This window comes from Elephantulus edwardii, unplaced genomic scaffold (genome assembly GCF_000299155.1).
Source record: "Elephantulus edwardii isolate Elephantulus edwardi_28Jun2011 unplaced genomic scaffold, EleEdw1.0 scaffold00133, whole genome shotgun sequence".
Taxonomy (NCBI): domain Eukaryota; kingdom Metazoa; phylum Chordata; class Mammalia; order Macroscelidea; family Macroscelididae; genus Elephantulus; species Elephantulus edwardii.
In genome coordinates, this window is record NW_006399883.1 from 9,163,160 (window position 1) to 9,233,358 (window position 70,199).

The following is a 70,199-nucleotide window of genomic DNA, read 5'->3' on the forward strand; positions in this document are numbered from 1 at the left end:
GGTAAGGAATTGCACTGCCGACACAAAGGTATGTGGTTTGAATGCACCAGCTGCTCCGCAGGAGAAAGATGAGCAGTTTTCTTCCGTCCAGTTTACTGTCTCTGAAAACCTTCTAGAGGGTCAATTATGGGTCAGTTCCGACTTAAGAAACAGCAATCCACTAGGCTACCAGAATGCTTTACTGCTGATGTATTTGGACTAATTTTTATATCACCACTACCATCATTATTTACTCTTTGTTCTCTTGGATTGAGCAGGATGCTTTGTTTTGTTTTGGATACTTCAGAAGTCATACATTCTATTACTGTATTTCTGATTTCCAAGTGGGTACCCATACAATTTTGGGCTGCATGGCTGGTTTAGCTAATGTTTCCCTGTGTCTCTACATTCTTTTTAAATAGCAAAAAGATGTTAAGACCTGTGGTTTGGTTTTATGGAGCTATCAAACTGTGTCTGTTGGGCACATGAAGCTCTGTGTTGGGTGCTCTAATCTCTGTGTTCATGCTCCCTCCTCCCAGCTAATCTTTGAGATAGGCTGTGGGATTATCACTTGCATATGAGGAGTGGAAGCTCTGAGAAGCACCATTGCAGCAACCTGAAGGATAGGAATTAGAACCACGTCTGTGTGTCAATGCCCCTTGTGCATTTCCACCTTACCATTTCTGATCAAAGACCTTGTATTCATTGTGTCACCTCCCTGTTCCGTGGAGTAGCACAGCCAGTATCAGCCTGTTTGCATCTCATTCCCCACGTCCCAGTGAGGACCTTGATTGGTCAGTGACCTGCTGAACAGCAGGTGCAGGGTAGAGTACCCTCACCCCTCTTGTGTGTCTGTCTTGTGTCAGGATGGAGAGGAGAGAGAACTACTGTTACATTCTAGTTCGGTAAGTACACAGAGAATTTGAGCAAAGGTGGGGCTGATTATTAAGGTAATAAACAACTTGGATACAGGTCAGTTATCCTTGCCTTTGACAAGTTGTTTTCAGTTGATGGTTGTCCTTTTGTTAATCAGCAATTGGGCCACATTGCAGATTCTCTGAACCAATTTTTCCTAGGGATTAAATATTAATCATTTTCCTAATGAGATACTAACCTCTGGCCACCCCTGAGAGTTTGGAGACTGGGTGAGCGAAGGAGAATGTCTGAGGTGAGGGTGTCTATCCTTCCCAACAAAGGAGAGCATGCTGTATAGCCAGTGGAAATTTCCAGAAGACTAAGAGCAGGCACAAGTTGAAACATGTTCTTTTACAGACTTCTTTGCTTCTTAATGCTATACTTGTGGTCATTTAGCAAGTATTTGGTAAATTAATGTGAGAATGGAATGTGGGCTTTTTCATTCAGAGGGATTGTTTATGGTAAAAGATTCCCCCCTCTTGGAAGGGAAAATCCTTAATAACATGATCTCAATGGAGAGAAAGGAAATGTGTAAATAGGAGCAAAAATTGTGATGGTCGATGCTAGTGAAATAGGTAAGGAGATGAAGGGAGTCCATTGAGGAATTGTCTGTTCGCACATGTGTAGATACAGAGCATTAACCATGCTGGGGGGGGAAGAAATCATAAGTACACGTGCTGTCTTTTTAAAAGTCAAACTGCATAAGAACTATGTCATTTAATACTTTGAGAATAGAAATACCTTTTAAACCAAGATAAAAATCTTTGTCAGTTAACTTCTGCCCATGCAGGATGGAATGGAATTGTTCTGTAGTCTCCAGTGCTGAAATCTTTTTTCATTCATTGTTGCACTTTTTTCCCCTCCCAACCCCTCCCCCTAGTACATTATTAGGGGCTTCCCATGACTGCTGATGAAGTTTTAATTGTTCTGGGTTTGTAACCATGGGGTATGATCTTGCTTTCAAGTAGCAGGGACCCCAGATAGAGCCTCTGAGGTTCATCTAGGGAGCAGGTCTCGGACTTCAGTCTGGAACCAAGATGGGACATCAGGATGAGAGGTCACAGATGTGAGAATGCTCTTGGAGTAGGTAGGACCGTATGTGACCCCACCTAGCTCAGCCCAGGAGGGCAGAGAGCTGAGGGGGAACAGTGCACCCTGGAAGCTGAAGCGTGACATAAAGGAGAAGAGGGATGGGCAGGTATTGGAGGAAGGAGGACAGGGGTGGGGAGGGGGTATGGGGAGTGACCTAGGCCGGACCTGTGGTCGGTGGATGCATGAGAAGACGGGTTTCCAGCAACGGAAACATTATGTATTAGTAACCTTCTTGATATAGAGAAATGCGTGGGAGTGGAAGGAGTTGTGATTCAAGGAGGGTCATGGATCTTCTCTTTAAGTCTAGGACGCACTGGATGTGTTTGAATGCTCATGAGATTGGTTGAGTGATACAGGAAGCAGAGAGACCTGGGCCATTGAGTGGGATCTGGGGTAGGTTTGCCTAGCACAGGGTGGGGGCAGTGCTGGATCTGAAAGGAAGACCCAAAAAATCCAACAAGGCCTGCTTAAGGTGGGTGGCTCTGTTTTTTCATGTTCTCTCATTTGCATGGGCATAGGTGGGTATCTGGGCTGAGGCAGCACAACAGAGGGGCCAAGTTCAGGGGTCAGGGAATGGGAACAGTGGACACATGGAAACGTTTTCTTTTTTCAGGCTATCCTATATGCAGCTCTCATAGACTTAATGTGGGGGCCTATGGAAACCAAGAAAGGTGGGCGGGGCTGATGGGTGGCAAAGTAAGTTGTGTGGGGAGGACAGCTAGTGCAGAACTGGACCGGATAGAACTAAGTGTGTCTCCTTCAGGCCATGGTCTTTGCAAATAGCTTGCTATATGCTGCTGAGGCTGCAAAGTGAAGAAGGATGACAGAAGAAGATTGGATGCCTTTGCACTATGGAGCTGGAGAAGAGTACTGATTTACCAAAAGAACAGATATTTCTTGGAGAAGGTGTGGCCAGAGTGCTCTTTGGAGGCAAAGATGGCAAAACTTCATCTCACATACTTTGGGCATGTTGCTAGGAGAAGCTATTCCTTAGAGAAAGACATCCTTGAGAAAGTGGATTGACAGCAAAAGAGAGGAAGACCCTCAACCAAGTGGACAGACAAAATGCCTGTATCAAATTATGTGAGATATTGTGAGGATGGCACAGGATAGGACAAGGTTCAGATCTGTTGTTCATAGGGTCACTGAGTTGTACTCAACTTGAAACCATCCCCTATGATTCTCGTAGTTTTTACTTATCTTAAACATATGCTGTAGCTTGACAACCTGATGACCCCCCATCAGGAAAAGTTTAGGTCTTTGTGGGATTGTACCTGGTGCTGAGTTGGTGTGTGTGTGTGTGCTGTGGGAGAGTATTGCTTGTGACACGATTTTGAAGGGCTTGGCTGAGGCCCCAGGGCAGCAAAGTTCTAATCAGAGATGACATAATGTTCCAGCAGTATCTGCAAAGTAGATTAACCAGTTTAGGTGTTGTATGCCCACCCACATGTACAAAGATTGGCCAGAGATTGCTGTGATTAGAGTATGGATTGCTCCAGAGCAGAGAGTCTGTCATGGGAAGCTTCCTTCTGTATTTCTTTAGACAGACCTACCCTCCACTGGAAGCAGGAGTGCCATCTACTTCCTAAATATGTCTCTGGAATGAACTTTGAGAAACAATAGTTATTGAAAGTCTTCAGGTCTTTTGTTCATAGGGTTGCTATGAGTCGTGCTTGACTCAACAGCAAGTCACAGCAGTGACCCTCCACTGAGAGTGCACTGTCAACGCAAAGGTAAGTGATTTGAATCCACTAGCTGCTCCATAGAAGGATGAACACTCACCTTCCGAGCACTTTACTGCCTCTGAAAACCTGCTGTCGAGTCAGCTGTGAATAGGTTCCAACTTGCAAGGTCACAGCAGCCTGCACTGAGGCTCCTGGAGCATTCCAAGGCCTGTGAATTCTGTGTCTGAGCCTTGAGGTTGGAAGTGGCTGTCCACATTCATGCCCTGGAGGTGCAGCCACATCTCAGACCACAGTTGTTCTTGCTGTGGAGCTTCACTGTTGAACTGTCTGCCCCTGCATTGGGCACTGTCAGGAATAGGTGCATCTCATGTAGAGGAGCCTCAACAAAACCCGAGTTTGGTTTTCTCCTGATGGCAGTATGACTGTCCATGCCAGGTTAAGGCTGCATGGTGCTGAGAGGACCAGCCCTGCTGACTTTGCCCAGCCCACTGCCACCTATCATCCAGTGGTGCTTTATGGTCTGAGGAGGGCCGTGCCCCTTGTCACCCTGTTGCAGTCCACACAGAAGAGGGAGAAGGGCACATCGGGGCTGCTTCTCCTGAGGCACCCTCCCTTCAGTTAGTTCCCTGGAAGCTCCCTTGTACCTCCAGGGCCAGATTAGGCATGTGGCCACCCTGTTACCATTATTCAGTCAGTGCCCTCGTTCGCCCTCTCACACAGGCAAAAGAATTATACTGGGCGGAAGAGACTAGAGAAGGGTATGGTGCCCAAGTACCAAGGTAGCACAGTATACAGCAGTTTCCATGGGAGATTAGACTTTAGTGCATGAAGCATTAAAGTGCAGGCTGAAGCTTTTTAATAGAGCACAGGGACAAGAAGAAAGAGGTGAGGCAGAAACGAGGGTAACATAATAAAGATTTATTACAAAGTTAAATCCCCAAAGTGCTGGACCTCCCTGCCTCACAGTAAATACGGAGGGGAGACCCAGTGCTAGTGAGCCTTGGGATGGGCCTTGGGGCTGCAGTGGTGGCCAATGAGATGATGCCACGGAGAGTTTAGTGTTTAGTGGGCAGTTCTTATTCTGGGCCCTGTTCTCTGGTGTCATTCTTGTATCCAAGCTGTCCACTACTTCTGACATGACTCATGAGCCTGAAAGTACCAATTCTATATATCTTAATAACTTCCTGGTTCTGGTAGTTTGATTTTCAGGCATAAACTTTTACCTCTTTTCTTGGTTCTCATCCTAACAACCCCAGCTGCAGGCTGGCATCGTCACCTCAGCTGGTGCATCATTGGTAGAGGCCAGTGTGTGTGTGTGAAGATTGGCTCAGCCCTAACGCCTTACCCCTTCCTGAGGCTTAGTGAGTCCAGTGCCCCAGAGCTCTGGGTATCTCTGACCCCCAGCCAATGGGTAGAGGCATTTTCTTCTGCTTTGTGCTTCCCATTATTGTCACCTGTCATCTGTCACCCTACTTGGTAGTTATTCTACAGTGATTTACTTGCTAGTTTTTCAGTGTTTTTGTTTTTGGGTGGGTTCTTTTTGGGCTAAGAGGCTGATAAGGTCCTAGTTGTAAGTCTCTTAAACAACTACCTCTGGCAGAATTTCTTTTCCTTTGTCCTTGGCCACCCTGTGTACAGATGGCGCCGATGGCACGAGCACTCCCTTGGTGCTGCACCGAAGTGCCCTCCTCCCACACTCCTGGCTCCCTGCAGCCTGCTCTGGAGATGCTCAGCCAGTGTGTGGAAAGACACCCAGGTAGTGGTGCTTAGCGCCCGCCTCTTGGACCCATTCGGAGGGCTCAGTAGTCCCTCCCTCTTATCCTTCCCCAAATGGAGGGCTCGAGGTCAGATAAAGCTGGCCTACCACCTCTGTTCCAGGATTCTCTGAAAAACCTGCAGGCCCACTGTGAGCACCAGCAGGAAAGGTAAGGGCTAGGTAGGCGGGTCCCAGCTTCTGCAGTCCTGATTGAATTTGAGGTGTTGCTGTGTATGATTCTCCAAGTGAGGACAAGGGAGTGTCTTGAACCCATATTGCTTGTCATCCACACATCCATGATTTCACTGTTCCCTAAGCATCAGCCCACAGGACAGTGGGTCCCTGAGGTAGTTAATTACCTCCATCAAGAGAGCATGTGCTCCCTGCAGCGTGAGTTTATCCTAACCCTGAGCTCAGAAAGGAGGTAGGAGTTGGAGAGGCATTTGATTTCTTCTGTCTTGTCAAGATCTTAGGCCTTTAAAATTTGCACAGAGTCTGTCCTACTGCTCTGGCCACATGGTGTCCTTGCATCAGCAGCATCTGCTCTCCGGGTTGTTGGTGGAGCTATGCTAGGAGCCAAGCCCACAGGACTGTGTGTGTGCATGACCACAGACCTGTACTCTACAGAGCCCTGACCTGGTGAGGCCAGAGGCCATCGTGAGTGTCAGGGTGCAGAAGTGCCCACTGTTTTCTAAGACCCAGTAAAAAAGGAATGTAGATTGTCTTGTTAGTGATTCTTCAATGCACATCACATTAATGATACTGTGGATATGTTGAATTAAAGGAAACAACGTCACTACAATCCATTTCTCTCTCCCTGCTTTCCTGATGTGGCTGCTGGGAAATTGAAATGATACCTGAGGCCCATGCTCATGGCTGGCCTTCTGGAGTAAAATGTTTAAGACCTGGAACCTGTGTAAGGCAGAAGCCTGTCAATGAACGAAAATGCAAATATTTTCGTTAGGAAAATGGTAAGACTATGCCTTGTCAAAGGCAGAACATGGAGATAAAGTAGTCCCATTGTGCTCTGGCTCCCACAGGTCTCACTGGGCAGTATGTCTGCTTTGTCCAGTGCTGTTTCTGCCTGCCTTGTGCCCAGTCTCCCTGCTCTGTCTTCCAACAGTCGAAATCTGGAGAGTGCTGATGGCACATTCTCGCTCTTGGGTGCAAGGATAACCTTTGCCCCTGCTTTCTTTTGCTGAACAGTTTCTTGAGGGAGAATGTCTGGTTCGTGTGTCAGTGGTGAAGGTGGATAGTTTACAGGGTGAGTGCTTGTTTGTGTGTGTTATGTTGTCAAGTCCACTATGATGCATAGAAACCCAGTGCACAATGGATCTGAGCCTTGCCCTATCCTGTGCCATACTCATCATCTCTGGCGCTTGAGCTCATTGTATAGTCTCTATGCCAAGTTCATCTTGTTGGGGGTCTTCACCCTACCTGTAAAAGTGTGATGTCCTTATCCATGGACTAGCCCTACCTAACAAAATATCCAAAGTATGCCTGGTTTCACTTTCTCCAGGACATACCTATTTGTTCTCTTGGCAGTCCATGGAATAGTCAGTAGTATTCTCCAATACTACAACTCAAAGGCATCAATTTTTCTTCTGTCCTCCTTACTCATTGCCCAGCTTTCAAATGCATACCAAGCAGTTGAGAAGACCATGGTTTGGATCAAGCATACTTTACCGACATCATTGCTCTTTAGTACTTTGGAGAAGTTCTTGACATCCTATTTTCCCCAATGTAATAGGTTTTTGATTTCTTGACAACTGGTGGATTCAAGTAGGACAAAATTGTTGACGGCTTCAGTCTTCATCTATCATAATGTTTCCTGTTGACCCAGTAATGAGGATTTTTGCTTGCTTAATGTTGAGTTGTAATCCCTATTGAAGATTGTAGTCCTTGATCTTCTGCAGCAAGTGCTTCCAGTCCTCTGTTCAGCAAGCAAGGTTGTCATCTGTGTAACACAGGCTGCTGCTGAGTTTTCCTTCGATACTGTCTAATAGGGTGGGTGCTGTTGTGTTTAGGATCACCTAGTATGAATTGTTTCACATGAATGAAGCCATTGCTGATGTCTAATGGATGTTGGCTAAAACCAGAACATACCAGAAAGATAATTATTTATATTTTAGTGACTATCCAAAGGCATTTGATTGTGTGGATCGTAACAAATTATGGCTAACATTGAGAAGAATGGGAATCCCAGAATACTTAATTGTGCTCGTGCAGAACCTATACATAGACAAAGAAGCCGTTATCTGAATAGGACATGGGAACACTACATGGTTTATAATCAGGGAAAATTTGCATCAAAGTGCTTTGTGGAGAGGGCTGGGAGAGGGAGAAAAGGAGGGGAAGAGTATTTAATAATGAGGGGAGGAATTAAAATCATTTGTTGTTATGTGCCGTCTTGTCATTTGCGACTCATAGTGACCCTATGTACAACAGCCCTAAACACTGCTCTATCCTGTGCCAATCGCATGGCCTCTGACACACCCATCCTGATTACCCTGATTTTAGGAGACCTATATAGTCATTGCAATGGACTTTAGGTTCAGGAGAGCAGTAAAATTGGTGCTATTAGTAGAAATAGGTGAGAGAGTTTGGGAGACCATGTCTGAACTTATAGAAATTTATTTTCTCTCCTCCTCTGAGATTGTTGTTGTTGTTATGTGCCGTCGAGTCATTTGCGACTCATAGCGACTCTGTACAACAGCCCTAAACCCTGCTCTATCCTGTGCCAATCGCATGGCCTCTGACACACCCATCCCAATTACCCCCGTCACTGAATCAATCCACCTCATAGAGGGTCTTCCCCTCCTGTGCTGTCCCTCCACCCTACCAAGCATGATGTCCCTCTCTAAGGACCTGTCCCTCCTTGCAACATGCCCAAAGTGACTCAGTGACAATCTGTCTTCATCTGGCTTCTTGAGAGAAGCAAAACCAGTGAAGTATATATAAATATATAGAGAGGGGAGATTTACTTCTATTAAATGGTTGATACAATTGTATGGGCTGCAAACTCCAAATCAGTGGGGCAAGCAGCAGCCTGGATCCTTCTGCCAGCTCACATGATTGCAGGGGCTGATATACCCCAAGTTTGCAAGTCAGTCGTCAGACCAGAGACTGGTGCAGGCTTATGTCCCAAGAACTAGAGGTCAGATGATGAGAGTACAGGGTGACAAGCCTTGCCAGAACATCCAGTTACTCTCTCAGGGAAACTCCTTTGAACAGATTGGCTTATATCAGATTACAAAATTGAAAGGTGATTGCATGGTGTCTGCCAAACCATTGGATTATAGCCTAGCCAAGTTGGCACATAACATTAACCATTATGCTGTTTGTCACTTTTCAAGGCAGAGGAGGCATTTGTAAGATTCCTCAGTTCTGTCATTGAATGAAAAAGTCATAGTCACAGATTATGATTGTGCTCTTGTTAACATCTAGGATCACTGTGAAAGGAGCACATGCAACGTGGGGGTGAGAGTCTGACTTCTACCCACTTCATAAAGAACTGTCCCCATCAATAATATCCATGGTAGTAAACAGATAGCTGTAGTGTCAGATAAGCCATTCTACATGCTACTGCACCTATTTCTACCAGTCATTGGTTCACAGGCTTTGTCTCACAGTTATGGGGTTTATTAGGGAAATAGGTGCAAGAGTGGTTGTTTTTGTTATGTGCCATTGAATGGCATGCAACTTATATCAACCCTATGTAAAACAGCTCTGAACCCTGTTTTTTTATTTATTAAATTTCATTAGTTTTAATGAACATTTACAGAGATTTTTTGTTTTCATTCATTCATTGTTGTACTGTTGAACCCTGTTCTATCTTGAGCCAACCTTATTGTTTCTGACACTCCTACTCCCATTACTTCAGTCACTAAGTCTCATCAAGTGTCTTCCTCTCTTGCACTGTCCCTCCACCCTCCCAAGCATAATGTTCCCTTCTTAAAACATGCCCAAAGTAGGTCCGATGAAGCTTCAGAATCCTTGCTCCAAAGAGCATCCTGGTTTTACACTCGCCAGGAAGAACCTGTTTGTTCTCCCAGCAGTCCATGATATATTCAGTATTATTCTCCAGCTCAAAGGCATCAAACCTCCTTCTACCATTCCTAGTCATTTTCCAGCTTTCTGATGCGCATAGCAAGTAATTGTGAAGACCATGGCCTGAATCAGGCCCATCTTTGTCTCCATACTGATATCGTTATTCTTTAATACTCTGGATAGGTCCCAGACAGCAGACTTCCCCAGTGCAATCTGTCTTTTTATTTCCTTGCTGCTGGTACCAAGAGTGTGCCAAGCAAAGTAAACCTGTTAACAATCTCAGTGTCTTCTCCATCTGTCGTGATACTGCCAATCAGCCCATTGGTGAGAATCTTTGTTTTCTTGATGTTGAGCTTCAATCCATAGTTAAAGCTGCAGTCCTTGACTTCTGCAGCAGATGCCTCAGGCCCTCCTCAGTTTCAGCAAGCGATGTTATGTCAGTTTCACAGAATGAAAATCCAAGTTTAATCCAGCATTCCCAAACCAGATCAACAAGGCACAACTCCTCAATTAATGAAAGTCCAAGTTCAGTTTAGCAGCACAAATATACATCTTGTCCCCTTATTTGCCTAGCAGTTTATCTCAGAGCAGTTATTTTTTTCCTTCATCTATCAATCAAAACCTTTAACGTAGTCCATCTCCAGGGTCCTCTAATTACCTTTTATACCTTATCTCTGTCTCTTCACACTCTCCACCATTGTGTTTCAAGGTGTACAAAGCACTTTTATCTTTCCTCAGTCAAACCTTGAGCCAATCACTTTCCCCAGGCTGCCTGGGGACTTACAGGGAAAGGAACACATAGGGTAGACAAGACATAGGGAGAGAAAACCAACAAACTATGAGAGGTGGAGATGGCTCCTTCACATGGTGAAGAGTATCAGAAAGGCCACCATGAGGCAAAAGAGCCCTATGGCCTCTGAGAGGGTAAAGCCCAGAATGGCATAGGAGAAGAGCTGCTGCTTCAGAGATTCCTGGCATATCCAATGATGAGGCTCCCAAGCACAGTCCCAATCCCAGCTCCAGAGCCAGCCACTCCAACTGTGGCAGCTCCAGCCCCAATGAACTTGGTTGCTGTGTCAATATCCCTTGAGATGGTGCTGGTTTGGAAGTTGCGACTAGGGATACATGAAATCAAGGAACATGGGGCTGTTAAGCAGCTGAAATTCTCATCTCTGAGTCTCTGGTTATTTCAGGACCACTGCAGACAATGGACGGCTCAGCAGCTGAGAGGCACTCCTGACCAGGGAATGGGGTGGAGACAAACTTGGTGCAGGTATACAGTTTCAGGGGATGAGGGGCTGTGGCAGGAAAGCTGCTCCTAGTGCAGAGAAGACAGAGGGGGCAGAAAGCACTTTCTTATGTTGGTCCTCCAGCTATTGATGATTTGCCAGATCATGTATCTGCAGTTAAGGTAGCTGGAGACCATGCCCCCAAGTGAGGGCTAATACAGTTGATAGAAATGCCAATTTTCAAGGTTTCTGACACCACAATAACTCAGTACAATGTTTTTATTTTTTTTTCTTTTTCTATAATTATATTTTATTTTCATAAATATTTACAGAGATTTTGGTTTTCCATTCATTCATTGTTGCACTATTCTCTCTGCCCTCCTCCCAGTTTGTTCTTGTCCAAATGCCACAGTGCTTGTCAAAGCCAGTTCTGATTAATCTTCTTTGTCAGTGTGTCCTTTGCCATTCCCTATCACTCCTCCCTGAGAGAGACTTCACCCTGAGTCATAAGAAAAAGGGGATGGCGTATTCTCTTAGCTACTTCCTGCTGAAAAGGGACGCTGTGGGTTTCAGGGTGAAGATCTTCTCTCACTACTCTAAAGGGCCCCTTTGGCAGTAGGAAACACATAGACTATTATGGAGATTGATTTTGGAATTTAGATGCACTCTTATTCATTGGGCTTGGCCGTACATGTTCATATCCTTGAAGATGTATCATGGGGTGTTGCAACCTAGAAGACACAAATTTGACTAACAAGTTATAAGTACATGAGTCAAAAATTATGGAAAAGTAAAAGAAAAGATTCTTTCATTGTTTTACAAACCCTCCCCCAGGTCCCCTCCACCATGTAGCCCTTGCTCTAGTCTCCTGTGATGACAGAAATACCTAGTTATATATCTTTTAAACAGTTTTCTCCCTCCTCTGTTTCAGTGCAGTATACATTATTGAACCCATCTTACTCAGTCTCTCCCCAACCCCAAGGACAGTCCCATTCTACAACAGTGGCATCATGTAATATTTGTCCTTTTGTGACTGGGATATTTCACTCAGCATAATGTTCTCCAGAGTCAACCATTTTGAATAATATTGCATGAGTTCCTTGTTTTTTAATGCAGCATAGTATTCCATTGTGCGAATATACCACAGCTTCTCTAGCCATTCGTTTGTTGATGGGAGTACAATGTTTTTAAATCATTTTCCAGATTGCTGCACAGTTTCTTTTGTTAATTTGAATAGATGCAAACTATTTAATCACACCAGATTGCACCTGGGCATTTCCCTTGTGTGTGGTTTCTTGGTTTTAAATTACTCTAAACTCACTAGAAAGAAGTTCCTTATGTTTACACAGTGTTAGCAGTGTTTTACATCTTTCCATTTTTGTTTTAAGAGAAATTTTAACATACTATTTTAGAGACCAGGGTGGACAGCCCCCTGGAACAATCTCAACGCATTCTTGACTAACAATTCTAGTCATTAACAGAAACTTCTGCCTCCTTACAAATGCTGGGCCTATTGGCAGTTGGGTTCCATATGGAAAATTTAAAAACCAATCCCATTGCTGTTGAGTTGATTCTGACTTATAGTTATCTTCTATGGCAAGGTAGAACTGCCCCATAGAGTTCCCAAGGCTGTAATTTTTACAGAAGCAGACTGCTTGATCATCCTCTAACAGAATGGCTTGTGGATTCAAACACCCAACCTTTCTCTTAGCAGCCAAGCACTTAGCAACTATACCACCAGCGTTTCTTTCCTATGGACCTATTAAGGCCAGCTTCTTAGCCTTAGTTATCTATATACATTTTAGTGGAGATTTTTCACTTGAAATAGTTGGGAAAGACAGAGGCAGATGCAAATGAATTTTTTTTTTTTTTAAATTTTGTGTGCTTGTACCGTCAAATCAGATCTGACTGGTACAGGAGGATATTGCGCCTCCTTCTCCGGCAGAGCGTCTGGTGGATTCGAACCGTGTTCCTCTGGGATTGCACTGCAGCTTCTTACCACTAGGCCACCAGAGCCCCCCGCAAATGAATTTTAAGGATCATAATTATTCGGACAGATTCCAGGACTGAAACACTATTGCATTTCATAATTGTTTTCCATGTGGGAGTCATCCTTCTAGGAGGAATCTCAAGCTGGTGGTGCTAATTACAGGGACCAGAATCATGCAGAAGGGTCTGCCATGCACTTACAGTCACCTGAACACCTAGTACGGTGCTGTTTAATTTCATTTTCATAGTAAACTGAAATGTGTTAATGTGCCAACACTTTTCTTTAAAACTATGCTCATTTTGCTCACCCCCCCGCCCCCCCCACCAACTTCTGGGTAGTTTTGGGGGGGGGTTTTATTAATTTTAGTGAACATTTGCAGAGACTTTGGATTTTCATTCATTCACTGTTGAATTTTTCTCCCTGTCCACCCCTCCCCCCCAGTTCACTCTCCTCTTTGAAAAGTAGAAGAAAAATTCTTTCATTGGTATACCACATCCCCCCCCACACACACACCTGAGCACTCCACTCTGCATCCTTCATTCTGGACTCTTGTCATGACCATGATAGACTTCTGGGTAGCTTTCAAAGGTCAACAGTTTGCACTCACCCGAAGATGGGCCTGATGGTGTGCCGCCATGAAAATTGTAGCCCAGAAAGCCCTGTGGAGCTCGATCCCACCCTGAGATGCACAGTGGCTGAGAGCTGGTGCTGACTCAGTCAGTGTTTACGGGGTTGGGTTTTTTCAGTGTATGTGCATATTTCTTCATGATCATCCTCTCCTCAATTGTCATTTTCTTTTTGGAGGGCTGCATAGTTCAAGAAGATATGTGGTCTTGCATGCTCCGCCCCTCATGTCTTAGCTCACCCTGTGCAAGCAGAGGCTGTGCTCCCAGGGAACAAAGATGGGGGAGTGCAGCACCATCCCAGGAAACCTGGCCAAGCCCAGTGAAAATGCTGGGTATGTCTCTTGGCCAGCTGCTCATAAATGCTCCAGGACAATTTGCAGCTTTGCAGATGGCGACAAACACAGATTTCTGAATGTGTTTCCACACACTTGAGATTTGGCCCTAGTGTTCTTGGGCTCTCATCTCAGACTGTTTACCCTTTGTTTAGTTTGCATAGTAACCTTGGTCTGCCAAGTATCCCCATGTGGATTGGAAGGGCATTTAATCAGCTGTCCTTGAGATTGCCGACCTCATTCCAGCTGCCCTAGACTGAACTGAGTGAGGCTAAGAGGTGTGTGTGTGTGTGTGTGTGTGTGTGTGTGTTCGAGCGCACAATGTGCGCGAAAACAAGAGTTGACGTTTTTCATTCACTTGTTTATCCATTTGAAGATAGACAAGGGAAATTGTTTTGAGCCAAATACTAGTGCATGATCCTCCCTGTGAAGTCGGCTGTGTGGCATCCAGGGAGCCTCTTCCCTGATCAGCGGGCAGGACCTCAGGTGTTCCTCTAGGAAATGCTTGATCCGCACACACTGCCTGCTCCCAGTTCCTGCTTGGAGGAAAGGAGAAAGCTTGCACATCTCACAGCATTCAAAACAAGCACTGATGAAAAAGAGGCTGGGCAGAGACTGAGGAGCAGAGGGCACTGGCTGCTCAAGAGAGGGGCCCAGGGAGCCGCCAGGAGCCGGTGAGTCAGAGCCCAGTGCTTTTACCAGATTTCTCCCACTACCTGGCTGGTGAATTACTGCTGGCACCACAGAGCCTCCTTCTGGGCTTTAATCTGAGCCAAGTCCTGTAAACAGGCTGGGAAAACAGTGCATGTCCCAGCGGGCTCAACAGCATCTTGTTAATCTAGTGGAGCAACAGAAAGGAGGGGCCTCTGACACATGTGATAGATGTGTCTTCATGGCCCCTAAAGCCCGAGGTGGATGCATGCATCTTTTATTCTGGAAGCTTATAATCCTTGAGTGTGGTTCTCTTAGGATCATACTAACAAAGGACCAATCCTATCCTTTTTGGTTAGGTACTGCAGTCAGCTAGAGAAGAAGAGCTATAGAAATAATAAGGTGTTTCTGGTGGTGTGGGGTTTTTTAAAAAAGAAAATTTTAAATTTAAAATACAATTATTTATGATTGCCTATTTCCCACATCTGTAGGTTGTGTTGTTCACTGTTAGTTAAACTAGTTCCCATCCCGTTGATTCTGACTTATGGTGATCCTGCCTGTGTATCATAGGAGGACTGTGCTTCTGAGGATTTCCAGTGACTGAGCTTTTGAAACTGCAGCCAGGACTTTCTTTTGAGGTAACTCTGAGTTTTTAAAACCATCAGCCTTCAACAGATAATCCTTGCCTGTTTGGACCATTCAGGGATTCTCATGACCTATCAGCCAATACCAGCAAGCTCTCTGGCCAGACCAGGGATCTGCAGACCATAGCTACCCACCTGTTCTACAGCCTGTGGGCTAAGGCTAGAATTTACATTTGAAGAATATGTAATAGCGACTGTATGTGGCCTGTAATGCCTAAAATACTTAATTCAGGCACTTTACAAAGTTTGCCAACTCTTATTCAGTTTCTTACTTGTTGTAGTGATGGCAACACAGTGGTGGCCCCTGGATGTTGAAACAGAATAGACTAGACTAACCTAAAGGCTGGCGGTTCAAACCCACCTTGCAGAGTTTTGAAAGAAAGGTCAGGCGGACTGCGTCCAGATAGGTGGGGTCACAGCCAGGAAAACCCTTTGGAGCAGTTCTCCTCTGTCACACAAGGAGGCACAATGGGTTGGACTCCACATCCATGGGCTTGGTTTTTAATAGTAATAAAACAGCCACATCCACCTCTTATCTGGCTATGAAATGTCACACTTGGTCCCGCCACCCATCAACCCTTAATGATGAATTCAGGAACCTGGTTTGATGACAAGTGCCCTGTCACCCCAGCCTGCTGAGAAGAGCCCCACAGAGCTCTTTGGGGACATCAGTGCACTCAGAAAGCTTGCCCAAAAGTCTTGTTGGGAGTGAGTCCTCCCGGACCTCCAGTGGGCATTGTTGCCCAGAAACCTGCTGCATGGAATCACTGCTGTGCTCTGTTCTCCTGAAACCTCATCTGCCTTCCTCTGTGGTACACGAGGGAAGTGAGATGGAGGCTGGTTTCAGTCCTTGGCCCTTCACGAGGACACCAAGCTCAGATTCTTTGCTTGCCTACCCACATCAGTCACTCTGTCCATGCCCAGCCAGTATGTGATCCTCCCAGTCTGGCATTCTTCCAAGGTTTGTGTGTGTGTGGAAACCCAAACCACCTCCCTAGTCACAGCTGGTACCTGAACTCTGGCAGCAACCAGCACTTGAGCCTAGTTACAGTTCTGAACAGTGGTGGAGAATGAGTTTCTTCTGCAAGTCAGCAACTTTGGGAAGACAGCCAGACTGCTCCTGCTGACAGGACATGCATAGAACTCCGGTGAAGGCACTCAGCTGCTTCAGTTCTGCCCCTAAGCCACAGCTCTTTCTCTTCCTATCAGGAAGCCCACTTGGAACCTTAGGTTCTGATTCACCAGGGACTCTGAGAAAGATGAGCAGTCTCCTGCTGTGTGATTTACAGCTTTCGAAATCCACTGGCAGGTCAGCTGTGAGTCTGTTCTAGCCCACTGACAATGATGAGGTTTTTATTTCTGAAACAGATAACGAAACAACTCTGAGAAGTACTTCTGTTTCATTGTTAAAAGGCAGTGAATCATCTAACTATTTTGCTAATGTTTTGTTATACTTGTTCAGTGTGGGAAATGTTAAATGTTTTTAAAGCGGGGAGGGGAAGACAGCGATAGGTGTGGAGCTGAGTATGTGATCTGAGAATGTTCAGCAGCTTCATTATCTCCTGGGAATCAGGTCTGCCAGCTCAGCACTCCTCCAGCTGCTCCAGGGATTAGGACTCGGAACGCCTTAGCCAGCAAGGTAATGCTCAGGGCAATCCTTTGAAACCTGTGTCCAGTGGACTAAGTGGTGAGACAAAGACACGTTAGCTCCTGATAGCTCTTCAGGCATCGGCATGTAGAATAATAGAAGGGTATATCTGGAAGGAGCCTTAAATCATTTGTTAGTACTTTCCAAAACCAGACCCAGAGCTAAGGGGAGCATTCAGACTTCATATTCATGCATCTCCTTGAGGTTGTAACTCATTAGATGCCTGTGTGGTTTCTGGTGACCCATTAAGACTGAGCAGCATGCTCAAGACCACCAGAGAAGTCCCAACTAAGACATTCCCTGGGAAACAAGATATATTATTTTCAGTTGCCACCAAGTCAGCTCCGATGCTTCATAATGTAGGTACAACCGACAGAATGTTTCCCAGGCCTGGGTGACCATCATATTTGAGTCCATTGCTGTGGCTGATTGTGTCAGTCCATCTCAAGGAGGGTTTCCCCTCTTTTGCTAACCCTCCACTTCCCAAACATCTGTGTCCTTTTCTGTCACTTGCTTTAACTTGATGTGTCCAAATTAAGTGAATGTTACCATTGTCGCATGTAAGGAGCATTCTGATTTGTGTGTCTTCTAAGAGCGATTTGTTCACTGTTGTGGTGTCGATAGTGAACCTACCGCAGTGCAGTTAGTAGCTTCACTGCCTTGGTGCCCAGCAGTCAAGGCCCTTATTCCCAGTAGAAGCTGATCCACTAGTAAGGTTGCTTGCTGCAGGTTGGCAGACACTCAGAGATTTCTAGTAGCTTGCTAATAGACAAGATTCCTTTGGAAGCCTCGAGGAAGACAGAAGACAGTGTTCGTATTTAAGCATGGTGTTTCATGCGTCTTTGCCTAGTTGAGCAGCCTTTGATCCCACCTTTGCAGTCCTTCCCAGGGAAGCACCAGCTTTCTTTTCACATGGAGTTAGTTTCCCCTGCTTGTTTGCACGCACCAGTCTGTTTCTTTCCACAGAAAACAGCTTCCATTGTTTGGCTCGTAATATTTGTTAAATCTTGATAAAAAAGAACAATCCTTTATCTTCTACTTTAAAGGAAAAAGGTCTAATTCAAAGTAGATTCATATCATTGAGAAGAGAGTCCCTAGAGCAGCTTTCTTTAAGAAAATACCTGGTTTCCATTTTAAAAAAAACAACTCTTTTTTTTTGACGGTTCTGTATTGTGGCCATGTTTGCTTTAAAGGACAAATGCTCCAAGAGTTGGGCCTTGTTGATCCAATGGCTTGTCCCTCTAACATGAGGCCTCTGACCCATCAGAGACGCACTTCATTTGGACCTTTGGGAAAAGAAAGGCCTGTTATGGGGCCCCACTTATGCCTTCTGTAGTAGGGGAATTATGAGAAAAGCCTAGAAGAAGGTTCTGTCCTCAGTGTGAGTCTTTCAAAAGAATCCATCACTGAGGACACTTCCAGCTGAATGTCACAACTTAGATGGAAAGACTCAGCATGCAAGTTAAGGAAATTCCAGGATGTTTCAAGGTGCCTCCTGTTGTCCAGGCTCCTTCTCCCTCTTTTCTTTGTTACCTCCTCAGGTTGATGCTTCATCTGGACATGGCTGCTTGTGGTTATAAGAAGGCTGGAACAGATAAATCCAGTGTAAAAAAGGGGCATTATCTCCCTACAGTCATTTATCAGGGACAGGAACTTTCCAGAAGCCTCCAGTTGGTTTCCCCCAAATCTAACTGACCACCCCCTGTGCAGCCTGTTTAGACCAGTCATGGCTGGTCCCTTAGCACTGGCCTGGCCTACCTGAACCTTTTCCTACAATAAAGGAGCAAGGTTTTGTTAGAAGGAATGATGCACCAAATAGATGTTACATGGAAAACCAATCAGATTTACTCTGTTAAAAGGCAAAGATAAGTAGTCTTTGTAACATGATACTTAAGTACTTAGTTGCTATGGCAAACCTTGCCCCATCCAATATAGTACGACAATGGTTCTGGGCCAGCCGGGTCAGCTAAGAGCCCGTTCAGGATTGGTCGAAGGTGGCTGCTCAGGGGGCGGTTCGGACTCACTCAGTCTCTGACTCCATGGGAGAAAAACCTGATGATCTATTCCTATAAAGATTGTTCTCTGTGCTGTGAAGTCAATTGTGATATATAGTGATCCTACAGGACAGAGTAGAGCTCCCCCATGGGATTGCTAAATCTTTCTCCCATGAAACAATTGATGGGTTCTAACTTCTGACCTTTCCTTTCAGTTAGCAGCTAGCTGCTTAAGTGCCGTGCTACCTGGGCTCTTTCCATAGTAATTACAACAGGCTGCCCTGTTGGGAAGCTCCACTCTGTCACATGGGGATGCTGGGAGTTGAAAATCAATTTAGTGACAGCTAACAGAGGTAGAAATAGGTCTATCCAGAACTGTGAAACTGTCAGATCATAGACGTGCTGGAGGTCTGCCTTGTAAAATCAGGAATGAGCACATGGTGCCCTCATGGAACAGCTAAATCCATCTCTTGGTCTCAGGTTTCTTGGAATGTGAAAACCTCTCATAGGATTAATGGAAAATTTTTCTCATTTCCACACGTGTATTCATTTTCATAATCTTGAGTTTCACAGTAGGGAACTACTGTGGGAATTTAGGTTGAGGTATCATGACTCTGAGATACTAGGCATTGATACTGAGACCACAGATTGTTGCATATACAAGCATACTATTTGTCTTGTCAGTTAATTGACTCTATAAATGGTCACTGCCTTACTTACCTAGTGCTGCTGCTATAACAGAACCACCACATGTGGGTGGTTTTAACAAGCAAATTTTCTCCTCATTAGCAGGCTAGAAGTTTGAATGCAGGGCTCTGGCTCTGAGGGGAGGTCTCTCTTCAGCACCTGTGGACCTGGAAGCCCTTTGATATTCCATGTGTAGTGGCATCAGTCGTCTCCTGGGTCTTGAGGGTGATCAGTGCAGGGATCTTATGTCCAAAGGATGCCCTCCACTTCCAGCTTTTTTTCCTTGGTGATAGTGAGGCCCCTCTTCTCTCAGCTTTTATCTCCTGTAAGATAAGAAAATGTGACTTAAGAGTGATCAGAATTCCACCCTCTTGTAAAGCTTGGGCTCAGGACATAGCCCACTCTGCTCCTTTCTCATTAACATAGAATTTACAACACTGCAACAGAGAGGATGTTTACATCAGATCACAGAATATAGGACAATCATCCAATACTTGGAATCATCATTAAGCTAAGTTGGTGTGTATTTTGGGAGAGAGGGGCACACTTCAATCCATGATACTTCCAGTCCCCAGATACTTCCAGTAGAAGGCCCATCACATATCAATCTCTCATTTACTTTGTTGTGTTAAATAGCCATTTCTGCATAACAAATTACCACCCAATTTAATAGCTGAAATAACCACCATCTGTCATCCTGTGCCATTTCTGGGGTCAGAAATCCAAGAGTAGCTTGGTTGGGGCTCTCTTTTTCCTCTTCTTTACTGGTCCATTGCTATTTTTCCTTCTGTTATTTTTATTGGTTTGCAAACAATAATTCATCTACATTGTGTTTCAAAATGTGTATTATGTTGTATACATTTATATACTTTGTTTTTTATATAATTATTCTTGATCTATGCCTATTACTGCACCTTTTCGAGTCCTTATTGAATCTCACCGATTTCGTCACCTTCCATAATCGTCCAGTAACTTCTGCAATTCTAGTGGTTTCTCTCCTTTTTTCCCACCCCCTCCCATTCCCCTTTCCTTTTTGAACATTTATACACAGCTTGCCTAGTTGTCCTTCTATTTTTACAATAATGGTTTTCTGTGGTATTGATCCTTATGAGACCTAGTTATTTCTTTCAGCATAATGCTCTCTAGACTCTCCCATGTTATATAGTATAACAGTGCTGCTCAGAGTGTATTCCATTGTGTGAATGTACCATACTTTCTCAGTCTGTTCATTTGTTTATGGGCCTTTGGACTGTTTTCCATTTTCTTACTTTTGTGAATAATGCTGTCATCAAAGGTGTATGTATCTCGATTTGTGTCTCACTTTTCATTTCCTTCATGTAAATTCCTAGCAGTGGAATAGCTGGGTCATATGGAATCTCTATGTTCAGCTTCTTGAGGAAATGCCAAACTACCTTCCAAAGTGGTTATACCATTTTACAGTCCCATCAGGGGTTCAAGTCTCTCCACATCCTCTCCAACATTTATTGCCTGCTGCCCTGTTAAACTTTGCTACTGCTACTGGAGTGAGATTTTACCTCATTGTGGTTTTGATTTACATCTCTTGTGGAGGCCTTGTAGTAGTCTATAAACTTGTCTGAAATGTCATTGTCAAATATTTTTCCTCCGAGTCTCCAGGCTTGATTTTCACCCTATCAGAAAAGGTTTTGATGCCCACAGGGACTTGGTTTTTAGAAAATCCCATTTGTCAATTTTATCCTTTCTTGGACTGTCTTAGCTGAGGTCATCTATAGGCTTGTGTGATAAGGAGGCTGAAGAGAAGTGTGTGAACTCTGTGGCTGTGCTTTCTCTGGTTGCAATTACAAAGGGACTCTCTATAGGACTCAAAGGAAGCATTTTAGGCTGAGCTTGGAGGGTCTCCACCTCTCAGACTTTTTAGCAGGCAGAGGAAAGGATAAGTTCCACCTCCATTAGACCACATGTGACTAGAGGTGGGCCACACGTGGGGAGCAGGGAGCAACAGCCTCAGCAGATAACATGGAAGGGGTATAGAACATTGATTTGTTGCAGAATGGTATCCTGAAGGGAAGACATTGGCCTGGAGAAGCTTACTCTTAAAGTGGAATCTGCCCTCAACTCTTGAGACCTCACGGAGTGACCTCTTATCTCTGGTTACTTTCTTTGCTCTGCCTCCAGCTCCTGGGAGGACTGGGGAGATGTGGGGGATGGGCCAGTGGTCATTTGCTGTATGGCAGTGGATAACTGACATAGTCACAACACAATGATTTCATTTATCTGGGCATTCTCTCTTCTGAAGTTCATCTTAGTAAGCAGCTAGCAGCTCTGTCATGTCTCCTTGCTCTTTCGCTGTGGATTTATTCAGGCAAAACTTTCACATAGTTCTTTCAATGAGAAACTCTGCCCTTCCATGTCAGCACCTGTAGCCTGTGGTACCCGAGGTGGCCTTTAGGGCTGCACCAGGTAGCAAGGTGTGGCGCAGGCCATCAAGAAGGAGAGACCAGCCAGCACTGTGCTCCAGTGTACAGAGTACAGAGCCTGGAGCCATGCAGAATTGGGAGTGTCTGCTGGGTACTTGATGACTTTCAGAGATTGTTCTAGGGCAACAGCTGAGCATGGCCTATGCTTCACCAGCTCACTCCCCTCCGAGCCCACCTTTGGTGTTAAGGCTGCCATGCTGGTTCTGCAAGGACGCACAAGTGAGTGCACTGCGACCCTTAGCTCCTGGGTCAGGGGCTGAAAAGGGCTAGATGACCTGTGTCCCTGTGTGTGTCCTCGGCATGTCCTCCCCTACCTCCTCCCCTGCTTTTGTGGCTCCTTTGCCATAAGCCGATTATTGGCTCAGAGAGCCCAGTCAGTAGACTTGGCTGACGTGTGTGGGAGAACAGTCAGTGTGCTGTGTGTTTTCAACACTGTACCTGTTTTCATCTGCGTTGGCCTCTGACAGGACGTGTATAGTGGGCAAGAAGCTACCTGGAAGGACTGTCCTCTGTTCAGCAGCCGACTAGCAGCCCAGGCCCTTCAGATGACAGAGTTGTGGGCCAAGGCATAATAATCTCTTCTCTCAGAGTCTTCAATTCTGACCATTTCAGCCCAAGGCTGAGACTTCCTCCCCTCCAGCCTCCTCTGACCAGCTTTCAGAAGCAAACAGACCACTAGCCTCAAGATGCTGGCCAGCCCTTCAGCCTGCCTTTTCTCGGGCCTCTGTGCTGCCCTGGCTGCTGTGGCTCTGGCCTACTACTTCTACTGGTGAGTGGGCCTGGACAGTAGGTGCTGGGCAGCTCCTGAAGTCCTTGTGCCTTCAGGGGACATTGGCCCCTGCTTCGTGTTTCATCTTGTCTCTCCTCTCCTCCTTCAGCTCTGGTCCTTTCCTTCCTCTGCATCTGGATAGACTTCTCTGGATGGGAACCCTCATGGTGGGAGGGGCTTTGCTATGGTGTTTTCTCATATATACTGGTTCTGACCTCACTAGGGCCCAGAAGGCTGTCCTGCCTTTCATCAGGTGGTTGTTGATTAAGAGCATTCTTGAAGAGAGTTGAGTCTTTCATGTTGCTTGTCTTAAGTTCCTGGGAAGGATGAGTGACTGAACGAATGGGAACATGCTCAGGTGTGTCCTTTTTAGTCATTCCTGTGCCTTTAAAAATTTCTTATGTCTCCCAAAACTGGTGCTGAAGTTGCAGTCTACATGAAGGTGTAAATTATGCAGGAGAAGGGTAGATTCTGTAGAATTGCCACAACCCATAAAACAGTGAGTTTATGGTGAATCATGAGTGGCTTTCTGGTAGCCTTGAGCCTGAGGTCATGTTGTAAACATTGAAAGTCATCACAGCACCAGGTGAGGATGTGGAGACCTGGGCCATGATAGTAGTGCCTGTCCCATACCTACAGAGTACATAGAAACCAAATGATGGGCTATCAAAATGGAGCAGCACTCACCTGGCATAGGTATTGTCAGGTGATTAGACTATGACCCAAACCTATAGCTTGGGGAGACACAGAAGCTTGAGGTTGGAGTGTGAATTTTATTCCTAAAGTCAGCCATTGAATTTCACTTTGCATGTAGATGGGCAGAAATATGCAAACAGGGCATGTTAGCCTAGCCGCAAGGGGATTGGTGAGTTTCACCAATCCATGTGGGGATTGGCTGGCCTCGTCATTAAATTGAGTGCATCCAGCTGCAGAAAGAGTCTCTGTCATTGGCAGCAAATGAAAAGTAGGTATGCAATGGACGTCCTTCAGAACTAGACAGTCTCGTGTCAGCTGTATTTAACCACAGCTGCTTTAGAAGCACGAACTTCCTAAATAACATGCCTCCAGAAACTATGAACTTTGATAAATGTCAGTAGTTGTACAGGGGCTTTAAGCCTTTTGTTCATAGGGTCGCTATGAGTTGTGCTTGACTCAAAGGCAATCAACAACAAATAACAGTGCCAACTAACAGCAGCAGCAGCCATGGAAAAAGCAAAGAACCCGAGAGCCAACATAAGATGGGGCTGACCTTGTGACTGCTGCTGCCCATGGACAGAACCAGAGCTAAGCTAAGAACCTTTGCCCAAGTTTGTTAGACAGATGGCATTGAGTGAAGCCAATATTGGCAGGACTGAGAACTTTATAACACTGGCCTTAAAACATGAGGCTCAAGGCTGAGATGCCTGCAAGTACATTTCAGAAGCTATCCTGACTGAATACTGCTAGTAACCTGAATTATCACCTTTTAATTCCCCAGTATGGCTCTGTGTGGTCTGTGAGTTGTCACATTGACTTTTGGACCCTGTAAAGCAGTAAGATTGGTGTTGAGATGAGTATGAAGAGGCATGGGGAGCATGGAGGACATATCTAACCTCATGAGAATTGGTTTTGTGTTATTGATGCTGTTGACAGGGACAGTTCCCCTTTGTGAAGTTGGTAAAGGTCAAGTATGGCCATCCCACATGGTCCTTGCTCTTTTTACACAGAGGTTCCACCAGTCTCTATCAGCTCATTAAGCCTCACCATGATTATTTTTTGTAGTTTTGTTCCATATTTTCCTCCTCTATCCAGGACCTCTTTTGTGACCCCTTCTCAGAGTGGTTGCAGTATGGTTAGGTACTAGTCCTAACTGGTCTCAGCGCCATGGAGGCTGGAGTTCACGAAGCACAGTGGTACTTGGGTTAATTATTTCCTTGCATCTTTGATCTTCTTTACTCTGGACATGGAGAGACCAGTAATTTCCTCAGATGGCTACTCAGCAGTTTTTAACTCCCCAGTTGCTGTGCAGCTAAGTAGGATGTAGAACATTGTCCTGGTGGACTGGGCTGTGCCAGCTGAATTTGGTATTGCCCATGATTCTGTCTGAACCCCAGAGTCTGGCATTCATGCACTCAGGGTATTCTCTTAGGCTATAAGTTTCCATAGTTTTGTCTCTGGTATGTTTTACTATATTCATGAACATACTTATTCCTAGCAGCCCTCTGTCGCATTTACAAGCAACAATTTTGTAAATTTGCCCAGGAGAGGACTGACTGCTCATCTTCCTCCCCTGGATCAACTGGTGAATTCCAGTCACCAATCTTTCAACACCACCAAGATGCAATCTAAGAAAAGATCCCTAAAATTAGCTCATCCTCTCCAGAGGATGAGCCAAAAGGTCTCCGTTTAGAGCCCCCACTCTGCTTCCTTCCACTCTCTACTCCTCATGGCACACTTTCCTGAGAAGGGTGTCACAGCTAAGCATATGCCATGTTCCCTCGTGGAGAAATGCTTGCCATGATAGAAATTATACGTGAATGTAAACAAGCAGAGTAAGAATAGTTGGAATCAGTTGTTATTCCATTCATTGTTGCACCTCTTTCCCTGCCCACCCCTCCCCTCCCCAGTTTGCTGTTCTCTTTAAAAAGCAAAAGAAACACACCCCCTGTGGTATACAATCCCCGACCCCAATTATACTCAACTAGGCAACCTTCATTCTGGACTCTTGTGATAACCATAATACCCTATCATCTCTTTTTTTAAGGCCTTTTTATAAACGTTTGAAGCATGTAATTTTGGGGAGTGCTTCCCCCAAAAGGAGACAGCTCTTTAGGCTTGCATTCATTAGTTACCATTGAGTTGGCACCATCCAGCTCATGGTAATCTTACATAGGCCTGAGCAAAAGGCTGCTCAGTGCTGTGCTGTCCTTGCAGAAACGGAGTGACAGGGCCCACTGTCTAGGTGGTCGTGTCTGCTCATGTCAAAGCTCCCTCATTTTCCCTGATTCTCTGCTTTACCAGCCATAATGTCCTTTTCCAGCAATTTTTCAGTCCTGATGGCATGTCCAAAGTCAATCTCGCCTTGCATCTAAGGAACATTCCAGTTATAGCATTTTCTTTGTTGTTTCTTTGTTTTACTTCATTTTCTTATGTGCCATCGAGTCGCTTGCAACTTATAGCAACCCTATGTACAAGAGCCCTAAATGCCGTTCTATCCTGTGCCAACCACTCCAATCACAGAATTGACCCATCTCATCAAGGGTCTTCCTCACCTGCACTGTCCCTCCACTCCAGTTTTCCTATGCATAGCAAGTAATTGCAAAGACTATGGCCTGGATCAGGCACACCTTAGTCTCTAGGCTGACATCTTGCTCTTTAGTACTTTGGAGAGGTCTCTGAGAGCAGACTTTTCCAGTGCAATTCATCTTTTGATTTCTTGGCAATAAGAGTGTTTATGGATCCAAGCAAACTAAAGCTGTTAACAAGATGTGTGCATGTTTTATGATGTAATAGCTTTCTCCCTGCATTTGACCTTGACCTGGGGTTAAGGAGTCCCACCTCAATAGTGTGACTAAGAAGGGTGGGCAGTCTCCTTCCGTGCAACTGTGGGTCATTTCAGACCGAATGGTACACAGCAACAACAATCAAATCAAAAGCGACCCTAGTGGCACAGTGATTAAATGGTTGCCTGTGAACCAAGAAGTCAGCAGTTTGAACTCCTGAGCTGCTTCTTGAGAGATAGACTTCCACCTTGGAAACCCTGTGGGCAGCTCTGCTCTGCCCTGAAGGGTCTCTGAGTCCAAGGCAACCTGACAGTGCGGTAGTGTGTTGGGTTGGCTGGAATCAAGGCTTAGCTTTGAGCCTGTGGCAGGAGGCTGGTGAGAGGCGTTGGAGAACTGAGGCTTGGAGGGGCTTAGGACCTTTGAATTTCCCTTGCCTACTCCCCCAGGCCTGTCACTGTTCCACTTTAATTCCAGTACTTTAACAGGCTTTGGCCTCAGTGCCAAGTATAAAAATATGCCAGCAGCCCTAGGACCCTGACCGCTCACCCACTTGGCACACAGAGTTCTGAGCAGTGCTCCCCATTTGCTCCATGTGGCCTGACTCCACTAGCAAGCGAGTGTCCCCTTGAACAGCTTTCTCCCCAGTGTCCAGGGGAACGCTGCAGCTCTGGGCCTCTGAGATCGGCGGCTATTTTTATGCTCAGGGAGGTGGCTTCTGCTTGGAATTGGACTGAGTGGCTGGCCACTCACTGTCCCTGCCCTTTCCATGTGTCCTCCTGATTGAGCACGTGGCCACAAGCTGGAGGGGTCTAGAGAAGAGAGACGGACCGAGGAAGGCACGGTAAGGAATTTGCATGGTTCACCATGTCCCTGACGCCCCCAGGCCCAGTGGGGTCCCTGTGGGCATTCGCTGCAGGAGTCCCCCTGCCCCTGGCTATCAGTCCTGCTCCCCACCTCCCCTGGGACAGGACACACAACAGCAAACTCAGGAGGTTTTCTCACTCTCAAAAAAAGTTGTTGTAAGAGCCCCAACACTGAGGCATTGGCCTTAATGAGCCACCATCCTTCAGTGTGTTACCCAAGAGGGAACACAGAGACCGCCCAAAAAGAAAAAAATGAGTTATTCTGAGGAGAGGAGACATTGTCTTTATCGATACTGTGCCCTCGCTTTGTCCCAGAGTTCTGTCCTGCACAGGGGCTGCTCTTGAGAGCTGTGCAGACAGCCACCACCAGAGTATCAGCAGGCACTCACCCAGATGTGCTCCCGGGACCTAGAATCGCCAGGCATAAACTAGGCAACAAAACTTGGACTCAGGGCAAACTTTGAGGACTTGAGGAAGCAGAAGAAAAGAGGATGCCCAAGTAAGAGATACATTCAGTGTTCAAGGAGAGGAAGTGAGGAAAACTTGAATTTAACCCCACTCCAAAGGGAATTGCCGTGAGGTTAAATATCCACAGACCCCCTATTCAGAACCTGCTGTCCTAGGAGTAGATGAAAGGTCGAACAAAGCAGTGAGGCCACTGAGCCAGGTTCCAGGAGTGACCACACAGGACCTTGGGTAAACAGAGGAGAGTGAGTGATGTGACCCTTTCTCATCCTTTCTGGCCCAGCACCGCAGAGGGTGGGAGTGCATACTGGTGCCACTTTGGAGGGGGGACACACTTCACTACTACGATGGAAGGTAGGGAGGGTGCTTCACTGTAGTGGAGGCAAAGGTCAGGGTGGAGGTGGCATTGACCCTTCTTCTAACATCCTAACCAAGCTGTAATAAACCACACGTGGGGTATGTCTTACACAACAAGTCTTTCACTCTGGCTGCAAGTTGCTGGCTTGTGTTGTGATTGTTGACAGAGGAACACCCTCAAAGAGATGGATTGATACAGTTACTCCACTCTGCCCTGGAGCTTGATGGAGAACATGAGGATGATGCCAGCAAGGTTTCCACCTCCTATTCCTAGGATCCTTAGAAGTCAGACTGCAGATACCAAAACTCTCTAGCCTCTCTCTGCTAGAATTTAGGGAGGAGGGGCTTCCTGCCTTCCACTGTTTACTCAGTAGCCTGGTGGTAAAAAGCTAGACAACAATCCCAAAGGCACAGGGTTTGAATTCAACAGCTGTTCTGAGAGAGAAGGAGCAAGTCTCCTCATGTGTGATTAACTGCCTCTGATAAACCCACTGAAGGGTCAACTATGAGTCCATTCCGACACCACCACCAATAACAAAAAACCTTGCTGCTTCGGCCCCAGTGCAGTTGGACAGGCTGTGAGAAGGCCTCATGGTTGACCTCTCTACAACTGAGGGACTTTGGAGACTGAATGCTCTTTGCCATTTTTGTCACTTCATTGTCATTCAGCATCCTTTACGGAAACTAATTATTTTAAACAGAAATGGAGGTAAAACTGGCACTCCTTCTCCTGAGGATGTCAAATGAAGTTGCTGCTCCTGACTGCAGCAGCGACAGGTAGATCAGAGGCTGCTGATTTTCTCTCTAGCATGCCTCTGACTCATTAAGAGGATGCCTTGTTATGGGCAAATTCATGCCAGACTTCATTAGATTATTTTTGTTAGCTGTCATCTCATTGGTCCACCTCCCAGCCACCATGAACACACAGGATTGGACCATCATGGTCCATAGAGTTTACTGGTTATTGGCTGATTTTCAGAAGCCTCTGATTGGCCTTTCTCCTGATCCATCTTCATCTGCAAAATCAGCCTGCAAGGCTCCACTGACAGGTGGGTATTGGCTGTGTATAAGGTAGGTTAGCCAGAGATCAAACCTAGACCCTCCACATGTTGTTTTTATGTGCCATCAAGTTACCTGCAACCCCATGTACAACAGCCCTAAACCCTGCCATATCCTGTGCCAATCTCACTGTCTCTGACACACCTACTTGATTCAGTCACTGAATCAATCCATTTCATCAAGGGTCTTCCTCTCCTGCGCTGTCCCTCCATCCTCCCAGGCATGACATCCTTCTCCAAGGTCTGGTTGGTCCCTCCTTGCAACATGTCCAAAGTATGTCAGACGAAGCTTCAGAATCCTTGCCTCCAAGGAGCAGCCTTACTTCACCCTCTCCAGGACAAACCTGTTCATTTTCTTAGCAATCCATGATATATTCAACACTCTTCTCCAAAACCACAGCTCAAAGGCATCAGTTCCTCCTATCATCCCTAGTCATTGTCTAGCTCTCTGATTTATAGCAAGTAATGGTAAAGACCATGGCACACCTTAGTCTCCAGAATGACATCATTGCTCTTCAGTACTTTAGAGAAGTCTCTAGCCACAGACTTTCCCATTGCAATACGTCTTTTAATTTCCTGGCTGCTGGTGCCAAGAGTATTGACTATGGAGCCAACCAAAATAAAACTGTGAACAATCTCAATCTCTTCACCATCCATCATTATGATGCCAATTGGCCCAGTGGTAAGAATCTTTGTTTTCTTGATATTGAGCCTCAATCCATACTGAAGACTACATACAGTCTCTGACCTTCGACAGCAAGTGCTTCAGGTGCTACTCAGTTTCAGCAAGCAGGGTTGTGTCATCTGCATAATGCAGATTGTTGAGTCTTCCTCCAATCCTGATGAAACATTTCTCCTCATTGCCTCACATATTTTGGAAAAGTTGTTAGGAGACAAAGTGTCATTTTTGCCTCCAAAGAGTACTCTGGCTGCACTTTTCCCCACGATGTGTCTGTTCTTTTTGGCAGTCCAAGGGCTATTGAGCACTCTTCTCCAACATCACAACTCAAATGCATTATTTTCTTGTCATCCTTATTCATTGTCTAGCTCTCGGATACATAGCAGGTAAGTAGAAAGACCTGATCCATATTTTGCTGTGTCTAGCCTCAGCTCCTGGCTTCCTCTCTGCTTCCCTCCTCTATGCAGTGTCGAGCCCTCATCTACCTCCAGGAGGGTCCACGACGTGCTGTCAGCTCACTTTAGTGTAGTCTGCCCTCTTAAACACCCTGGTGATCCACAGTCACAGACATTCTCTGACAAGTCTGGCTCCTCCAGTGGCTCTCCAGCTGTCCCCATCCATGCAACCTTACCTCTCTCTCCCCCCTCCCTCTGTGCTACCCCAGAACTTGACCACCATACTGGCTATGCCTGCCCTTGCCATCTTCACTGCCATGGTGCCAACCCCCACTCCATCCTGGGAAGGCTGAATGATACCCTACACTTGGCATGTCATGGTGGTGAGCAGCCGGTGCTTCTGAGCTCAGGCCACAACCCCTCCTCCCACCATACTGTTTTATGCAGGCCTGAGTCTGAACTTGGTGAAGGAGTCACAGAAAGCACTCATGTATGAAGGTGCTTCGTGTCAGCTAGTGCCACATGAGAAGCCTCACAGGTTTTTATATCCAAGGTGCATTGTGCAATCCCTGGAGTCTGGAAATGATAACTGGCACATGAAAAAGATAGGTCAGGAGCTTAAAAGTGATTTAAATACACATGTTAGTAGGCTTAGTATGTCTAGAAAATACAAAGTCATACAGATTGATAATTACAAAGACAAAGATCCTATAGATAGATGGGCAAAAACATAGAAATGTATTTTATGGAGAAGAAACTTGAATGTAAATAAGCAAAACAGAAGCTTAGCTTCAGTCAGCGGCACACAAATTAAGATCGCTATGTGATACCATTTTCTATTTGATTGGACTAAAATTAAGCCTGACAATAACAGTGTTTAGATCTATGGGGAGTCTTTTGCATTGTTGGTGGAAGTGAAAATTAGTATAACGCTCTTTAAAACAGTGTAGCATTGTCTGGTAAATTGACAATGAGTGCATTCTTCCACTCAGACTTCTTAGTCCCTGCTACCATCCCCACAGAGTGCAGTGTGGGCTCTGTTATAGATAGAATTTTACCTCCAGAAATATGTATCAAGTGACTAGGTGAAATTCTTGGGTTTGGGAGTTTTGTAATGATACGTTGTTTCCCCATGGTATAATATGGTCATCAGTCAATTTGTTGTAAGAGGAGTAAGGTGGGGTGCAATTCCACTCTCAAGTCACAGCCCTGATCCAGTGCAAGTTTTTCTCAGATGTGGCCTTCACTATTTTTTATCTTAGAAAAGAGAAGTGAAGTGAAGAGAGATGGACTTAAGAATCAATAAGGAAGATGAGCTAGGATTGTGTTGCCACCTTTGGACCAGGTCCCTGTGCTGCGAACCTACTAGACACAGGGGAAGAAAGTTTGGTGTGAAGGTGCATGTAGATCTCCGAGGAGTGCCAGGTAGAGATGTCTGAAGGTGACAAGGACATCCTGTAGAGCCAAAAGAGAGCAGAAGCCTTTCCCAGAACTGTTGTTCAGAATTCTGATCCCCTAAACTGTGCAAAGATAAATTTCTGCTTGTTTAAGCTACCCACATGGATTTTTGTTACAACAGCACTAGATAACTGAGACAGGCATTGGTGGACAGTTACCAGAGTGCCAAGACCAGAGCATTCCACAGTGCCTCGCTACCCAAAAAGAAAAATGTTGTTGTTCTTTGGTGCCAACAAGTCATAGTACAAGCCAAAGCAACCCTATGAACTATGAATCTAAACCCTGTCCTCTTCTGTCCTATGACATCCTCACAATTTCTGACATATTTCAGCCCATTGCTGCAGTCAGTCCACCTGGTCGAGGGTCGTCCTCTCCTTTGCTGACCCTCCACCTTTCCAACCATGAGGTCTCTCTTCAAGAAATAGCCTCTCTTGCAATATATCCAAACTATAAAGTTTCATTACCTTAGCCTCCAGGAAGCACTGGCTGCACCGTCTCCAGACAGTGTTATGTCTGCTTGTTCTTTTGGCAGTCCATGGAATGTTCAGTTCTCTTCTCAACCCTCAAAGGCATCACTTCTTGTCATCCTTATTCATTGTCCAGCTTCTGAATCCAAGTGGTTTATAAGACAGTGGCTTGAATCAGGCACACCCTCATCCTCAAACTGACATCATTGCTCCTCAGTAATTTGGGTAGGTCCTTGACTACAGATTTTTCCAGTGCAGTACGTCTCCAGACTGTTGATACTAATGGTGTTGATTGTGGATATAAGTTTCAATCTTTTCTCCATCTGTTGTGATGTTGCCTCTTTGTTTTTTTGACATTGATGCAATCCATATTGAAGTCTGCAGTGTTTGATCTTCTGCAGCAAGCAATTCATGTCCTCAATTTCAGCAAGCAAGACTGTCATTTCCTAACATTGATGAGTCTCCCTCTGATCCTGATGCCATCTTCTTCTTCATAGAGTCAAGCTTCTCAAGTAATTTGCTTAGCATACAGATTGAATAGGTATGGAGAAAGGATATAACCCTGATACACTCCTTGCTTAATTCTAAACCATATAGTGTTCCTTTGCTCTGTTCACACAACAAACTTTTGGCCTTGGTATGGGTCTCACACAAATTAAATATTCTGGGATTTTAGTTCTTCTCAATGTTAGCCATAAGTTATTATGATCCACACAGCCAAATGCCTTTGTATAGTCAATAAATGACACATAGACATTCTTAGGGTATTTTTTCCTTTCAGTCAGAATCCTTTTGATATCAGCAATGATAGATCTGGTGCCACAGCCTCCTCTAAATCAAGCTTGAATTTCTGGAAATTCTCTGTGTACTGTTTTCTAGCAACATTTGCTTGCATGTGACATTAATGATTTTTTTAAATTTACACATTCTGGTAACAGAAATGAGGCCATAAATAGAATTAACAAATTATTGATTCATCCCAAATACTTATTTTTAAAAACACAGATGGCAACTTTACAAATGGACCTTACTAGTTGGACTGTATAGGAATCATATTGACTGCATCTGTGGGAACAATCATTGAAGAAGCTCAGGGCCAGTCAATACCAGGCCAGGTGCTGACTGTGGAACAGACCTTCAGTCCCTCATGTGCAAGTTCAAATTGATGCTGAAGAAAATTGAAACAAGTCCATGAGAACCAAAATATGACTTTGAGTCTATCCACGTGAATTTAAAAATAATCGTAAAGTTCCAAGCACTGAACACCAGTAATCAAAGACCAGCTGGGTTGTGGGAGGACATCAGGGTTTTCATTCATGAAGAGAGCAAAAGGTCATTACAAAGACAGGAGAAAGCAAAAACGGAAATGAATGTCAGAAATAAAAATGAGCCTTCCCTATATATACATGGCAGTGGGAAATTTTCAAAACAAAATTGAATGAAAAAGGTGAACAGCAAAAGACTGAAAGTTGGAAACCAAGCTCCGTATTACCTTGTTTTGCCCACACCAGGTTCACAGCCTTCAGGTTTATTTATTAAAGTCTGACTACTCCATGTGTGGCCAGTGGTACTAGGGCGCGTGGGATTTTCTTAGCTGCTATCATGAGAGGGCAGGTTTTCAGGACTGTTCTTCTTAAATACCGCTTTCAAAAGGTATGGGGCTGAGCCAGTTTCCACTCAGAGTGACCCTGTAGGACGAGTACAACTGCCCAGTAAGGTTTCCTCAGCTCGAATCTTCATGTAGTCAGACTCACTGTGGTGCATGGCGTGACTGGTAGGTTAAAAACATCAACATCTTGGTGAGTAGTCAAGGACGTAATCACTGCACCACCAGAGCTTCACATATGAGACCCTTGCCAAGCCTCAAGTTAAGTGCAGACAAACTCTTTGTGCCACCCAAGGGGTGTCATTACACTCTTTCTAAAGAAAAACTGGAGGTGGATTTTAAGAAGCCCTGGGAATGACTTTTTCTAAAAGCCCGCACAGGGAACCCAGTGGGGCAGCAATCTACACCCTGGATTTTTTGTTTGTTTCAACCCTATCAGTGGTCAGGACTTTTCCTAGTATCAGTGAAATAAGTCATTGTACATCAGAACAAGCTCCTCTGTCTCAGCCAGTGGTGAAGTAAGGGAATCTGAGAGGCTGGGTGGTCACTGTTGGTCTGCAGGCCCTCCCCGTGGCTAGCATCATTGGGTGGAGGACTACAGGGAAATGGTTCTCAACTCACTGTCAGCATATCTCTGTCTGTCAGATTCCTAATTCATTCAAAGCAGAGACTGTGTTCTTCCAGAGACACATGGCCAGAAACAGAATTTTGTGTGATGGCAATGGGACACTGGGCTTTAAGCGCCCCCTTCTGGGGTACACTGAGAACTGCCTTGCAGCCCCTGTGGCTAAAAATGTTGCACCTAAATGGATTGTGGCAATGGGGTCAGATATGTCAGGGATGGTGGCCGCTGGCTCAGGGCATAGGGCAAGAGGGCTGTTGTTCATAGTGTCTCTGTGAGTCGTGAATGACTCAATGACACAACAAATAACAATATCTACAACAAATTAATCACTAGAGAACATTCAGACAAACAAATGCAGTTTGTGGGCCGTTCTATGAAACAGCTGCCCTGGTCTCCAAAAAAGAAAAAGGAGTAAAGAGATAATGTCAATTACTCTGTGCAATCTTTACTTAAATTCTTGGTTGAAAAAAAATCTATTTGAGGAGGAACTGGAACATGGACTCAACATTTAATACTATTCTTCCATTAACCAAATGCTCTGATTCTTAAGTGACGCATGCTAGAATGTTTAGGAGGAGTGTGTGTAAAGAGAAGCACTTGTGATTTTCACAGGATTTACAAGGAAAAGTGGATGTGTGTGCCTAGACAGACCCTGCAAATGCTGCCTGTCAAGCTGAATTTGATGCAAGTCACCCTGCCGGACAGAGTAGAAGCCTCACACAGTAGTCACAAGGCTGCCGTTTTATAGAAGCATCAGCCACATGGAGTGGCTGGGGAGGTTCAGATTGCTGCTTTGGTTAGAACCACGTCCTTCATCACTGTGTCACTAGGACTTTTTTTGTAAATCTAGAGAGACCTAACGTGAGGCAGGTGTTCACACCTGATGAATCTGGTTGTGCTTTTGTAGGTTTGACTTTTTTAATTAAAAGTTGGAAGAAATTATTATATGGGTTTACTTATATTAGGACATTATCATGCTAATTTCTGAAAGGAAAGCTGTTTTTGGAGCAGATGAGAGAGAATGTCCAAAGGTGTTGGCTTTAGAGGCTGAGGGGGTGCTCAGCATCCGTGATACCCCCCAAGGTCTTGGGGCAGCTGTGCCCTGCACATTTCCGTCACCATGTTTGGGAGGAATAGGAGTAGTCTGGGGGTGGGGTAGAGCATGGTGAAAGGGGCTCTGTGTTTAGTAGAAGCTTGAGGGTGATGGTCACAGAACCTCTTTCCCAGGCCAGGGGCAGCATCTGTGCTGTCAACCTGATTTTGTGGGTCCCGTGTGTGTTCTGATCATCAGGGGGCTCAGGCAGTTATACTGCATGTCTCAGGGGCCTGGGAGCTCAGAGTGGCACTCCAAGCCACACCCACTCCCAGCAGGGTAGTGTTGTCCCCTCTCCCCTGGTATCTGCAAGTTCCCAAGGTGGACCTGGCCCCCTGGACTGTAACTCTGCCAGCCCTCCACCTACAGGTTGGAGTACCCACACCTGCATGTTTTCCTCTATACTCAAGCATCATAGGACCATGTCCTGGGATGAGCACACAATTGAGAGCTTGGCTGTCACCTTTGCAGCAAAAAATGCACATGGGAGGAAAACCTGAGACATCTTGGGCAGAAGTTGTGGAGGGTCATTCCTTCATGTTAGAAGCCAAAACAGAAGTCTTTTATTTAAAAAGCCACAATGGTTTGGGAGTTAATGAGTGAGAATTTACTTGATTGCAGTAAATGTGGTCACTGGAGTTGAATTAATCTGTTTTTATGTGAATTTTATGTGTAGTTTTGATCTTTTACATGAGACTTTTTAAAAAAAGAAAATGATTCATAATACTTTTAACTATTGTATCATTGTTGTTATTATGTACCATTGGGTCAGAAACAACTCACAGCACCAGCAGTTTTCAGAGGCAGTAAATTGCATTGGAAGGGATTATCTATTCTCTTGGCAGAAGAACTGGTAGATTAGAACCACATACCTTTAGGTTGGCAGTGTAATGCCTTAAAAGTAAGCTGCCAGAGTGCCCTTTCATATTACTCACCACTAATATTTTAGTGGGTTTGGTTTGATGGGTGTTTATTTTGTTTGGGTTTTGTTTTGGGGTTTTGGAGTTTTTAAGTTATTTTTCCCTCTATATATTCTGGTATGCATGAGAGCAAAGGTATCTGTGTTATCTGCCTTTGTGAGTCTGTGAGAAAATCTTTATTCTGTGTGTGATTGTGTTCTATGTCTTTGTATTTGTCTGTGAATGTGTGAATGTGTGTACAGTGTACATGTGAACATTATTTTAAGAAGGAAAAGGCATCCCAAGTAAGGAATGCCTAAACCCTGTCATTGATCTGGTTGTGGGAACGTTCATCAGCATTTGGTGGCATATCCTAAACGTGTCCCCTGTCCTTGCAGGACGGCTGTTCTTAGTGAAGGACCTTGCACTCGCTACTGAGTAGCGACCATGGGCCTGCTCGCGTTCCTCAAGACCCAGTTCATCGTGCACCTCCTCATCGGGTTCATCTTCGTGGTGAGCGGGCTCATCATCAATTTCATCCAGCTATGCACACTAGTCCTCTGGCCCATCAATAAGCAGCTGTACCGCCGGTTAAACTGTCACCTTGCCTACTCGCTGTGGAGCCGTGAGTACTGCCTGGGCTGTGGCACAATGACCTGACAGCAGTGGTCATGTGATACTGGCTGCAGAGTGAGCTAGTTCCAGCCTTGCTGGCATGCAGGGCTTGTAGAGAGGGGAGTGGGCATGCTGATGGGGTCTGAAATGAAGGGCAGTGGCAGGAGCTCCCGCCCAGACAGTGGCCACCTCTGGAGGGGCTGCTTGAGGGGCCTGGCCAACAGACAATTCATTATCAGTCTAGGAAAGTTAAATTTTTTAATTTAATGAATAAATTTTATACTAGATTTGACACAGAATGGAGAGAACCTGTGAGCGGAACATAAATATAGGGGAAATAAATGAGTGTAGCCAAGAGTGCTAAACACTAGGAGAAAGGGGATCTTAGAATGAAACCCTATGTTCATGTTTGGATGAGAAAGACATTAGAATAGGTAATGCTAGAAAATATTCCTGATTTTTAAAAAGTCATGATTTATCAGATTTAATAAGAAAATGTAGACTAAGCTGGACAAATGAACACTTTATAGTGAAATCACAAACCACCCTAAGACAGAGATTATCTTAACACTACCACCACCAATCCAATTTTTTAGAGTTTATGGTGAAAAAGATAATGGGTTTAGTGTTTTGTTTTTGACTAGGATATCATGAGTTAAATTATGCACCCCAAAATTCAGGTATACAATGCTATAATTTGGATGCTCTGTAATAATCCCCCCTGATCTAATGAATCAGATAGTTGCAAGAGGACTATTGATGAAATACAGCACTCCCAACACTTATTAATCCCATCACAGTAAAGCATCTCCCTCTAAGGTGTAGTCTGTAAAATACAAGGTGGTAGAAATACAAGGCGAGAAATGGTAAGCTGAGGCTATGGTAGGAACCCTCAGTACCACTGAGAAATAATTTACAAAGAGTAAAGTGTTTCTTTTGGGCTTGGGCCACCACATGAGGCAGCTCCGTGACACGAGAAGGCCAGGACCCTTGAAGATCCCGAAGAAGCACCTGGCCCACATATGCTGAGGGAAACCAAGACTCTCCACAGCTAGCACAGAGAGAGCAGGCCCTTCTCTGGGGCAAATCTAGCACCCTAAGAAAATGACTTCCCATTCGTTAAAGCTGTTCACTTTTGTCTCTCTGTGTTAGCAGTACTAGATAATGAAAATTCAGATGTTCTGAAAATTCAGTACCATTTCCTAGTTCACCTTTGCTTACTTGCAAGACCGACTCCTTGGGGGTGTTGTTCCCAGTGGCTGGTGTAATAACGTACCACAAGCTGGTGGCTTACAGCAACAAAACCCCATAGTTTTGCCATTCTGGAAGTCTGAAGCCCTAGGTTGGAGTGTCCCCAGGACTATGCTTTCCTCTAGAAGTTCTGGAGGAGATGACCACCTCCCGTTTCAGCCTGTGAGGCACCAGGTGTTCTTTGGCTTATGGTGACATCACTCAGCCTTTGTCTCCATCACGTGGCCTTCTCCCTCATGTCTCTATCTTTTCCTTTAGAAGGACCCTTGTGACTGGATTTAGAGTCCGCTAGTACACAGTGATCTCATCTCAGGATCTATAACTTAATTAAATCCGTCAAGACCTTTTCCCAAACCAAGTCCCAGTTACATGTTGTGAGGAGGGCATGGGCCTAGCTCTTGAGAGGTTCCATTCAGCCCACACCAGGTCCATGGTCTCATCTCCACAGGTATTCTTCTCTGCCCCAATTCTGAAATCCAGAAATTCTTATAACAGAAAGCTTTCAGAAGTTAACTATAGACTCATGGCAAAACCTAAACTGGACTGGGTGCAGGTGTGTATAATCTGTGTCCCTCTCAGACTGATTTCTTTTTTATGCTGCTGTAGAAACACTAGTGAGTGACTCTGGTGTGCTGTGGCTTTGTCACAAATGGCACTCTGCACTGAGGAGCTTTCTAAAATGAGAAAAACCTGACTTCAGAGATGTCCCCGGTCCAACGGTTGTGCATTCCTGACTATGCCTGTACTGACTGTCTTAAAGTAAAAAATAATACAATGGCAGGCCCTTTCCATTTTGCAGGGAGACAAGGATATTCAGATCAGTAAAAGGAAGAATCAGTTGGTTCCATTCAAATTAGAATTATGTGGGAAGAAAAGAAGTGTCAGGATGTCAGGGACAAGCCCAGAACCGTGGGAAAGCTCCACCTTCTCTTGTCACCTGTGTCCTCTGAAGCTGTTTGACCTGTAGATAAGGGGATGTTCTCCACTTGTTTCCTACTGTAAATATACTAGTAGAAAAAACCAGAACTCCTAGCCTCTCTGCCGTCGAACTGATTGTGGCTCATGACGAGCTGGTGTGTGACAGAGAAGAGCTGCTCCTCATGGCTTCTGTCTGGAATCCTTAGAAGCCGACCAGCAGGCCTTTCTTCTGTGACAAAGTTGATCACAAGCCATCAGCACCACTCAGCATAGAGACCACCCTCAAATTAGACCGCATGGAAACCTTTTCCAAGTCAGTGGGTACATGGCAACAGCTAGAAACTCTTCTTTTTTAATATAAATAAATATGGAACATTGACCCACTGTTTTATTTTTCACTCTCCATCCATTCCTATTATTATCTCTCTTATAAAAGAGAGACTATCAAAACTCATTTTTAGCAGAACATTTCACTGTGGCTGAAACCCTTGAAAAATATCTGCTCCAGGTCCTCTCCTGTCACAGAATCAGTGGTGAATCCCATGGCAGGGCAGGGTTGGCACCTGGCTCAACACTGTGGGTGTGGGGGGCCGTGTCCTGCAGAGTGTCAACACCCCCTGTGTCTGCAGAGCTGGTCATGCTCCTGGAGTGGTGGTCGTGCACAGAGTGTACCCTGTTTACGGACCAGGCCACGATAGACCGGTTCGGGAAGGAGCACGCGGTTATCATCCTCAACCACAACTTCGAGATCGACTTCCTCTGTGGATGGACAATTAGTGAGCGGTTTGGCATGCTGGGGGTGAGCAGCTTGGCAAGGTTCCCTGGGTTGGTACTGGGGGGCTCCCTGGCACCCAGCATCTCCCACAATGGGTTGTCCTTTGGCCCCTGGGTCCCATGAGTTGGCATACAGGATTGAGTGGAAGGGAATCCACACGGGGGCCACTGACTGCTAGTACTGGCCTCTCTAAGATGCTTGTCCCATTTCTTAGCCCTTTATGATTTTTCTGCTTCAGGACGCCCAGAACTACCACAGGTAGCCCAAACATGCTGGGTGAAGTTAAACTAGTTCTGAGACAGTAAATCCCTTCACAGAAGGAACTTCTAGATCAGAACATTCCCAAAGCATCTCGGGGACACTGTGGCGATGCACAGATCAGGGACCTTGGCTACTGGAGCCCATACACATGAGCTCCTTACTGAGCCTCAGTTTTCTCACCTGTAGGATAGGTGCATACACCTGTAAGAAGTGCCGGTCTGAATGCCCCCACCTTCAGGAGCCCCCCTGTTCTCTAGTGAATGTTTTGAAGTGGGAAATCCACAGTTCACAGAGAGACACTGGGCACGTCACACCTTAGCCCTGCTGTCCCTGTGTGGCCTGCCACGCGGCTCTGCTGAGCTCACCCAGCTCCCACAATGGTGCGATTTGCAAATAACTGTTGTCCTCCTTCCCTTCCCTCAGAGCTCTAAAGTCCTCGCCAAGAAGGAGCTGCTCTACGTCCCGCTCATTGGCTGGACGTGGTACTTCTTGGAGATTGTATTCTGCAAACGGAAATGGGAAGAAGACAGGGAGACTGTGATTCAAGGGCTGAAGCGTTTGTCAGACTACCCCAAGTTCATGTGGGTAAGTCAGGCCTCAGACACACTGAGGAGGGGCAGGAGGTGGCGGCAACACAGTGAGCAGCTCATTTCACAGCCTTTACCACTTCCCTGACATACCCTCATCCAAGTCACAACTTGTACAACCGACACTCCCTAAGGACTGGGAAAGGTATCATCAGAGGACACTCCTCCCTCTTGTCCAGTCTTACAGGCTGTCCTCATGCCACCTGCTTCTGGCCCCTTGCTCCAGCCCCACTTTTGATCCAGAGTGCTCTAGGAGAGCTTAGAACAGAGGAGATGGAGGGAAGGACACAGGGCAGCCATAAGTTTATATATATTTCTCCTGGGAAAAAATTAACTTGAGTAAGCCAATTTAAGTTCCCCAGTTGAGCAGCCTGTTTTACCAAAAAGTTTTCATGTCATGATTGTGCTGTCCAGGTTTATATTATACATTCGAGGGCAAATCTTAATGACTTTTCAATCTGTCTTCAAATCTCTACTTTAACCACCCCACCACCACCACCACTAGTTGCTGTCAAGTTGACTCCATGTAGAACTGTGCCTCATCGGGTTTTCCACAGGCAGATTACCAGACCTTTCTTCCAAGGTGCCTCTGAATAGACTCAAACCTCCAAGTTTTTGGTGAGCAACCAAGTGTATCAACCAGTTGCACCATCCTCTACTTTACTTAATTGTTGTTGTTTGTTGTGTGACTCATAACAACCCTGTGTACAAGAGCTTTGAACCTTGCTCTATCCTGAGCCATCCTCATTGTCTCTGACACACCTACCCCCATTACCCCAGTCATGAAGTCCATCCATCTCATCCAGGACCTTCCTCTCTTGCTCTCCCTTCACCCTCCCTAGCATGATGTCTCTCTCCAAGGACTCATCCCTCCTGGCAACATGCCCAAAATATTTGAGAGCTTCAGAATCCTTACCTCCATGGAGTAGGCTGGTTTTATCCTCTCCAGGATGAACTTGTTTGTTCTAGCAGTCCATGTTATTTAATACTCTTCTCTAGCACCACAGCTCATAAGCACCAATTATCCTTCTGTCATCTCTAGTCATTGTCCAGCTTTCTGATGCATAGCAAGTAATTGCGAAGACTATGGCCTGAATCAGACACACCTTTGTCTCCAGACTGACATTGTTGCTCTTCAGTACTCTGAAGAGGTCCCTGACTGCAGACTTTCCCAATGCTGTTCATCTTTCGATTTCCTGGCTGCCAAGAGTGTTGATTGTTCAGCCAAGCTGTTAACAATCTCAAGCTCAGTCATATACTTACCTGGCAGGGGAGATACCATGATAACGAAGGTTTTCCCAGGGAGAGGCTTATCCATTGTTCTCCAGATGTGCTGATGCCTGCCATTTCCCCAAATCTGAGAAACTAGACTGCATAATTGGTGGTGGTGGGGTACTGATTAAATAAATAAAGAAAATAGAAGGAGTTGTAGCCTATGGAAAACACCTTTGACCCCACCCCCAGCAGGCAAGGCAGGAAAAGGGCAGCATGGTGTTCAACCTCTCAGAGGTGGTTGACAGGGCAGCTTCTGACATTGTGACAGCAGGAAGCTTGCCTGTTGCTTTTCTCTAGTCCTTCCTTTGCTCTATGACTGTCCTTCAAAAACTGGTCCTTGTTTGTACCTGAACCACTGAGTGGATGGAAAGTCTTTCCTGTCAGATTGGAGGCTGCTGTGCAGATGTGCCATTGTGTTTTGCTTCTTTCTGGAAAGTTGTATTTTGTATCCTTTTAGAGTAAGTGAAATACAGCATCTGCCATGTAAGTGAATTAGTCCACAGACCTAAAACAAGTCACTTTCATTCCAGCCAAAGCCACATACCTGTCACTAGCACAGCTCTTAGCATTCTGCAATCCCCTCCGCCTTTGCTCCATGTGGGATTCAGAAGATTCTGGGCCTACTCGGCCATTGGTCCCAGTATGCTGGGGCGCTGGGATCACGTGTGCTGTCTTGTGTCTTAGTTCCTTCTGTACTGCGAGGGGACACGCTTCACAGAGACAAAGCATCGTGTCAGCATGGAGGTGGCCGCCGCCAAGGGGCTGCCCCCGCTCAAGTACCATCTGCTGCCTCGAACCAAGGGCTTCACTACCGCAATCCAGTGCCTCCGGGGGACAGGTAGGTCCTGTGGTCACCAGCCCATGCTCCTCTCTTTGCTGCAGAGTTTGAAAGCAATGAATTGTTAAAAATGAACAAGCAGAGATTTCAGTTGGTTCCAGACCAGTATGAGATGATGAGGGTTGGTAGCCAGGGGTTCTATCTGTGTCATCTGGAAAAATGGGGGGTCCACATCTCCTGGGGCACTTACCTGCCTTTGTCTCCCTAGTCACTGCTATCTACGATGTCACGCTAAATTTCAGAGGGAACAAGAACCCGTCTCTGCTGGGGATCCTCTATGGGAAGAAGTATGAAGCAGACATGTGTGTGAGGTGAGCAGGCCAGGTGTCAGCACGGGTGGGTGTCCCCTGCCCCTGACCTGCCTTCCCCACCTGTGTGTGTGTGTGTCTGTGTGTTTGTGTGTACATGCACATGAGTGGGGCTGCGCTTGTGGAAAAGATAGAGGAAATGAGCCTGGGCCTCCAGAACTCAGAGGTTGCTCAGTTGGTCATAACGTGGGCTCTCCTTGATTACATCACACAGCCCCATTGTTTTGTTTCCTGAGCCCCTCACCTCTCAGGCTGCGCTCTCTCATGTGTACGCGCGTACTCTCTCTCTTCCCCTCTCCCTCTCCCCCTCTTCACTTCACAGAGGCAGGCCCCACTTTAGGGTCAGTACTTGGAACTCTGTACATCTTTCTAGGGCATACAGGTGATGGGAGCATATGTAGGGGATGAGGCAGGACCAGTGAGGCCCAGGGTGAGGACTGAATGTTAGAGCTGCTCCAGGAAGATGCTGCCCTTTCCCATGGGATGGAGCAAAGAGGCTTTATGAGAAGAGCCACTTGGGGCTGGAGCTTGAGCTCGGACCGAAATGTTCACCGGCAACACAGGAAGGACAAGCTGTCTTCTCTTGTCTGCTTCTGTCTCTGCATCCTATTCTTGTCAAGCTGGTGCCTATGGCCCCCACATTCCCCAGGGACAAGGCTGATTTGAGGCCTGCAGGTCTCTACACTGGCTAGCACCACCCAGCTTATTCCACAGCAGCACCAGCCCCTCAGTCAGTCCTTTGTATACAAGGACTCATGCTGGTAAGAGCCAGAGGGATGCACAGAGCCTCCAAGAAGTAAAACTAGGTGAAGGTAGAATGCTCTGGAATTCTTAAAAGTTCTCAGATTAGCTTTCCATGTTACCCAGAGAAGGGTCCATATGGTGTTGCCCTGGCTCCTATTGTAACTTAAAGGGGGAATCCAAAATGTCCAGAGCCCTTGATGTCCTGCCTGCAGATGAAGGCAATGGCGCTCTCAAATTCCTTGTAGTAGGAACTCAGTCGGTGTGAGCCTTGACTTCAAGATGGAAAAATACATCTTCTAAAGAAAAAGTGATGCCATGTATATCATAAACCGGAAGAGGACCTGGGAGGAGGAGCTTTTCCTGGCAGCTTGGGCCATTGATACCACTGAAAACCCAGCTGATATTAGTGCCGTATCTTCTAGTAATGCTGGGCAGGGGGCTGTGCTGAAACTTCCTGTTGCCTTTCGAACCGCTTCTATTTGCTGGGTACTACAGTTGTACTGCTAACCCAACGGCTGCACCTCTCCAGTGGTTCAACTCCGCCAGTGACTCCTCAGGAGAAAGACTAGCACTCTCCTGTGTGATTTACAGCCTCAGAAACCCTACAGATGACTGGTTATGAGCAATGAGGTTTTTTGTTATTTTAGTCACTCGTGGAGGCTTTCTCATTAGTGGGTCCAAGAGTGTTGATTATGGAACAGAGGAATCTGTGATTGTTAACAACTTCAATCTCTTCTCCATCTATCACAGTCCTGCCAGTTGGCCCAGTGGCAAGAATCTTTGTCTACTTGATGCTGAGCTTCAATCCATAATGAACACTACAGTCCTTGACCTTCTGCAGCAAATGCTTCAGGTCCTCCTTAGTTTCAGCAAGAAAGGTTGTATTATTTGCATTTAACAGGTTATTTGAGTCTTTTTGCGATCCAGATACCACATTTTTCCTCAAAGTTCATCCTCCTAAATGATCTGTTCCCCGTAGAGTGAAAAGGTATGGAAACAATGCATCCCTGACACACAGCCAGGAAATCAAAAGATGAATTCCATTCGGGAAATCTGCTATCAGGGACCTTTCCAAAATGCTAGAGAGCAATGATGTCAGTCTGAAGACTAAGGTACACCTGCTTCAGGTCACGGTCTTCATAATCACTTGCTGGGTATCAGAGAGCTGGACAATGATGGATGACAGAAGAAGAATCAATGTCTTTGAGTTGTGGTGCTGGAGAAATTTTGAACAAACCATGGACCACCAAGAGACAAACAAGTCAGAGAGGGGGTGAAACCAAGTTTCTTCTTGGGGGCAAGGATTTTGACGCTCCATCTTACATACTTTGGGGCATGTTGCCAAGAGAGACCAGTCTATGGAGAAGGACATCATGCTTGGTAAGATGGAGGAACAGTGCAAGAGAGGAAGATCTGCATGAGATGGATTGACCCAGTAACTAGTGTAACGGGGGTAGATGTGTCAGAGAGAGACTGGATCAGGATAGGGCAGAGTTCAGAGCTGTCATGTGTAGGGTCACTGAGTCACAGGCGACTCAGTGTTACATACAACAACATGGAGGCTTCATTTACCAGGTTCAGGCAGCTTTCTGGGAGCTATTCCTATGGCCACTGATCCTAGCCCTGCCCACCAGCCTCTGACAGAGGCATCTTAGATTAAATTTCCCACCATTGCCAAGCATAACATGGATTTCTCCTCTGCGCTACAAGGACATTGCCTTCCGAAGTCAGCTTGCTCCATGAATCTTGTGGTGGATGCTGGCCCTCCTGGAAGTTTTGCACATGGGCAACACCATCTACCTGGAGCACGCACAGGAGATATGCCTGATCTCTACAGAGATCCAGAAGAGAGGAAAAAAAGGAAGAGCAGGCTGCTGTCGAAGGCTATGATCAAGGAAGAAATTCTGGGTGTGAGCTCTACTTCTACTCCTAAGATAGGTTTATTGCTGCTCAGTCCAAGACCACAGACTGGCCTGAAGGCGTGCAGGTGCCACTTGTTCAGCAGCCCCTTACAGAAGACTGGAGTCCAACTCAGTTCACAACTGAACACTGATCTGCATCTCTCCTGCTCAGGCCACATTTTCTCCTAGAAAATGGAAATAAAAATAAGAAAATGGAAATAAGGTTGAATTTTGTAATAGATTGGCTAATAGCAGGCCTACGATCTCCTCCTTCATTCTGAAATGAGGAATACGAGCTTTGAAGTTTCTGCATTGGATCTGAAACCAGAGCCTGCGTTTTGACCCATTACTGGCCCAGTGACATCGTGACTGATTTGGCACCTTGGGTGGTCAAGATGGTAACATGGGGGAAAGGCAGATCAGCATGTCACTTGATTGTTCCCAACTTAGAGTGCTGTGGTTTGCTATATTATAGGATGTGCTTTCCTATAACAGGACAGTCAAAGAAGACCTGGGTCAGCATTACCACAGCTCTTATCCCTGGTCGTCTGGTGTTCTCACTCACCTCAGACACGGAGAGTGTCTCTTGTCCCCCGCCCTTTGCAGTTCTTGGTTGGCCCAGAAGAGCTCACAAGGGGACCACACAAGGACAATTTACTACTATTTCTGTTTGTTTTTAAAAATTGAGAGTAAAATTTGAACCATAAAGACCCTCCAAGTAGCGTAATAAAATTGTTTTCCTTTTCATCCTTTTTAGTTAGTGCCATCTCCTATTGACTTTGCAATGTTCTTAATCAAACAGGAGGTATCCTCTGGAAGAGATCCCACAGGATGAGAATGAAGCGGCTCAGTGGCTTCATAAACTGTACCAGGAGAAGGTAAGGTGCTTGGCAGAGCCTTGACAGTCTGAACTCCTATTGGGTGGTTCTTTTGGCTTCTAGGAATTTTTAAAATCTTTTAAAACATTAAGAATGTATTATAATTTATTTTATTTAACTAAGATTTCTGCAGCCATCAGCAGTTCTAGTACAATTTCAGGTATAGTTGCAAATTTGGGAATCTAGGTAGAGCTGTTAGTGTAGCAAACCTTGTAGGTAAAATACACACAAACTTTTGATGGAACATGTGACAGGATCTCTCTAAAACCGACCTCATTTGGTTTCATTTTCAGCAAACTGACCTTTGCCACTCAACATTGCTTTTATTATTCCTGACATTAGTGCAAGTTCTCTTATTCTGTAAATTCATGGCCATCAGACGATAACAATTTGATGATCATGGCTCCTGGGCCTTCACAGCCACCATGTTTTCTCCTCTCCGTACATTATTCTCTTTGAAATTCTACTTTGTTTCCATAGGAACTTTAGTAGCTTTTCGTCAGTCTTGTTTGAGGGACACCGCTGATCCTGGTAGCACACACTGATCTTCCAGGCAGTTCTCTGGTACTTGTCTCTAGTCCTTAATTTTTTCTTCTCTTTTGAGAAATTCCATAATAAAGGAAAGTATGAAAGAAAACACAATGCTTCCAAACTATGCCTAATAAAATTTGTTGGGATTTTTTTTTAACATGTAAAAAGAAATTAGTGCTATATGCAGTTGTTGTTAGTAGGTGCCATTAAATTGACTCATAGCAAACCTAAGAACAAAAGATCTGAATCTTCCTCTGTCCTGTGTCACCCTCATCATTTCTGATATGCTCAAGCCCACTACTGCAGTCACTGCATCGATCCAGGTTCCTCTCCCTCTTTCTCTGACCCTCTACCTTTCCCACCATAACTTAACAACAAATGGAGATAGGACATATCCCTGGCATACACCATTCCCAATTTTAAACCATATAGTGTTCCCTTGTTCTGTTCTGATGACTGCTTCCTGGTCCAAGTATAGGTTTTGCATTAGCACAATCAAGTGTTCTGGGATTCCCATTCTTCTCAGAGTCAGCCACAGTTTGCTGTGATCCACACAGTCAAATGCCTGTGGATAGTCAATGAAACACAGACATTCCTTGGTACTCTCTGCTTTCAGCCAATATCCATCTGACATTAGCTATAATATCCCTAGTGCCACAGCCTCTTCTAAACCAAACCTGCACATCTGGCAGTTCTCTGTTGATCCAGACATTTTTGGATAATTTTCAGCAGAATCTTGCTTGTATGTAATAATGATATCGTTCAATAATTTCCACACTCTGTCAGGTCACCTTTCTTTGTAATGGGAACAAATATAGATCTCTTTTAAGTCAGTTGGCCAGGTGGCTGTCCTCAAGATTTCTTGGCACAACTTTGTGAGCTCCTCCAAGGCAGCATCTGTTTGTTGAAATATGTCATTTGGGTGTACCATCGATTCCTGGGGCCTTCATTTTTTTGCCAAGTCTTTCAGAGCAGCTTGAACTTCCTTCATCACCACAGGCTCTTGTTCATTCATTATTTCATGGAATTCTGGTCCACCAATTCCTTTTGGTTCAGTGACTCTGTATACTCTTTCCATCTTCTTTCAGTGCTTTCCTGGATCATTTCATATTCTCCCCAAAGCATCCTGAAGTATTGCAACTCAAGGCTTGAATTTGTTCTTCAGTTCTTTCACCTGAAGAAATATTGAGCAAGTTTGGCCTTTTTGAGTTTCTGATTCCAGCTCTTTGCATATATTATTTTATACTTTGCTTTGTCTTCTGCCTTTGAAATTTTCTATGCGGCTCCTTAATTTCGTGATTTCTTCCGTTTGCTTTGGCTTCTCAGTGTTCCAGTGCAATATTGAGAGTCTCTCTGACATCCATCTTAGAGAGAGACTAAGAATAGTTAGTCACAAAAAGGGTTGGAAAGAAAATAATAAGACCTATAAAAACATGGGCACATTTTTTTAATTTTTTTTTTTTTACAGAGGTTTTGGATTTCCATTCATTCATTGCCACAATTTTCTCCCTTCCCACCCCTCCCCACCAGCTCGCTTCCCCCTTCAAAGAGAGAGAAAAAAAATTCCTTCATTAGTATACAATTCCCATGTCCCTTCCCCCCACCCCCCACCCCGAGTTCTTCTCTATGCAACCTTAATTCTGGATTCCTGTGCTAACCATAATACTCAATCATATATCACTTCTAATCTATTCTTTCCCTCATCTGTTTCAATACAATATACATAATTTATCCAGTTTTTTCTGTCATACCCCCACCCTGATGTCAGACCCATTCTACAACAGTGGCACCATGCAGTATTTGTCCCTTTGTGACTGAGATATTTCACTCAGCATAATGTCCTCCAGGGTCACCCACTTTGAATAATATTGCATAAGTTCCTTGTTTTTCAATGCTGCGTAGTATTTCATTGTGTGGATATACCACAGCTTCTCTATCCATTCATTTGTTGATGGGCCCTTAGGCTGCTTCCAACTCTTTGCTATTGTAAACAAAGCTGCAATAAACATGGGTGTGCATTTATCTGCTTGGATGGCAGATATGGTCTCTCTGGGGTATGTTCCCAGTAATGGGATTGCTGGGTCAAATGGTATCTCTATTCTCAATTTTTTGAGAAAACGCCACACCACCTTCCACAATGGTTGCACCAACATTTTTTAAAAGCCAGGTATAACTTATGAGAAACTAGTCAACAAATTAAGTTAGATTTCTCTAAAGAGAATTTGTGAACTGGCAAATAGATTTGAGAAAATTACTCTGAATGTGCTGCTTCGAGAGAAAATATGAAAGGTTAAAACAGGGAACATAGGATTCTGTTGTACTTAGCCTGTAAGCTGTTCTTCAGCTCATGCTGTTAGATGTTTGCACTGCATCCCATTTCACTGGTTAACAAGCTCTAACAGTGTCATCTCCTGAGAATGCCTCTGGCCAGATTTTCTGTCCCACACCCTCACCTGGTGTATCTCTCCTCCTGATCTGTGTGTGGTTGCTGTCATTATCCTCACTTGGCAGACAAGGACACTAAGGAAAGAAGTTAACCGTGTGCTGATAGCACGTTAGGGAATGACACCAGAATCTAGGGCCAGATGCTTGGGCTCCGAGCCAATCATAACTCTTACCTATGCTATCTCCCGCCTGGGAGAAGGATCACTGTCATGTGGGTATATGAGTACCTGTTCTTCTTCCAGGCCTTTGATCTCTGAATATACTTTTCACCCTTAACTGCTTATTTTCTTTCGAGAATGGCTGAGTCAAAGGGTCTGTATTTAGTTTCATTTTTAAGCTTCTGATGCCTACCAAAGATTTGCCCCAAAAAAAGAAATCATCACCCAACTTCTATGATGTTTGGCCATTTCTTTAGAATGTATGGTGCTTGGGAGTTTGAATCATCTTTTATTGCAAATAATTAACTTTCTCTTGTGTTAAGAGAATAATATCTAATGGAGCTTTTCTTGTTTTCATTTTTACTCCTCCAGGATGCATTACAAGAGACATACAATCAGAAAGGCGTTTTTCCAGGGCAGCAGTTTAAACCTGCCAGACGGCCATGGACTCTCCTCAACTTCTTCTTCTGGGCCACCATTCTCCTGTCTTCCCTTTTCAGTTTTGTCTTGAGCGTCTTTGCAAGTGGATCCCCTCTCCTGATCCTTACATTCTTGGGCTTTGTTGGAGCAGGTACTGAATGGGAAGGTGAAAATAGCTCCTAGTTTGAGAGTCTGACTGTACCAGGCCCCATGCCCAGAACTCTGCCATCAGTCATGGTTTATCTCATAACTCATTGTCATAAGTCACAGCCAGCTCATATAACTGACTCTCCATTTGGTTTCTAAGGATGATAATTTCACAGCTGGAAATTGCCCATCCTTCTTCAAAGCTGCTGGGGACTTTGACCCCCAAAAGGACGCAGCCTTGGGGTACTGGGGCAGCCCCCATGGACAGTGCCACCAGAATATCATGGTTACTTGTGAATAAGCATAAACCAGTTGTCATCAAGTTATTTCCGACTTAGAATTGTGTTCTGCAGAGTTTTTGATGGCTTGTTATTTAGAAGTGGGCTTTTCTTCCAAGGTGATTGTTTCTGAATGTATTTGAACTGTCAAATGTCCTATTAGTAGTCCCCAGAGTGCTAACCAACCACCCAGTGTTAATCCCCTCCTGGGTGTTCCTTGTAAATTGCTGGATGCTACATGTGGACTAAGAGTGTACATAGATAGTTCCGTCCCAGTTGTCTCAACTCCTCCTTGTTTCTTGCTTTCTTCCTACCATAGCATGGTGGAAGTACGAGGAGCACTGTATCACCACCATCCCTCACATTGAACTATAGGTTGATTTGGGGCTACCGTATCCTCCACCTTCACTATGTCCTGGAAGGACAGGTCAATCACTACGTCAGCATGGCTTGAATCTGTCCTCTTGTCCAGTTGCAGCCATGTGTTGGGGTCTGATGAGGCACCACCATTCCCCCGGCCCCCACTCCTGCAATAGTCTCAGGCTCTATTGAGGAATAAGATGGGACATGCCCTGTTGAAGAATAAGTGGCTAGGTCAGTGGGATTTGATGCAGCAGATGGGAAGATAAGGCATCACATGCTCACCAGATGGTGGAGCGCCAAGGCCTTCCATTTCCTTTAGGGACCCTCCAGGGAACAGGAAAGAGGAAGAAAAGGCCAGGCTGCCACAGTCCCTAGAATCTAGGCCAGAGTAAGGTGGGTTCCTTAGTGGGCTTCTTAACTGCTCACTGGCACTGCAATTGGCTAACTGCGTTCTCTCTTTTCTTCCCTTCAAGCATCCTTTGGAGTCCGCAGACTGATTGGAGTAACAGAGATAGAAAAAGGCTCCAATTATGGAAACCAAGAATTTAAGAAAAAGGAATAATTAATGGCTACGATTGAACATTGATGGTGGTATCCAATTAACTCGATTAAAAAGAGAACAACGTACACACAGAGAAAAAGAGACACTTAGAAACTATTTTTCTTATTAACTGGTGACTAATATTAACAAATAAAACTTGAGCCAAGAGTAAAGCGCCCGTATGGACTGACAGAGAAGACTCTTGCCCACCTGGCCTGCCAGCGTGTCCATTGGGGCTGAGGAGGGCTGCTTGGAGGGCGTACTTGATGGGGGAGGCAGTTCCTACAGTCAGTCTCATGTGGATGTCATCTTTCAAGAACTCTGCTTGCGAGAGGGAGCTTCGGATGCTTCCTCTTCTTAACCTTAGATCTAGTTTTTGGTTTTTATCCCTCACTTTGGAATCTTATTCTGGCCCCTCCTCTTCCCTGCATTCCTGAAGACCTGTCCATCCGTGAATTCTCTGCTGTCTTTCTGGGGATGGGTTCATACTGGTCCCAGAAGCCCCCACCTCAAGTTCCTTCTGCCCTGCTTGGTGGTGCACCGTGGCTTCTGGACTGTGGGGTTGTGGAGCACCACAGAGAACCCTCTCTTAGTGATAAGCACATATGAATGTAAATCAGAGGGATTCGTAGCAAATCCAGTTTTCCTTCCTGCCCTGCACCGGGGCTCAAGAGAGCCATTTTTGGCAACATTTTCCCCATCTCTGTGTAAATACCTTAAACCTGTTTTTAAAGTGAAGCGGGCCCTGAGACCTCAATGAAATATGAAGCTTCTCATGTGTTCCAGAGTCCCTGACCCTTCACTTCCCCACAGTAGCCCTCAGACCCCTGGCCCTCTCTGTACTGGGTCCTGCGGTTGCCACAGGGGGCCAGACACTGCAGCCTGGAGGAGCCATGTGCTGGGGCTGGTGGAACGTGAACAGCACCCCTTCATTGTCCCCCAGACAGCAGGCCACTGCCCTCGGCAGGTCTCTGTAGGAGGGTTTTAACATCACCATCAAGCCTATTTCTTCTTAAAAGGTAGCGGAGACTGCTAACGCTGGGCTAGAGGGATTTTAGAGATTTTATTTTTTGCTTCTAGGTGATAGGTTGTGCTTCGCTTCCCAGTGAAGATTAGAGGCGGTGGGTGATCTTCCCTTCCCTTCTCTGTCCCCTCTGGAGATGTCACAGGTGCTGTGTCGTGGGGGGCAGGCTGGGAAGCTGCTTCTCCAGGCAGCCTGGGCTGTACTGCCCATCCAGGCACCACACCTGTTGTTCATGCTGCTTCCTTACTCCCTCCATGCACATGGCAGTCTTCAAGGGGTTTCCAGAGAGCCAGAGAGTGAGGGAGCACTTGGCTTATGCTCATCTTTCTCGTCCCTGCAGGAGGGACTTCCCTCGACCTACAGCTCTGGTGGAAATGGATGTTCTCCAGATGGGCAGGTGCTTCCCCACAGCATGTTGAATGTAAGCTCTGTCCAAGTGGGGAGCTGGTCAGAGTGGACAAGAGGTCCTTGGGCTCTCCCTGCCCACATCCAGGCTCAGGCTTAGCCTCAGCTAACTGTTCCCCTGTCCACATTCAGCTTTTCTTAAATTAACTCTCCACTTGCTTTTTTTTCTTTTTTATGTCACACACTCCTCATCTTTTTTTAGCAAGGAGAAAACAATTGGCATTCTCCCTGAGAGATTCCAACCAGCATTCTGAATACTGGTAGATAAGCTTTTCCAAGTGGTCAAAAAGAAAAAGACATTTGGAAGAAAGAGATGAGAAAATTAGAAGCCAAATTGAATCAGAGGTGTTCACCCAGATGATGCCCGCCTGCTCCAGAGTGTGAATGAAAAATTAAAATTCCCTGTGGAGTCGGAAAGGAAAGCAGAACAGAACGCAGCTCCACCATGTGTTCATTTTGCAAGCCGGCTTCCTCTGTCTTAGTGCCCAACTGCCCCCCCCCCCCCATTAACACTACCACCCGGGCAGGTGCTTCCGAGTGTCTACCTGACTGTTTTCACTTGTGTCCATGTCATTGAGTAATACTTACATACTGAGCAATTTTAAAGGGAGCGTGTTGAAAGGTATTATAGGACAGGTGACAGAGCCTAGAAATGTGAATCTAGATATTTTTGCCATTGAACGAACAGTTCTCATTCCCCCAGAGTTTCCTCTCTTTAAAGTTAATATATGTGATTCTGCGTAGAGTCTGCCAATGAAGAATCAATCACAGGTTAGAGTAGCAATTGCGACAGTGTGCATAGACTCACAATCTCCCTCATCCCTTCTGATTTAAAGCAGCTTCACTTGTGCACCTAAACACAAGCCCTTTGAAAGCAATAAAAACAAAACCCTGAGTGCTTTCGGGTATTTTTTGAGAAGGGGTGGCCTTTGCTTTCCACTCATCCTTTCATCCTGGAAGGAAAGGGGAAGCTAATTTAGTTTTTTTTTTTTTTTTCAAATTAAGAAATTGCGAGACAGTTCTTCCCTCTTCCTCCCATACCTGCACCTGAGCTTCATTGCTAATTTCAGAATTTAGGCTGTGTGGGGGTGAGTGACGCCGCTTTTGGACAGCCCTTGCTAGTCAAGGCTGGAGCACTAGACTGAGGTGGGGAGTATTTAGGGAAGGTGCTAATGGGCGCTCACTGCACTGCCTATGTCCCCAGTAGCCTCCCCTGATTGAGTTTGGGCCTGGGGTGTGGTCTCCAGCTCTCCTTGGCCTCTGGCAGAAGGAGGCACTAGTGTGTGGGATCTCCCACCAGTTTTTCCATGGACTCTGCCCACTTCATTGTAGTTGCCCCTCCCTCTCCCACTCCCAGTCTTTCTGGTCATTCTCCAGTGGTCTCAGCCAAGTTAGGGCTGTGACCTTCCCAGAACTGCCCATGAGCAGATGCCACTGGCAGTGTGGAGCTGGAGACAGCGGGCTGCAGTCCTTTGCAGGGACCCAGGGACTTCTAATGGCATGATGCCTTGTGGCAGAGACCAGCATCTGACGCTTCCCTGGGTTTTGTCTTTGAGGTCTTTTTCGTAATCGTAGTGACTGTCCCAGGGCATGCCAGGGGAAGGAAGGGATTCCTAGATTTTGGAACACTCATATAATTCCCCTTCTTTTTCAACACTAAGGCCTTGAAGAAGGTTACATATGACCACCTATGGATGACTTTTAACAAGGAGATAGCATTGACCTCACTAGCCTGGCACTTGGTGATGGTATGCTGGACGCACCACCTCATTCCAGGTGCTTGAGGGCCCTATCCTTAAACACAGTCTGGTGAAAGGGGTGAGCTGTGAATATCTAATAAAACACTGAACAATCATATAAAACAATGTAAGCAGCACTTTCTTGTAAGCAAATAATGCAGCTATTGTAATTGATCAACTTCTCTATATTGTCTGCTGCCATTTCTCCCCACCTGTGTATCATGGCATGAGAACTCTCCTTACACTCATGTAGTTGAGATGCTGAGTGTTGAGTTGAGCTGAAGAAAAAGCAGGGGTCAGACCCCACAGTGTGCTGCCCACCACCATTGTGATTCAAATTTGGGGTAAAGCATAAGAAACTCTGCATGTTGCTTTACCTCTGCCTGAGATAATTACAGGACAAGCCAAATATAACCTTTCCAGCCCTGCCGATTTCCACCTGAATTGTCCAACTGCGTGCATAACCTCATGCTTTGAATTTCCTGCCAATGGCTGCAGTTCCCTGGCATGCAACTGTTTGTGTTAAATGGTGTGATGTGGCTTCCAACGTCTCTGCAGTGTAACCAGACCTTGGGTTAAAACCATGGACCCGCCACGCCACTTGCCTTCTTCTGGAAACAGCATGTCCCTGGCCTGGGCACCTGTCCTGACAGTTTGCTAGCCCCAAAGCAGATGCATCCCAGGCCCAGGGTGGGGCCCAGGAACACCACCACACTTAGGTTGCAGCCTTGTGGTGGGGTAGTTGGGTGAACTGGGTCATTCGGATTCCACGATCTTGTACACTGAGGACAGAATACCAAAAAAGTGCAGGGACAGTTTTGGGGCAAAAGATGCCATTACTGTCATCTGCTTAATTGGTGGGGGTGTACATTGACATACAAGGGTTATAACAAGCCTCTGCTGCTGCTGATTTCATTAAAATGGCAGCATCCTCTCAAACCACTCAGGAAAGACATGACAAGAGCACTTTTAGGGATGCTAGAAAGGACCACAGGGGTGGCTCCAGACAGCACAGGCAGCAGCGCATCTTCCCACGATGGCTAAATCGCTTTCAGACTTTGTAAGCTTTGTAATGACAAGTTCACCTGGGGCTTTCTTTCCTCATAAATTTCTCAGTTTCCTAATTTTTTTTTGTTGCAAAAGTATTTGGACAGAAGCCGAACTGTGAATGAGACACTGAAATGCACTAAATTGTATTAAATTAAACTGGACTTACTTGATGCAATGGAGAAACACACCTGATCTCCTTGTGTTTATTTTTTCAGAATTGTAAGTTTTGACAATCAAATAGTTCATTGTCTAAATGCTGGGGAAATCGCCTGGCCCCTCAGTCACCAAGATTGCCAGCAAGTACTCTTAATTGTACGTGACAGTTCTTTGGAAGAACACACTGACACCGCGTCTGGATGTGTGAGGCTGACCTTCGGAGTTTTTTGTTACTGAGGATCCACTAGGCTAACTATCCGCTGCAGGAAGGGGCAGTGGTGCATTGTGTACAGGGCACAAATGTATGATGTTTCCTTTTGTAAACTTCATTTTTTACAATTTTTGCAACTTAAAAGCTTTATGTAGTTGAGGATAAACATGTAAAATGTTTATAAAAATGTAGAGGCTGGGGAAAGGGAGGGATATAATTTAGACTTTCCAAGCCTGTGTCCCAAACAACTGTCTCTGTTTCTGTGCTATGCAAAGATCACTTTGTACACGTGTGATAAGCCTGCCTGGATGGCCATTAGCTCTTGCTCAGCAGAATTTTGTAAGTACCAGTGCTACAGGCACCACCCTTGTCCATCCCAATAGCTGCTATGAAAGGAAAAGGTCCATAACATACGCAAGGGATTTGTTGTCCCTTCCTGTTTCTTTTCTTCCACTTTGCATGGTAGCTTAAGACTGGACTTTTCCCAGGAAAACAAGACTGCTAGCGGAAGAGCTTGGTGGCTAAAGCATATTCACTGGGCAAGTCCTCCCAGATAGGCTTTCTCTGGGGACAGTGTCCACTGCTTTTAAAGTTTTTCAGCTGATTTTCCTCCTCGAGTCTTTTTGTTCCTGGTCAAGTAGCATTCTGGAAAGTGGAAAAACCAAGGCAATGAGTGGCAAACTGGAAAAAGTATGAGGAAAACTTAGCGGGTATTTAAAAGATGTCAAGAGACTCCATCCCCAAAAGCCATCACAGACAAAAAGGTTTTCCAAAGCAGGCATGTATACATAAAAATGGTGGGTTTTGTTTTTGATGGACTAGGTAAAAAATTCATACTATGCAGAAAAATTTCAACCAAGGAATCTTTTTATTCTTTATAATGGAAAAACTTGTTCAAAGCAAGAGCTCTACCCAGTTTTCATTTGTCAGTCTTCTGAAAATAAATTATGCTGAATGAACCATGTGTGGCCTCTGCTGGGGGATAGCCTTGCTGGTCTGCTGTGCAGCCTCCACCCTTGTCCCACCCCCTAAAGGCAGCTGTGTGCCCAGCCTCACATGGCTCTAAGACTTCCTAAAGCACCAGGAAGAACCTGGCTCCTATATCTCACTGCTCACTGAGCTTTGGTTTTTCAAATAGACCCTGATTTCAGAGTTGGATGGAATGCTGTACTGTTCACACAAACAAGAGGCAGAGCTAGTGTCTAGTTCCCCCTCGTGTCAGCAATCTGGTTGGACCAGAGGTGTGGAAATGAGGTCAAGGAAGTGCCTTCACCTCCCCGTCAGAGTTGCCCACTGGTGTCTATTGACAGTGGTGAGACTGAACAGACATTTGCGGACTTTGCCCACCCTCACCATCCCCAATGTGGTTGTGAGGTCCTTTCCACCTCTGCTGCCCAGATTCCACCTCTTCATCTGGTGTTATGGATAATACCAGCACATATGAGTGTGTCCACATGTGCATGTTCACACACCCCAAACAGAAAAGGGGAGTCTTGGAGTGTTCATTAAAGAAACATTCCATTGGGAAATGGGATGGTATGAACTTCTGATTTGGAAATCATACTTAGGTTTACATTTCCTCCTGGCATGAACACAGAATTTTGAAAGAATGCCCTATCCATATTTGCAATGTGATTCACATAGTGAGTTTATGGGAAGGAAAATTCCTTTCAGAAAATTCCCCCAATGGCTGAGAAACTCAGTAAAGAAATCAAGGCATCTGGTAACCTCTCAGGGAAGTTACCCTTCTGGAGCCAATATGCCTTGCCTAGTAATATTGAGCAGGCATCAAGTGACAAATCCAAGGGAAGACTTTAGTCTCCTGTGGCCACAAGGATCTCTGAAGGTATGCATATACACCCATGCATTAGTTTGTGCCCTCTCACACGTCCAAATATATTTGCATACACAAGTACACACACACACCAACACATGCTTGTGTGTGTACACTTATGTTGTTATAATGTGCTGTTGAGTCACCTGTGGCTCATAGTAACTCTTTGTACAACCACTCTGCCTGCCCTATCCTGAGCCAGTCTCACTGACTCCAACACACAACCCCCATTACCCCAGTTCCTATATCAAGCCATCTCATCTGGAGTCTTCCTCTTCTGCACTTTCTGAGCATGATATCCTTTTCCAAGGACTGGTCTTTCCTGGCCACATACTGAAAGTGTAAGACAAAGTTCCAAAATCCTCGCCTCCATCAACAAAAGGACAAAGGAGAAAAAACTTTATACACCCTGAAGCTGAACAATTCCCTGCTTGAACATGAGTGGGTAGTAGTAGAAATTAAAAAGTTTCTTGGAACAAATGAAAATAAAAGCACAACTTACCAAAATCGGTAGGATACAGCAAAAGCAGTACTTAGAGGTCAATTCATAGCAATAAGCAAACATATCAAAAGGGAAGAAAAAAATTGTAACCATTACTCCAGCAATTAGGGAAATGAAATCATAAAAATTGTTAAATACCATTGAGTCATAGGCGATTCATAGCGACCCTATGAATGAAAGTCCTCAACACTTTTGTGACTTTCATCCTTTCTCCAGGTTCGTAGGGTTTCTGGAGGCAAGCTATTATGGAAGTGGATGCCACTCCTGCTTCCAAGATGGTTTTAATTGTGGAGCTCCACCAAACACTGTCTGCCATGGGTAACCATTAACTCATTTGACACATCAGTGTCACAGTGCTCAACTTCCCAGCAACCACAAGTTACCTCTGTATGACAAGTGAACACACCAGAGCTATATGACCTAGAAGAACATTTGAACAAAAACAATGAAAGGGCCTGAGGGCCGTGGATTAGAAGTCACCCCTCCCTTTTTTTTTTTTAAATTATTGTGTGCGTGTACCGTCAAATCAGATCTGACTGGCACAGGAGGAGATTGTCCCTCCTTCCCTGACAGAGCATCTGGGGGATTCGAACCATGTGCCTCTGGGATTGTAGTTGCAGTTCCTTGCCACTAGGCCACCAGAGCTCCCCAACCCCCCTTTAGAACAGAAATAAATGCAATAGAAAACAAAAACAATCAAAACTATTAACAAGACCAGTAGTTGGTTCTTCAAAAAATGTCAATAAAATTGACAAAACTACTAGCAAAGCTAACAAAGGAAAAGATTCTTTTGATGAAGATAACTCAAATAAGAGATGAAAGGAGCAGTGTTAAAACAGAACCAAACGAAATAAAAAGACTAACAATAGAATATTATGAAAAATAATATTCAAACAAATAGGAAAACCTAGAGGAATGAAACTCACAACTTACCCACACTGACACAGACTGAAGCAGAGCACCTGAACAGACTCATTGCGAAAGAAGGAATTACATGTGATACAACAACTTCCAACTAAAAAAAGCCCTAGACCAGATGTTTCTACTTGTGAATTCTATCAAACCTCCAGAGAAGAGCTGTAACCAATTTTAAATAAAGTATTTTAAAAATTAGAAAAATACGGAATACTATCAGACTCATTCTATGAAGCAAACATATCCCTGATACCAAAGTCAGGTAAAGACATCACCAAAATAGTAAACTATAGGCCAATATCTCTCATGAAAATAGATGCAAAAATCTTCAATAAAATCCTGGCCAATAGAATCCAACAGTACATTAAAAAAAATTTATCATCAAGTGGGATTCATAACAGGTATGCAAAGATTGTTCAACTTGAGAAAAACAGCTAATTAATCACATTAACAAAGCAAAGAATAAAAACCACATGATCCTATCAATTGATACAGAAAAGGAATTTGACAAAATGCAACAGCCATTCCTGCTTAAAACACTTAACAAAATAGGAATAGAGCAGAATTTCCTCAAAATAATGAAAAGTACAAATGCAAAATCAAGAGCTAACACTGTTCTCAATGGAGGGAGATTAAAGGAATTTCCCTTGAGAACAGGAACTAAGCAAAGATGTCGACCATCACCTCTCCTATTATAGCACTGGATGTATTAGCAAAAACAAGACAAGGAAATAAGAGGTATCTAAATTGGTAACTAGGAGGTAAAGTTATATGTAAATGACATTATATTTAGAAAATCCTAAAAATTCAGAGAGGAAACTATTGGGCATAGTCAAACAATTCAACAAAGTAGCAAGGTACAAGATCAACATTTAAAAAAATCAATTTAATTTCTTCTACAGTCACTAGAATATAGAACTGGAGCTAAGAAAAACAATACCAATCACAATATCTAACCACAAGATTATATACTTGGCAAAACAACTATGAGATATCATCTCACCCCAGTCAGAATTGCAAAATTTAACAAAACAACAAGCAACAAATGCTGGCAAGGTTGTGGAAAAACTGGAACCCTTATTCACTGTTGGTGGGAGTGTAAAATGGTGCAACCACTGTGGAAGGCAGTATGGCACTTTCTCAAAAAGTTGCAAGTAGAGATATCATTTGGCCCAGCAATTCCACTACTGGGAATATTTCCCAAAGAGACCATAGCTGACATCCAAGCAGATATATGCACACCCATGTTTATCGTGGCTTTGTTCACAAGAGCAAGGAGTTGAAAACAACATACGTGCCCATCAACAAACGAATGTCTAGAGAAACTGTGGTATATTCACACAATGGAATACCATGCTACATTGAAAAACAAGGAACTCGTGCAATATTATTCAAAATGGATGACCCTGCAGGACATTATGCTGAGTGAAGTATCTCAGTCAAAAAGGAACAAATACTGCATGATGCCACTGTTGTAAAGCAGGCCTGACCTCGGGGTTGGGAGGAGACTGAGAAAGATGGGCTCAATAATGTATACCGCATTGAAACAGATGAGGGAGAAAACTGTTTAAAAGGGATATGTGATTAGGTATTTTTGTCATGACAGGAGTCCAGAGTGAAGGCTGCATAGCAAGTGGACCTGGGGGGAGGGACTGTAAAACAATGAAAGAATTTTTCTTTTACTTTTCCAAGAGGGTAGTGTATTGGGGAGGAGGGTTGGAAGGGGAGAAAAGTACAACAATGAATGAATGGAAATCCAAACCTCTGTAAATTTTCATTTAAATTAATAATAATTTTTTTTAAAAAAATGACAAAGGCATAAAAAGATTATATACTTGGGAATAAATCTGACTAGAGATATAAAAGGCCTATCACATAAAACTACAAAACATTACTACAAGAAAGAGACCTGGAGAAATTTAAAAATATACCTCTCATAGGTAAGAAGACTCAATATTGTGAAGATGACAATTCTACCAAAGGCAATTTACATGTTCAATGCAATTTTAAACAGATATAAATTCCATTCTTCAACCAGATGGAAAAGGCAATTTCCAAGTTTATTTGGAATGGAAAGAGACCCTGAATAAGTAAAACACTACTGAAAAAGAGAAACAAGGTAGATGGCATCACACTCCCTGATCTCAAATCCTATATATAGCTATGGTGGTCAGGACAATATGGTACTGGTACAGCAGCAGACACATAGATCAATGGAATAGAATTGAGAACCTTGAAATCAGCTCATGCCCCTATGGTTAACTGATCTGGGACAAGGAGAGAAAATCAGTTAAATGGGGAAAGGACATTCTCTTTAACAAATGGTGTTGACACAATTGGAAAACCATTTGCAGAAAACTTAAACAAGACCCCCACCTCACACCTTAAAAAAAAACAACACAAAACCCAAAAAACACCAAAAAAAACCACAACCAAACAAAAAAACCAACCAAACTCAAGGTATATCAGGGACCTAGAAATAAAACCAAAGACTATAAAACTCACCAGAGAAAAGCTAAGAACTATAAAAGCCCTAATCCACAGCATGAAAAATCCTCCAAGCACAATGAAAACCTTACAAGCAGGAGAGAATAAAATAGATGAATGGACCTTCTAAGAATCAAATCCCTATGCACATAAAAAAACCTTCTCCAATAGAGCAAGAAAGAAACCCACAGTCTGAGAAAAAATATTTGGCAGTGACATATCTGATAAGGGATTTATATTTAAAATCTATAGACCACTCCAGAACCTCAACAAGAAAAATGTAAACAATCACAAAATGGGCACAGGATTGTAAGGTCATAAGGTTGTGGACTCAAGAAAAAGACAAGAATATAGGAAAGCTTAAAGGCAACTTTATTAAGGGAGCTCCCTGAGAGGTTTCTTGGTCTGTAAAGGGAGGCTGAGGAAGTTGAGCTTAGGGTGTGTTTGGGCGGGTTTTTATAGGAGGGCCTTCAGGGAGGGAAAAGGGTAGGGAGGGGCATTCCATTATGATTTATGATTTAGCCATTAGTTTTCTCAGGTGGCAAAACTTTCATTCTTTCTGGCTGATGTGTCACATTCTTTTGATTCTTCATCCCCCTAACCTAACATACGAGCCTCTTTAGTCATAAGAGGGGACATATTTTAGTTCTGGCTACTTCCTGCCGAATGGGCATGGAGATCTGGGGCTCAGAGGCCAGACTGAGTTGGTCTGGGGTCAGTAGCCAGGGGAGAATATAGATGTAGTAGTAGTTGTTTCACAGTTAAGTTGGTCATTTCTTTTATCCTGTGATGTAAGAATTTAAAAAAGCAGGGAGCAATTAGTAACAATATGCTTTTGATTATTATTGGTCCTGGAAAAGGAAGAACCCACGCTAGAAATGGGTTCTTGAGCCAATTGGGGGAAAAGCTTGTGATTTTCTATTTTTTAATTCTTCTGCTAATTTTGTCAATTTAGAAACATTTTTTAACCAATCCTGATTCATTTACATAATAGCAAAATACAACAGCTGTCTTAATTAGTCTCAAATCCTGAACTGGGAAGTATGATCCATTAGCTTTTTAATTGGTAGGATTGGGATATTACATGGAGAGTTTGTGGGGATAAGGAGCTTATTGGAAAGTTGGTGAGTAATTATGGGTTTCAAATCTCTGCAGTTAGCATCTAGCAGGAAAAAAGGAGGGGTCCTTCAGAGTGACAAGAACAAGTTGGCAGAGAGAGGCTACAGATGAAGTGGAGAGATCTCATACAATGGGGCTGACATCTGGTGATAGAGGCAGTGTAGAAAGGGGCTCAGAGGGAAGGAATGCTAAGAGGGATAGAACTAAAGGCTGGTCAGGCGAACTGGATCTGCTAGACTCCCAGCAAAATACAGCCCCAAGTTTAGACAGGCGTTCTCTACCTAGCAATGGAATTGGGCATGTAAGGATAATTAGAAAGGGATGGGTGAGTACTCATTTGTTGAAGGTAATGAGGAGGTCTTGAGTGGTCAGAGGCTTGGAAGGTAGGCCATCAATCCCCATTACTGAGACCTGGAAAGGGAAAATAGGACCCAAGAAGGAGGAGATCACTGAGAAGGTAGCACCCATGTCAACCAGAAAGGAAACAGGCTAATGCTCTACCTGAAGGGCTACCGTAGGCTTGGCAAGGGTGATGGGGGATGTTGAGCCTGGGCATCTTCAATCTTCAGTAGCCAGGCCCCTACTGGGGAGGTAGGGTCTAAGCAGGTATACTGGGTCAGGAGGGGCTTCCCTACCATGGCTAGGCACTGAAGGGCAGTCAGCCTTCCACTGGCCCAGTGTCCCACAAATAGGACAAGGCCATATCATAAGGCAGGGTCAGGGCAGCAGTTGGCCCAGTGACCCTCTTTGCAGTACTTGAAGCATGCATTTGCTCATTGAACAAGTAGGTGTATTCTGACCCTTTACCACCTCCAGCCATAAGGCAGCCTCATGGCTTGGGCTTGCAGATTCTCTTTCTGAGGGGCATAAGTCTTCCTATCCACCTCTGCCTGTTCCTCTTGGGCAATAAAAACTTTAAAGGCCATGTTTACTGGGTCTCAAATGGGTGTTTAGGGGCCATCTTCAGCCTTTTTGAGTTTCTTTTTTTATAACACGGGCTGACTGAGTGATAAAATGAGTAGCTAGAATATTGGCTCCTGCTGGGGAGGTAGGGTCTAAGAGGGTATACTGAGTCAGGGTTTTGGTGAGACAGTTAAGGAAGGCAGCTGGGTTTTCATCCTTAGCTTGAGTAATCTCTCTGAGCTTATCAAAATTGACTGCTTTATGGGAGACGGCATGTAGGCTGGCCAATAGACACTGATGCATATAGTCATGCCTGGCTTGACAGTCTCTTCCTGTTGTATTAATTTGGTATGTCCAATTTGGCTCTTGCCAAAGGATGGCTTGGGGGTCAACTGGCATGGAGCCATCTGTTAAATGCACCTGGTCTGCATGCTGATGGGTGGTAATGAGAACACTCTCTTTTTTGTCTGGTGTCAGAGTAGAGGACAGTACAACAAAAAGGTCATGCCAGGTGAGATTGTAGGTCTGGATCAGGGACCTAAACTCTTTGATATAGGTTGTCAAGTCTTTGGAAAATGAGCCTAAATGGTTTTTTTGTTTGTTTTATTTTGGTTTTTGTTTGTTTTGGGTTTTTGGTTTGTTGGGTTTTTTTGGTTTTTTTTTTCAATTTGGAAAAGATCAGTTAGGGAGAAAGATGCATGGACACAAATGCAACTTCCCAAAGAGGACAGAGGAGAGTCTAATTCTGGTGGGACCAGGTGTGGGTAGCAAATGGAGATGTGAGGGTGGGGGTAGTTGAATCTGGGCTAGTCAGAATAGAAGGGGTGGCAGGTTCTGGAGTGGGCGCTGGGTAGGAGGGAGGGGAAGGCTGGGAAAGAAAGTCTACAGGGTCTGAAAAGGCAGAATCTCCTACAGGGGATGAGGATGAGTGCTGGGAGAGAGTAAGAAAATGAATGACTTGGTATCGAGAGATTTAATCAGTGAAAGGGTTTGGGTTAAGAGAACCTACACAGGTTGGCAAGCCTTGCAGGGAGAGGGATGGGAGTATAAGTAAAAGAAAGCTTGGACATATAGGATTTCTGGCCATTTCTGAGAAATTGTCAAGATCTCAAAAGGCATTAAAATTAAAGGTTTCGTTCTCAGGCCATCAAGAGTCATTATTTAGCTGGTATTGTCGCCATGCTTGGTTACAATAAAAGATCAGTCTCTTGGGGCAAAGGTCCTCAGCCAGGCCCAGGTTTGAAAGTTTCAAGAGGAGGAAGCCCAAGGAACTGTCCCTTGGGAGCTTAGATATTTGGCTATCCATGGTGTACAGGTCTGTGGGTGAGATCCATGGTGTACAGGTCTGTGGGTGAGGCAACTGAGATTCAGGGCATCTCAGATATGGAGAAAGGCTAAAGATGGCATGGGCATCCCCTATCGCAAATCATTAGCCTAGGAAGAAGCACCTGGCACTACTTGGTATGGGTGAACTTCCTGATGCAGATCTGTGATTTTTTTCTGTGTATGAACACACAGAAGTCCAGTAACAGATGTGAATCCCAAGGGAGCTTAAAATTCCTGGAGGCAAAGTGCCTGGGGACTATTTATTCTGAACAGTGCCTGGGAAATTTTATGAGCAAATGGGCCTTTCTGAGGGAGAGAGAGAAGTTAGAAAAGAAGTCTGAAAATGGAGAGGAAGATGGAGGAGGTTAAAGGAAGGGGATACTATTGATGACTGGACATGAACAAAAAAGGAATAAAAATAGACAACAGAGGGTCTGTCCTCTCAGTCCATGCAGGCATCTCTCTGGCCATGCCCCTCATGAGGCTTATCATAGGCATACCTGTATAAACCCTGGGCCTGGTTGGAGTCCCTAGAGGATCCCTGAAATTGCCATTAAACCAGATGATAACACCTTGGAACCACGGATGGGGACCCAATGAAACACCATGGCTTTGGAGTAGCATGAGCCATGGAGTCTCTTCACAAAAACTCAAGGCATTCTGCCAACAGACATACACACAGAACAGGAGAGGAAGGAAAGGGCAATATATTACTATTTGAGAGTCTTGACACCATGCAGACTGGTAGGCTCAAGAAAGAATAAGGGGGCACCACACTTGCCCAGAAGGAAGGTGGAGGCACTGTACGTCTTAAATTGTCTCCTGGACCTTGGGCACCAGATGTAAGGTTGTAAGGTTGTGGACTCAAGAAAGGGACCAGAATATAAAGATGCTTAAAGGCAGCTTTATTAAGGGAACTCCCAGGCGAGGTTCCTTGGTCTGGAAAGAGAGACTGAAGAAGTCATGCTAAGAGGGTATTTGGATGGGTTTTTATAGCAGGGCCTTCAGGGAGGGGAAAAGGTAGGGAGGGACATTCCATTGTGGTTTATGGTTTAGCCATTAGTTTTCCCAGGTGGGTGAGGCCATTCATTCTTACCTGCTGTTGTGTCACATTCTTTAGATTCCTCATCCTCCTGGCCAAACAAGAATATGAATAGGCACTTCACCAAAAATGTTCAAAATCCCTAGCTATTAGAGAGATGCAAATCAAAACAACTATGAAATACCATCTCACTCCAATAACAATAGCAAAATTCAACAGGGCAGCAAACATCAAATGATGGCAAGGTTGTGGAGACAATGGAACTCTTACTATTCACTGCTAGTGGGACTGTAAAGTGGCACAACCACTGTGGAAAGTGGTCTGGGACTTTTTCAAAATGTTGGAAACAGAAACACCATTTGAGTGTGTGATTCCAAGATGGTGGTGATGGAGAAAGCAGTGTGAGGAGCTGAAGGAGCAGCAAGCTGCATAAAAATGGGCCACTAGAGAAACTGTCACAGTGCACAGAGGTGGACACGGCATGATGTGGAGAGTAGGAATCTGAGTCAGAATTTTTATTAAAATAATTAGTTTGGGAGCTACAGGAGCACCGAGTGGTGCCACAGGCCCTGGCTAAAGCCAGAAGCTGCCAGCTGAGCTGCTGTGGGACCCATCTGTCAAGAGAAAGAAGGTTAGTGGGAAATTGAGTTCTCTTAAGCCCCACAAGGAGTGAGTGGGTCTGTTGGAATTTGATTTAGTTTTCTTGTGCCCCACCAACTGCCCAGGATCAGGCAGGCTGGTAGGAATTTAACTGAGTTTTCTCTGCCCCTGCCAATTTCCTGGGAGAGCACCCAGGAGTGATCAGGCTGGCCAAATGCCCAGGATCGGGTGGGCCAGTGGGGATTTAACTGTGTTTTCTTGGGAACTGCCAGCTACTCAAGAGAGTACCCAGGAGCAAGTGGGCCGATGGGAGTTTGAATTTTTGTGGACACCACATAATTGCCAGAGGTGAGTGGATCAGTGGGAATTTGACCAAGTTTTCTTGGGTCCCACTGGACCCGGGCCCCTGCTGGGGCAGAGGCCACTGGGCCCTCGAGAGTACCTGGGCATGTGCTGCTGAGCAGGAACTGCTGAACAAGAGCTGCTGAGTAGGAGATGGACAGCTGGAATTTGAGTAGGGACCCCACTCATTAGCACACTCAGACAGCTGAAATCTGAGTGATATCCCTGCAAGTGGCTGACCTACCCCTGTGGTCGCCCTGCCCCTGAGTGCCTGCCCCACCCCCATTTGGCCCTATGCCTATGCCTACATGTCCGATCAACTTGCCTTTAATCTGGAGCACCTTTATCTGACTTAGCTATAAGAGGCTGCTCTCACAGGCCCTGAACTGAACTTTCCCTTGATTCAGAAGTTCAGAGAAAAATACAGGTGGGGTAGCTGCCCAATTGCTCTCTAGAGCATTGTCTTCAGATCAAGAACCTATCAATATTTCAAAGAAAGCAAACTATCTCACACACTACAAAGCACAAAGATGTCACCCCCAAAAGGTGACACAGTATCAATGGAGTTCCTGAAGCCAGAAAGTCTGATGGAACTTTCTGACACAGAATTTTTTTAAAAAAAAGATTGAATATTTTCAATGGATGGAAGACAAACTTGAAGAATTACAAGACACTGCAATAAAAAACCAGGAGGAGCTTAAAAAACAATCCAAAGCATGTAGATAAAACAAACAAGGCATTAGCAGCACTGGAACAACAAGAAATCACTATCCAAAATATGAGGTCCAATGTTTCAGATGCTGTCAACATTATGGAGGGACACATGAGCAGAGGTGAAGAGATGGAACACAGATCCAGTGAAACAGAAGACAGAATTTTCACTATGGATCTTCCTTCAAAAAGGAAGGAAAAAGAAGAAAACCTAAGAATAATGTGGGACACCATCAAGATAAATAACATGAGCATCATTAGAATCTGAGAACAGGAAGAAGCAAGTAAAGGCACCAAAAATTTTGTGAAAGAACTACTAGAGTAAAACTTTCCAGGTATAATGAAGAATGAGAGAATATATATTCAAGAAGCTGAGCAAATAACATATAGAAAAAGAAAAACACCAAGGCATATCATAGTCAAATTTACCTGAACCAAAGATGAGGAGAGAATTCTGCAAGCAGCAAGGGAGAAACAGAGTAATCAATAAGGGAGAGTAGATAAGATTAAATGCCGATTTCTCAGTAGAAATCATGCGAGCAAGAAGACAGTGGAAGGACTATATCAAACACTCAAAGAACACAACCTGTCAATCAAGAATACTGTAAGACTAGCATTGCAGGAAACACAGAGAGATGTCCTTTTTACAGAGGTGCCATAGAAAGCAGCATGGGCCAAAGAAACTAGCAACAACACCAAAAAGAACTAAACACAATGATAGTAATAAAATCTTGCCTTTCAATAATCACACTGAATGTGAATGGTTTGAATGCACCAATGAAAAGAAGAAGAGTAGCAGATTGGATAAAAAACCAAAATCCATCAGTTTGCTGTCTACAAAAGATACACCTGAAAAATGAAGATAAAGACTAAAAAAAAAAGGGTGGGGGAAAATATGCAAAGCAAACTGCAACCAGAAAAAAACCAGAGTAGTGACATTAATCTCAGATAAAATAAATTTCGATGCAAAAACCATCACAAAGGACAAGGAAGGTCACTACATAATGCTGAAAGGGTCAATAGAAGAAGAGGACATAACAATATTCAATATCTATGCACCAAAGAAAGACCTGAAAAATATGTAATACAAACATTAACAAAACTGAAAAAGGAAGTAGACAACACTATTATAGTAGTTGGAGACTTCAATACATCCCTCTCAAGAAAAGATAGAACCAACAGGACAAAACAAAAAACAAAAACAAAAACCACAACAACTCACCAAAGATGCTCAAGAATTAAACCACACAATAAACCAACTTGACCTCACACATATTTATAGGCTAATGCACCCCAAAAAACACAATATACCTTCTCCAATGTGCATGGAACATTTTCCAGAATAGATCACATTTAAGGTCACAAGGCAAGTATCAATAAATTTAAAAACATAGAAATAATTCAAAGCATTTTCTCAGACCACAATGCTACAAAATTAGAAATTAATAACAAGAGGATAAAGGGGGGAAAAAAACCATATATTTGGAAGCTGAGTACCACCTTGCATGAACATGAGTGGGTACTAAAAGAAATAAAAAATGAAATGAAAAACTTTTTTGAAACAAATGACAATGAAAACACCACTTACCAAAACCTCTGGAAATCAGCCAAAGCAGTAATCAGAGGTCAATTTATACCAATAAACAAACATATCAAAAGGCAGGGAAAAAATGACCATTGACTGTAACCCAACATCTCCTACAAATTGAAAAAGAACAGCAAGAAATCCCGATACCCTCTAAAAAACCTGAAAATATAAAAATTAAAGCAGAAATAAATGAAATAGAAAACCAAGAAATAATTAAAACCATCAACAAAACAAGGAGTTGGTTCTTTGAAAAGATCCATAAAATTGACAAACTACTAGCAAAACCAATAAAGGAAATGATGGAAAAGACACAATCCAAATAAGAGATGAAATGGGCAATGTCACAACAGAGCCAACTAAAATAAAAAGGCCAACATTGGAATATTATGAAAAATTATAGTTGTGGGAGGATAGCAAGGGTATCATCCAAGAAGAGTGCAAACGTTCATTACAAAGAAAGAAGAGGAAGAGAAGACCAAAATGGATGTCAGAAGAGACTCTGAAAATTGCACTGGAGCACAGAGAAGCCAAAGTAGAGGGAAGAATTCAAGATACTAAAGAGTTGAATAGAAGATTTCAAAAGGCAGCACGGGACGACAAAGTAAAATATTACAATGAAATGTGTAAGGAGTTGGAGTCAGAAAATCAAAAGGGCCAAACTCGCTCAGCATTTCTTAGGTTCAAGAAACTGAAGAACACACGGTTCAAATCCACCAGATGCTCTGCTGAAGAAGGAGGAACAATCACCTCCTGTACCAGTCAGATCCAATTTGACGGTACACACATAAAAATAAATACATACATACATACATACATACATACATACATACATACATACATACATAGAAACTGAAGAACAAATTCAAACCTCAATTTGCTATAATTCAAGGATGCGTTAGGCAGAATATTAAATGATCCAGGAAGTATTAAAAGAAGATGAAAAGAATATACTGAGTCACTGTATCAAAAGGAATTGGCAGACACAGAAGAATTTAATGAAACAACATATGAGCAAGAGCCTATGGTGATGAAGAAAGAAGTTTAAGCTGCTTTGAAGGAAA

At 44.6% G+C, this 70,199-nt stretch overlaps 1 protein-coding gene and 1 pseudogene across 1 annotated transcript; one reads left to right on the top strand and one right to left on the bottom strand.

Moving 5' to 3' along the window:
• The first annotated feature begins 36,397 nt into the window (after nucleotides 1-36,397).
• On the top strand, nucleotides 36,398-51,205 carry AGPAT3 (1-acylglycerol-3-phosphate O-acyltransferase 3). Its single transcript, XM_006893946.1, has 8 exons — nucleotides 36,398-36,575; nucleotides 39,364-39,533; nucleotides 40,194-40,355; nucleotides 42,317-42,470; nucleotides 42,679-42,781; nucleotides 46,226-46,301; nucleotides 49,808-50,006; nucleotides 51,117-51,205. The coding sequence occupies exons 1-8, from the start codon at nucleotides 36,398-36,400 to the stop codon at nucleotides 51,203-51,205; spliced, it is 1,131 nt and encodes a 376-aa protein (XP_006894008.1).
• Nucleotides 46,412-46,738, bottom strand: LOC102844519 (annotated as a pseudogene).
• Nucleotides 51,206-70,199: the final 18,994 nt, after the last annotated feature.

Excerpts from the sequence above, each read along its gene's own strand:
- AGPAT3 (XM_006893946.1), top strand. The coding sequence starts at position 36,398 with ATGGGCCTGCTCGCGTTCCTCAAGACCCAGTTCATCGTGCACCTCCTC. Across the intron at positions 42,471-42,678 it reads CCAGTGCCTCCGGGGGACAG|TCACTGCTATCTACGATGTC; the intron begins GTAGGTCCTGTG and ends TTGTCTCCCTAG. Across the intron at positions 50,007-51,116 it reads CTTGGGCTTTGTTGGAGCAG|CATCCTTTGGAGTCCGCAGA; the intron begins GTACTGAATGGG and ends CTTCCCTTCAAG.